Source organism: Alligator mississippiensis, chromosome 7 (assembly GCF_030867095.1).
Source record: "Alligator mississippiensis isolate rAllMis1 chromosome 7, rAllMis1, whole genome shotgun sequence".
Taxonomy (NCBI): domain Eukaryota; kingdom Metazoa; phylum Chordata; order Crocodylia; family Alligatoridae; genus Alligator; species Alligator mississippiensis.
In genome coordinates this window covers 9753563-9825032 of record NC_081830.1, presented here as the reverse complement: position 1 = coordinate 9825032, position 71470 = coordinate 9753563, and the positions used below count along the sequence as shown (strand labels likewise).

The 71470-nt window shown below is 44.9% G+C and overlaps 5 protein-coding genes and 1 non-coding gene across 6 annotated transcripts; 3 read left to right on the top strand and 3 right to left on the bottom strand.

Moving 5' to 3' along the window:
- The first annotated feature begins 20790 nt into the window (after positions 1–20790).
- On the top strand, positions 20791–23731 carry LOC106738038 (olfactory receptor 14C36). The gene is made up of 2 exons (XM_014607072.3): positions 20791–21351; positions 22355–23731. The coding sequence occupies exon 2, from the start codon at positions 22376–22378 to the stop codon at positions 23336–23338; it is 963 nt and encodes a 320-aa protein (XP_014462558.2). The 5' UTR covers positions 20791–21351; positions 22355–22375; the 3' UTR covers positions 23339–23731.
- Positions 23732–24481: 750 nt separating this feature from the next.
- Positions 24482–27836, top strand: LOC132251753 (olfactory receptor 6E1-like). The gene is made up of 2 exons (XM_059731681.1): positions 24482–24503; positions 26929–27836. The coding sequence occupies exons 1-2, from the start codon at positions 24482–24484 to the stop codon at positions 27834–27836; spliced, it is 930 nt and encodes a 309-aa protein (XP_059587664.1).
- Positions 27837–53171: 25335 nt separating this feature from the next.
- On the top strand, positions 53172–54128 carry LOC132251752 (olfactory receptor 6C74-like). Its single transcript, XM_059731680.1, has one exon. It carries the CDS (start codon positions 53172–53174, stop codon positions 54126–54128), a length of 957 nt encoding a protein of 318 aa, XP_059587663.1.
- Positions 54129–60732: 6604 nt separating this feature from the next.
- Positions 60733–61674, bottom strand: LOC132251751 (olfactory receptor 6C4-like). The gene has a single exon (XM_059731679.1). The coding sequence runs from the start codon at positions 61672–61674 to the stop codon at positions 60733–60735; it is 942 nt and encodes a 313-aa protein (XP_059587662.1).
- Positions 61675–67879: 6205 nt separating this feature from the next.
- LOC132251654 (olfactory receptor 6C74-like) lies at positions 67880–69246 on the bottom strand. The gene has a single exon (XM_059731609.1). It carries the CDS (start codon positions 69244–69246, stop codon positions 68302–68304), a length of 945 nt encoding a protein of 314 aa, XP_059587592.1. The 3' UTR covers positions 67880–68301.
- TRNAR-CCU (transfer RNA arginine (anticodon CCU)) lies at positions 68013–68085 on the bottom strand. Its single transcript has one exon. It is a non-coding gene; the product is annotated as a tRNA-Arg (tRNA).
- Positions 69247–71470: the final 2224 nt, after the last annotated feature.

Below are 71470 nucleotides of genomic sequence, written 5' to 3'. Positions count from 1 at the left end.
GCATGACACTGGTCAGTCTGGGCACAGCTCTCATTGCCTCCCCTTGATTGTAATGGCACAGTTGTGTGGGTCCTGGATTTATGACCCAGAAACCTTGTTTTGAGTGGTCCCAAACCCTCAGACTGATCACAACATTTCCATTCAATAACATACAAATTTTATTGATACATAGGGATTTTAGGTAAGAATAATACATGCAATTATATATCTACCCATCCTAGGGCTGTCCTGAGAGTCAAGGTACCAGGACATGAGCTTCACTCTGAGGTTCTGTCTTGAATGCCAGATGGCAGCAGCCTGGAGGTTGAAGGTTGACGCCCACCTCCCTTGCCCCGAGTGCAGTGCATGAGATGGACTGGGGGTATACCCTCTGTCCACAGTGCCTTGGGTTGTGCCTTTTCTTAGAGTAGGATCTAATTATTCAGGTACATACTACAAATTGCACACTTTCCTCCCCTGCCCTCTTAATCCCCTTTCATCTTCTTATGCCTTTTCTGTTTTCAAACATGGCACACAGGTTGAAAAACTGCTGCAATATTGCAAAGAAAGGTCTCTGAAAGCCTGCTTGACAATCTTGTTTCTCAGGCTGTAGATGAAGGGGTTCAGTACTGGGTACACCACAGTGTTGAACAGGGCCACCACTTTGTTTTGACCTAAGGAGACGCTTCCTGAGGGCCTGGCATACAATACAATACAGCTTCCATAGGCTATTGCCAAAGCTGTAAGATGGGAGGCACAAGTGCCAAAAGCTTTCTGCTTCTGTTTCACAGTTGGGATCTTGAAAATAGCGTAGAAGATGCATGTGTATGACATCATGGTTAAACATAATGAACTTAATAGTAGAGTTAATATCAAAATGGAATCTGCCCTCTTAAGCATTTCTGTGTCATTGCAGGAAATTTCAAATAGAGGTGAGTTATCACAAAAGAAACTCTTGATCTGATTAGGCCCACAGAAACTCAGATTTGTTATTAAAACTAAGTGTGAACTTGCAAGCGTGAGACCTACCACCCAGGCACCAAGGACTAAGCAGGTGCAGACGTTTGCCTTCATGATGGTGGCATATCGTAAAGGGTGGCAGATAGCTACATATCGATCGAATGACATAACCACAAGGAGGGCAAACTCTGTTCCCCCCAAAAAGACATAAAAGTAAGACTGGGCCATGCAGCCATGGAATGAAATGGTTTTTTGGCCTGAGATGAACATTAGCAGCATTTTAGGGCTTGTGACTGATGTGAACCAGATCTCCAGGAATGACAAATTGCCGATGAAAAAATACATGGGCGTGTGAAGCCGGTGTTCCAGCCAGACTATAAAAATTATTAACGTGTTTCCCATTATGGTAGTCAGATAGGCAAGGGAAAAGAGAAGGAAGATGAAAATCCATGCTGTATTTTCAAGTGAGGAAAATCCTTCTAGGATAAATTCAGTCACAATGGTTTCATTTCTCCTCTCCATACCTGAATATCAGCTAAAAGAAAGGGAGAGGAAAAAAGAGATGTTATGACATTGTCAGTGACCAAATATCCTCACCTATTTATACATGTGTCAATTGTGAGACAATGAAAGGTTTTTAGACAATGAAAGTGTCTAAAACAAGTGTCTAAAACAATTCCTTCCAATCCTGTCCACAATGACATTAAATGAAAGAAAGGAAGGAAAGAAGAATGCAAAGTCTGACAACAACTGCTGTCCCCCACTGCAAACAAAACCAACAAAAAACACACACAAAAAAGCAAAACTATCCCTCTCCTTTAGGGGAGGTCAGACTTGTGCAATCCTGGAAAAAAACCAAATGAAGCAAAAAGCAGATTTAACTCTCCCCTCTTTCTCCTCAGTTTTTGTGATTTCATTGTAAGGTGAAGCTGATGCCATGTGACCGTTGAGGTTTTCTCAGGGATCTGAACAAGGCAGTTAAGTAACATATAAGATGTGGTTCTGATTTCTTCTGAAAGTAATCCTGTAATGTTCCAACAGAAAAAAATAAGGATAGAAATTTTAAGAATAGGAAATGAACTGATACGCTTTAGTCTTGCCTTCCAAGACTATTAGTCAATCGCAGTGTCCAGACTTCCAAAAGGATCTTGACCAAAAGAGGTCATTCAGAAAAGAATTACAGGATGTATTTGATTGTGCATGACAGGGAACAAATACAGACTCCCCATTTATTATTTCTATAGACAAGAAGGCAAAGCATCGTCAAGAGCCTTCAGGAATAAGATATGTCTAAGAATAAAATTATCTTCAGTCAATAACATATAACTACCTCTCTGGTGGCTAGGTGCCAGCCCTGGACAAGGTCATGATAGCACCGGGTGCTAAATCTTTAAACACAAAGGAAGATTAATCCTGGCAAGGGAAAGACAATTTAGAGAGATGTATTTTTAAAAGAGAAGTGATAGCAGAGTTAATAGCAAATACTCTCCTACTGTGAATGATACCACAAGACTATTCTCGGTGAATTTTGTTGCTGCTGAATTGTAGAATAAATGGGACACTGACAATCGCTGTGTAGTTTACAGTTTTCAAGACTTACCTTTTTTGACTGGGAAGAAGAATAGAAACTTCATGACTTTTCATAGGTGTTTATCTCTCCTGGTCCACCTCTGTCTGCCTCTCTGTGAAATAAATCATGCTTGCCCTCTTTCATTGAATAAATAATGGCTGGAATGACTTAGATCACTGGAAGGAATACCTGGCACAAAGTTATAATGACATCGGCTCTCATATGACACCTGACCAAATTTGATACCAAGTTCACCAAGCATCTTGAAAATGCCCATGAGAATAAGATGTCAAAATCCTACATACTTTTCAGGTGATTAAGCTTCTGTGATAAGTTAAGTATCCATGAACAAATTGTAATCACAGAGTGAGGTCATGCAGAGTGCCAGAGTGCAGTGCCACAGGCTCAGTAGGAGGGATTTCCAGTCTTGGGCATTGGTGTCAATCCCCAAAGGTGACCCCGTGGGGGAGCAGAGAGGAGTCAGTTCCTGGGGATGACTGTTATTAGCGCTAGCTTTATTGTCCCAGTGTGGTGTTAAGATGTACTATGTGGTTCAGGAAATAATTTCACTGTCATCATAGATTCATAGATTGTAATGGACTAGAAGGGACCTTGCAGACCATCGGGTCCAGCCCCCCTGGTCTAGGCAGGAAGACAACAGAAGTCATCTTTCACACCAAAACATAAGTAAAATGTCATGGCATACTGGAATAGCACAGGGAGATGTAGCACCAAGGATTCACCTGGGTCCTACGGTCTTTGCTCCCTGTCATTTTTGACAGGAACCAAGGACAGATAAATTTAAAATTTCAATTATTTTTAGGAGACCCACAGGCCAGATATAATGGCTTCGCATGCTGAATCCAGCCCATGGGCCATATTTTGCCCACCCCTGTACTAAACTGTGGCCACCGGACTGTAGTGCCTTCTATAGTTTTGTCACACTGTTGTTTCCCTTGGCATTAAGAAAAGAGAATCTGTCACACAATGACTCACAATACAGCACATCTTCTAGCATTATATTCTGCTCATTTGTTTCAGAATTGACCTGCTTGGTGGCACGGAAGCGGAAAGGGATCTTGAAGTCCTAGTGGACTCCAAGATGAACTTGAGTCAGCAGTGTGACGAAGCCATCAGAAAAGCTAATGGCACTTTATCGTGCATCAGCAGATGCATGACGAACAGATCCAAGGAGGTGATACTCCCCCTCTCTCGGGCGCTGGTCAGACCGCAGTTGGAGTACTGTGTGCAGTTTTGGGCGCCACACGTCAAGAGAGATATGAATAACCTGGAGAGGGTCTAGAGAAGGGCCACTCATATGGTTAAGGGCTTGCAGGCCAAGCCCTATGAGGAGAGACTAGGGAACTTGAACCTCTTCAGGCTCTGTAAGAGAAGGTTGAGAGGCGACCTTGTGGCCGCCTATAAGTTCATCACGGGGGCACAGAAGGGAATCGGTGAGGCTTTACTCACCAAGGTGTCCCCGGGAATTACAAGAAATAATGGCCAGAAGGTAGCAGAGAGCAGATTTCGATTGGACATTAGGAAGAACTTCTTCACAGTTCGAGTGGCCAAGATCTGGAACGGGCTCCCAAGGGAGGTGGTGCTCTCCCCTACCCTGGGGGTCTTCAAGGGGAGGTTAGATAGGGATCTAGCTGGGGTCATCTGAACCCAGCACTCTTTCCTGCCTATGCAGGGGGTCGGACTCGATGATCTATTGAGGTCCCTTCCGACCCTAACATCTATGAATCTATGAATGTGGAGGATTGTGTGAAACAATGCCATTTGGCGAGTCCCGCACAACAATACCTGTCATGGCAGATGCAATATATCTTTCAGTTTTGACAAGTCCCTATGCCGTGACTTCTTACCTGACCACCCGCCTGAGCCCTCACTGGAAAGAACCTGAGGAGAATCCCAGTCCTTTACTGCCTTCCCCCAGATCCCTTCTAGCACAGCTCAGCGGCTCTGCAGAAACAGGTGTAGGAATAGGGAAATGGCAGGAGGAGAAGGGAAGGGAGAAGTAGAGGAGGGAGGAAAGGCCCCTGTGGACATCAGAGGAGTGGTGGGGAGAGCTCTTGTTGGGTCTGCAGCAGTCTGTGCTTGTTCCTGAGTGCCTGAGACTTGGAGCAAGCCTTTTGTTTTCAGTGCAGCAGCACCCAAGTCAGTGACAGACAGCTGGACAGACAGACAGAGCTGCAGGGCAATATGGGGATGAAAGCTCCCCAGCCATCAGAAGGCTACAACTAGGCATTTTGTCCCTAGCCCCAACATTTCAGGGGCCTGAACTGCCTGAGACTTGGAAGAGATCACAACTGGCTTGTAGACCAAAGTGACTGTCATGTTGTTGCATGCTAGGGCCCTGTGAGCTGGGCCTGAGTTACAGCCTGTGACTGAGAAGGGACACAACCCTGAATTCATTAACCAGGAGGAAGGGTTGGGGACCAAGTAGAGAGAGGTTCCCAACTGCACCACTTGGCGTAAACCTGAGAGTTTCTGGGGGTGGCACCTGTGGGGCAGGAGGGATGGACAAATGAGAGCGGTGGCCCTGGGACCAGAAATTGGACTCAGATTTTCCCTCACCTGTGTCAGCTTCATCCAGGGAGACCTGCCCCCATGAAGGGCTGTTCAGGTCTGAGCCTCTGGCCTGGGGTTCTGGAACTTGCCCTGCAGGATGATGTCAGCCCTCTATGAGGTCACTGTCTCTCTGGCCCAATGCCTGATATCCTACCCATGCATCTCTATGAGCTCACTGTCTGCCCCTCCCTCCCCACCCAACCCGACTCATCCCCTACCCATAGGAACCCCTTCACTGTATAGTCTAGCATATCTTGTATGCAATATCAAGTGTGCAGTGGGGCGCACTTATAAACGTGCCCCCCATCACTCTGTGACACTGGTTACTCTTTGTCTTTTAGTACTAATATACATTTATTTATTAAAGAAGGACTTGAGATGACTTAAAGGAAATGCATTTTTCTCTCCAGGAGCATCAGTTATAAAACAGAAGTTTTATCCTGAAGACTTTAAAAAGTTCACTCCTTTACGATTTGTGCCTTAATGGGTCCTTCAAGTAATGGTGAACCTGTACTCAGAAACAGAAAAATAAAACTGTAGTAAAAGGATTTGAGAGAGTTGGGTAGTCTTCTTTGACAAAAAGAAAGGAAGGAGAAGTTGACTCATTTTACTCTGAACACAGTTGTGGTCAGTAGTGGCCTGGAGATGGATTTTTTGGAGCAGATTATTGTTAAATGCCATTTTCTGCTGGTCTTGTGCAAATCTCAAACTTAATTCACTGCTATTTGAGAATTTCAGGTGTCAAAGTAGAGCAAATTGGGGTTGGAACACATGTCTATAATGCATTTCTCTGTAGGTCTTTTAAAGTGCTCAGTGACTGTAGATTTCAGTGGGCGCCAACATTTTGGCAGCCGTACCACAGATTAATCCTGTATCCTCTGCAAGTGCTGTTGTAATTTCATTTGTTTGCTTGTGCTCCCTGCCCTGTGCTCCCTGCTTGATCTGCCATGTGTCATACATAGAGGTTGGCCATCGCTGGTAGATATGAATGAAAACTAAATGGAGAATCTGGAATTAGGATTAGCTAACAGTAGTCAAGTTACTTTACATCCAGAATTTATTCTAGAAAGTCCACTTTTTATATGGTGTGTGGGTTCTCTCTTTTCCCAGTCAATATAATTTAAGGTTTGGCTGAGGTTTTAAAATTGTTTGAAGGATGGCTAGGTTTTGTTTATTTAATGAGATCCTGACAACTAATTCCCTTTTAACTTGCATGGCAAATACATGGAACTTACCCGGCAAACCTATACATTTTGTGTAGCATCAGCTCACATTTATCCCCTTCCCTCATTCATTTTTTTGAATCTCGGTGTCATCTAGGGACAGACATTACACATAAACCAGTTTAAGTGATCAGAAACTGGCTTACAGTTGTAACAGAGCAGATGTTCAGTGCACACAAACCAAAATGAAAATGGCTGAAACTGGTTTGATGCTGAATTAAGCTTCAGGATAAGATGAAGATAGATTTCAAGAGGATTTGTATTAAGCATTTTTAGGGGCTCAAGCAGCAGTATATGATTGTATGTGGAAGCCCAAGTACTACTTAAACACCGGAAAACTGTAATAGGATGATCTGTGATCTTATCACCTACTAACCTTTTAGCTCTTGGTAAATGGACTGAGCTAGTGAAATGTTATAGTTCAAATTAATATCTAAAGACCTTCATATTACAGGAAGAAAATATTAAGTTATTCTGAGGAATACGATGAAGGCGTACATTGGTAATCTAAACTCTGGGTTGGTCTAATAAAAGATATCAAATTCACCCAAGGAAACTTGTCAAACTCTGTATTTAGAATTTATGAGACTGTTACTGAATTCTGTGGACCAAACTTCAGCAAGGTTACTTATAACTTCTAAATGGGTAGATAAGATTTACACAATTTATTTGAAGTCTGTAAACTGTGAGACATTGAATATTCTCCATCTATTCAGTTTATTTTCAAAGAAGGCTAAAGGGTAACCTGTACAAGTGCTTACTGAGAAAAAAAATACAAAGACTAGAGGATCACAATGCCCAACTGAGGTCTCTGTAATCTGGAAGACAGAATTTAATCTGGAAGACAAAAGTTTAACCAGGTCCACCAATTAGATGCTAAAATAAGACAACGTTGTAGAATAAGGCAATTTTGACAATAAAGTAAGACTATTTTAACAATGAGGGCGGAGACCTATATCCTAGTGATGTACTGGATTCACCTCCAGTCGTAAAACTAGGAGCATTAAAAAAAAATTACAGTTGAAACAGAAGACATGTCTGGTGTAAAGAAATTGTTTGCTTTGATTCTGTCAACTGTGGAATAAATTAGACCCTAATTAACTCTCCGTGCCTTCTTCAAAAGGACCTCAAATCTACAGTAGAGGTATGTGCAAATTTTGTGGTGATTGAATTATTGAATATACTAGCAAATAGACCCTGAAGAATGATGGGCAGGATCTGACCCTGGTCCACCTCCACCCCATTACTGCTTGGGGTCTGCCCCCCAGCTCATGGTCTGGCCACACCCCTCCCCCGGCCACAGCCCCTCTCCCCCCACCTCCCTGCTGCTTGTGGTCTGGCCGTACCCTACATCACAGTTCAGGGTACGGCCCTACTCCCCCGCCCCTCCCCAACACTGGGGGACTGGCCCTGCTCCCCACCCCCATTGCCGCTCAGGGTCTTGCTCTGCTCCACCCCGCTCATCACCACTCAGGGCCCAGCAATACCAGCCGGGCTCCACCTCCGCTACCCACTGATACTCGGAGTCTGGCTGCACCCCCACCCCTGCCCCACTCCCCCTACCTCCTGGCCACTCAGGGTCTGGCCCCACTCCTTCCCCACATTGCCGCTCAGGGTCCATCCCCCCTACCACTTGAGGTCTGGCCGTGCCCACCAGTCACCTTTCAGGGCCCAGCCCCACTCCCTTCCCCTCCCCACCGCTCGGGGACTGGCCCTGCTCCCCCACAATTGCTGCTCAGAGTCCGGCTCTGCTCCACCCCTGCCATTGCTGCTCAGTGTCTGGCCACGCCACCCCATCGCTGCTGAGGGTCTGTCCCCACCACAGCTTGGGATCTGGCTGTGCCTCCCACATTGCTGCTTGGTGTCCAGCCCCACCCCTCCCATAGCTGCTTGGGGTCCACCCCACAGCCCCCCATTGCCACTCGGGGTCGAGCCCCACCCTCCTGTCCCCACTCAGGGTCTGTTCCTGCTCAGGGTCTGACCCCCTCTGGGGTCCAGCCCCGCTCCACCCTCCCTGCTGCTCTGGGTCCACCCCGCTCTTCGTGTCTGCCTGGCCCATGTCTACCTGCCCCTCTCCCTCCCTGCCTCCTTCCCTCCCTTCCTCCCTGCTGGCTGTTCTGGGGGACCTCGGGGCTGGGCAGGGGGTGGCTCCACTGTTCAGGGGAGGAGGCAGAGATGGGTGGGGTGAGGGAGCCACTGCCTCCTCAGGCAGGGAGGCGTGGGGCTGTGTAGCCCAATCTGGGCAGCCAATCACCACCTGCCCTCTTGGCAGCACATGCTTAGTTGCCAAAAAGCATTACAGACAGACAGACACAGAGAGGCAGACTAAGCCTTTTATTATATTGGAACGGGGTGCAAGTCCAAGGCTTACATCTGCTGCTTAGGAAGACCAAATGAAACAAACAGCATGACTGCATATGCCTTCATCTCTCCCTGTCAATCTTTGTCTGCATCTCATGAATTAAAAAAAGAAAAAGCTTGCCTTTCTTCCATAAATAATGGCTAGGAATAATTCGATCACTGGAAAGAACACTTGGGATCATTGGTGATGCATAGGAGTGCACGAGGGTGCACGTGATCCCCTGAGCTTGGCGGTGCACCCCCTGCAACACTGCCAGTGGTGCCTGCGGGCAGCTGCCACTGACCACGTCCCCACCCCTGCCAGCACCACCGGCGGCATCGGGGTGTAGTCCCTGATTGTCACTGGCTGCTGCTGCTGCTGCCGGCGGTGTCTGCAGCTGGTTGCCAACCTTCAGTTGGTGCTCGCCATACCTCCCTGCACTGCTGACACTGCGGCGGCCACCTGAAGGAGCTCCCCGATCTCCGTCACCATGCCATCACCAAGCACCCATGTCAGGAGTTTTGTCTGCCAGCAGGTAGGGGTGCAGGACCCCAGAACCCAGAATGCCCTGCACGTATCTCCTTGACAGCTGGCAGGCTTCAGAGTCGCTTCGGCTGGAATGAAGTGGGAATCCGGTCCTAAGCTCCAGATCAGATCCCTGGCATCCGAAGTGGCTGTATCTGAAGCCAGATCGAATAGCTGCCTACTCACACAGGCCTAATACTTAGGTACCTAAATACCACTTGGATGCTTCAGAGGAAAATTAGATTTTGCATCAGTGCCCCTATGAAATCCACATGGTTGGAGGACTGTAAGCAGTTGATCATACCTGCTGCCTTGCAGGCTATCTTTGATCCCTTGGGAGTTCCTCAGACAGTCCTCTGTATGCAAACACTGTCTTTGCACTAAACAAATAAAGGCGCAACAAAAACTCTCAGCCCTCCTTAGACAGTAGAAGAAGTGCTTTATCTCTGGTGCAGTGCTGCTGCATGGCTCATCCTGGCAGCAAGCTTATCAGCTTTCCAGTTTGCCTTCTGGCTCCAAACTGCCCCTTATAGATTCATAGATTCATAGATTCATAGATGTTAGGGTCGGAAGGGACCTCAATAGATCATCAAGTCCGACCCCCTGCATAAGCAGGAAAGAGTGCTGGGTCTAAATGACCCCAGCTAGATACTCGTCTAACCTCCTCTTGAAGACTCCCAGGGTAGGGGAGAGCACCACCTCCCTTGGGAGCCCGTTCCAGACCTTGGCCACTCGAACTGTGAAGAAGTTCTTCCTAATGTCCAGTCTAAATCTGCTCTCTGCTAGCTTGTGGCCAGTGTTTCTTGTAACCCCCGGGGGCGCCTTGGTGAATAAATCCTCACCAATTCCCTTCTGTGCCCCCGTGATGAACTTATAGGCAGCCACAAGGTCGCCTCTCAACCTTCTCTTGTGGAGGCTGAAAAGGTCCAGTTTCTCTAGTCTCTCCTCGTAGGGCTTGGTCTGCAGGCCCTTGACCATACGAGTTGCCCTTCGCTGTACCCTCTCCAGGTTATCTGCATCCTTCTTGAAGTGTGGCGCCCAGAATTGCATGCAGTACTCCAACTGCGGTCTGACCAACGCCCGATAGAAGGGAAGTATCACCTCCTTGGACCTATTCGTCATGCATCTGCTGATGCACGATAAAGTGCCATTGGCTTTTCTGATGGCTTCGTCACACTGCCGGCTCATGTTCAACTTGGATTCCACTAGGACTCCAAGATCCCTTTCCACCTCCGTGCCACCCAGCAGGTCATTCCCTAGGCTGTAGGTGTGCTGGACATTTTTCCTCCCTAGGTGCAGCACTTTGCATTTCTCCTTGTTGAACTGCATTCTGTTGTTTTCTGCCCACTTGTCCAACCTATCCAGGTCTGCCTGCAGCTGTTCCCTGCCCTCCGGCGTGTCCACTTCTCCCCATAGCTTTGTGTCATCTGCAAACTTGGACAGAGTACATTTCACTCCCACGTCCAAGTCGCTGATGAAGACATTAAAGAGTATCGGTCCAAGGACCGAACCCTGCGGGACCCCACTGCCCACACCCTTCCAGGTCGAGACCGACCCATCTACCACGACTCTTTGGGTGCGACCCTCTAGCCAATTTGCCACCCACCGGACTGTGCAGTCATCCACATCACAGCCTCTTAATTTGTTCACCAGTATGGGGTGGGATACCATATCGAAGGCCTTCCTGAAGTCCAGGTATACGACATCCACCCCTCCTCCTGTGTCCAGGCGTTTCGTAACCTGGTCATAGAAAGAGACTAGGTTGGTCAGGCACGATCTGCCCGCCACAAACCCGTGCTGGTTTCCCCTCAGCATAATTTGTCGTGCCGGGCTCTCACAAATGTGAGCCTTGATAATTTTTTCAAATACTTTACCAAGGATGGAGGTGAGACTGACCGGCCTATAGTTGCCCGGGTCCTCCTTCCTCCCCTTTTTGAAAATGGGGACCACGTTAGCCCTTTTCCAGTCCTCCGGGACTTGGCCCGTGCGCCACGAGCATTCGAATATTCCCGCCAGTGGCTCTGCAATGACGTCGGCCAGTGCCTTCAGCACCCTGGGATGGAGCTCATCCGGGCCTGCCGACTTAAAGGCATCCAGTTCTTCCAAATGACTCTGCACCACCTCAGGATCTACGCATGGAAGTCTGGCGCCTTGCTGCTGCCTCTCTACAACCCCAGTGAGAGACTTGTCGTGCCCCTCGCTTAGGAACACTGAGGCAAAGAACTCGTTGAGGAGTTCAGCCTTGTCCCCCCTGTCTGTCACCAATTGCTTCTGCCCATTTAGCAGGGGTCCTATTCCTCCCTGGGCCTTCCTTTTACTCCCTATGTATCTAAAAAACAATTTCTTGTTGTCCTTTACTTGGGTTGCCATCCTCAGCTCCATGGTAGCTTTGGCCTGCCTAACTGCCTCCCTACAAGCACGAGCAGAGGAGGTATATTCATCTTTAGTGATCTCACCCTGTTTCCACTTTTTATGTGCTCCCCTTTTGGCCCTTAGGCTGCCCTGGATTTCTCTGGTCAGCCATGGAAGCCTCCTGGCCCCTTTCCCTCTTTTGCCTCGCTCGGGGATCGTCTTGCTTTGTGCCCAAAGGATCGTTTCCTTTAGGCACAGCCACCCTTCCTCCAGCTCACCAGCTTATGCTCTCTCCTTTAGCAAAACTGTCTATAAGTTCATCACGGGGGCACAGAAGGGAATTGGTGAGGTTTTATTCACCAAGGCGCCGCTGGGGGTTACAAGAAATAATGGCCACAAGCTAGTAGAGAGCAGATTTAGACTGGACATTAGGAAGAACTTCTTCACAGTTAGAGTGGCCAAGGTCTGGAACGGGCTCCCAAGGGAGGTGGTGCTCTCCCCTACCCTGGGGGTCTTCAAGAGGAGGTTGGATATGCATCTAGCTGGGGTCATCTAGACCCAGCACTCTTTCCTGCCTATGCAGGGGGTCGGACTCGATGATCTATTGAGGTCCCTTCCGACCCTAACATCTATGAATCTATGAATCTACTTTAACCACTTGTGGATACTCCCTCAGTAGATAACTGGATACCACTGGACTCCTCCATCGGGGCTGCCTGCTCCCTCTAAAATGGTCAGCCCTCGCTGCTACAGGGACTCATTGGCATATTTTGATTGTGATGAATATATCCAGGTTTGGAAGAGAACTTGAAACTTCCCTGTCCTCCTTGGAGTCCTATTGGATGTCTTGACCTTGAGCTTACTCAGTGCCTTCAAAACATCAAGAAGACAGGTGCCCAGATACAATGAACTCCATTGAAAAGGATATATCATCTTATTACCAAGCTTCCCCCAGCTCCATGGTACCCCAGATGTTCAGTATACATGCCAACATGGAGAAACCTGTTTAGGTTTGCTATCTGTGAACAGGCAATATAGATTTGTGAATCTGGAGTTGTCAGCATCACTTCCTCAAACTCACAAATATTAAAGCCTTGCTCTTTCATGCCAGTAACATTTCCTGTATCCCATCCCAGCCAGATCTTCTCAAGTATTTCCTCAATGGAAAGGTTTTGCCCAGGTGGCTGCTAGGTACAAAGTTCATTTCCCTGTCTTTCGGTACATCTTGCCCATCTTTCTCCTGTCTTGCTCCTGAAGTAACTCTGACATAGTCTCCCTTTCCCTCTGGATAGTTTCTCAGGTTGACCTGCAGCAGTAGCAGTACCTCTAGGCATGACACTGGTCAGTGTGGGCACAGCTCTCATTGCCTCCCCTTGATTGTAATGGCACAGTTGTATGGGTCCTGGATTTATGACCCAGATACCTTATTTTTGAGTGGTCCCAAACTCTCAGACTGATCACAACATTTCCATTCAATAACAGACAAATTTTATTGATACATAGTGATAGAAGGTAAGAATAATACATGCAATTATATATCTACCCATCCTAGGGCTGTCCTGAGAGTCAAGGTACCAGGACATGAGCTTCACTCTGAGGTTCTGTCTTGAATGCCAGATGGCAGCAGCCTGGAGGTTGAAGGTTGACGCCTACCTCCCTTGCCCCGAGTGCAGTGCATGAGATGGACTGGTGGTATACCCTCTGTCCACAGTGCCTTGGGTTGTGCCTTTCCTTAGAGTAGGATTTAATAATTCAGGTACATACTACAAATTGGACCCTTTCTTCCTCTGCCCTCTTAATCCCCATTCATCTTCTTATGCCCTTTCTGCTTTGAAACATGGCACACATGTTAAAAAACTGTTGCAATATTGCAATGAAAGGCCTCTCAAGGCCTGCTTGACAATCTTGTTTCTCAGGCTGTAGATGAAGGGGTTCAGTACTGGGTACACCACAGTGTTGAACAGGGCCACCACTTTGTTTTGGCCTAAGGAGACGCTTCCTGAGGGCCTGGCATACAATACAATACAGCTTCCATAAGCTATTGCCAAAGCTGTAAGATGGGAGGCACAAGTGCCAAAAGCTTTCTGCTTCTGTTTCACAGTTGGGATCTTGAAAATAGTGTAGAAGATGCATGTGTATGACACCATGGTTAAACATAATGAAGTTAATACTACAGTTATTATCAATATAGAATCTGCCCTCATAATCATTTCTGTGTCATTGCAGGAAATTTCGTATAGTGGTGAGTTATCACAAAAGAAACTGTTAATCTGATTAGGCCCACAGAAACTCAGATTTGTCATTAAAACTAAGTGTGAACTTGCAAATGTGAGACCTACCACCCAGGCACCAAGGACTAAGCAGGTGCAGACGTTTGCCTTCATGATGGTGGCATATCGTAAAGGGTGGCAGATAGCTACATACCGATCAAATGACATAACCACAAGGAGGGCTAACTCTGTTTCCCCCAGCAAGAAATAAAAGTAAGACTGGGCCATGCAGCCATGGAATGAAATTGTTTTTTGGCCTGAGATGAACATTAGCAGCATTTTAGGGCTTGTGACTGATGTGAACCAGATCTCCAGGAATGACAAATTGCTGATGAAAAAATACATGGGCGTGTGAAGCCGGTGTTCCAGCCAGACTATAAAAATTATTAACGTGTTTCCCATTAATGTAGTCACATAGGCAAGGGAAAGAAAAAGGAAGATGCAAAGCTGTGCTCTATTTCCAAGTGTGGAAAATCCCTCTAGGATAAATTCAGTCACAATGGTTTCATTTCTCCTCGCCATACCTGAATACTAGCTAAAAGAAATGGAGAGGAAAAAAGAGATGTTATGAAATTTTCAAAGACCAAATATTCTCACCATTTATACCTGTGTGAATTCTGACACAATGAAAGTGCCTAAAATTGCTCAATAAACTTGGTATACTTGCCAAGTCCACTTCAAGTATTAGCAGTGATACTTGTCAGAATGCCAGTTTCCCTGAAAATGTGGAGTCAGGGATTCTCCAAAAATAAAAATAATTATTTCCTTCCAATTTTGCCCTCAATCAAATTAAATGAAAGAAAGGAAGGAAAGAAGAATGCAAAGTCTGTCAAAAACTCCTGTCCCCCACTGCAACAAAACAAAAATATCCCTGCTTTAGGGCAGGCCAGGTTTGTCCACTCTGGGAGAAAAAGCAAACCATGCAAAAGGCAGATTTATCTCTCCCCTGCTCCTCGTCGGTTTTTGTGATTTCGTTGTAAGGCTAAGCTGATGCCATGGGACTTTTGAGGTTTTCTCAGTGATCTGAACAAGGCAGTTAGTAACATACAGGATGTGGTTCTGATTTCTTCTGAAAGTAATTCTTTAATGCTGCAGGAGAAAAAAATAAGGATAGCGATTTTAAGAATAGGAAATGCACTGATATGCTTTAGTCTTGCTTCCCAAGACTATTACTGAGTCCCAGAGTCCAGACTTCAGAAAGGATCTTGACCAAAAGAGGTCATTCAGAAAAGCATTACAGGGTGTATTTGATCCTGTGTGACAGGGAACGAATACACTCCCCATTTATTTATCCTATGGACAAGAAGGCAAAGCGTCTCAAGTGCCTTCAGGAATAAGAGATGTCTAAAAATGAAATTGTCTTCAGTCAATAAAATATAACTACCTTTCCGGTGGCTAGGCGCCAGCCCTGGACAAGGTCATAATAGCAGCAGGTTGCTTTAAGACTAGGGAAAATTGATCCTAGCAAGGAAAAGACAATTTAGAGAGACGTATTTTTAAAAGAGAAGAGATAGCAGAATTAATAGCAGATTCTCTCCTACTGTGAGTGATTATTGTGATGTGTATATGTTTGGAGTGCTGCCCTGTGTGCTAGGCTCTTTCAAATGGGTAAAGAAGCTCAAACTGTGGTCTAAGAAACTCAGAAGTTAAGGAGTATTGCAGTCCATTGAAATGGCTCTCATTGGTGATATGTGTGAATATGGTCCAGACTTCAGAATGGTCATTCAGAAAAACGTGTCAGGATATGTTTGATCATGCCTGACGGGGAATGAATACAGACTCCCCATTTATTTAGTCTATAGACAAGAAGGCAGACCATCTTCAAGTGCTTCAGGAAAAAGTGATCATTAAGGACAAAAGTATTTGCAGTGTATAAAATGTTCCTACCTCTCTGGTGGCTAGGTGTCAGCCCTGAAAAAAGTTGCGATAGCAACAGGGTGCTACACCTTTAAACACTAAGGAAGTTTGATCCTGGCAGGGCAAGGACGATTTAGACAGATGTATTTTTACAAGAAAGGTGATAGCAGAATTCATAGCAGACTCTTTCCTACTGTGAATGATTACTGTGATGTGCATTTGTTTGTAGTACTGCCCTGTATGCTAGGCTCTTTCAAAGAAGGAAAGCAGCTCCAACTGTGGTCTAAGGAACTCAAAATTTAAGGAATATTGCAGTCCATTGAAATGGCTCTCACTGGTGATACGTGCGAATATGGTAGCTAAGTTCCTTGGACTCTATTATGAATCCAGGTCACAACTTCATTTAAAGGAACTCTGTGATACTACAGTAATATTCTCAGTTAATTTTGTTGCTGCTGAAGTGTAGAATAAATGGGACACTGACAATTGCTGTGTAGTTTTCAATTTTCAAGACTTACCTTTGTTGACTGGGAAGAAGAACAGAAACTTCATGACTCTTCATGGGTTTTCACCTCTCCTGGTCCTCCTCTGTCCGCCTCTCTCTCAAATAAAACATGCTTGCCTCCTTTCATTGCATAAATAATGGCTGGAATGACTTAGATCACTGGAAAGAATACCTGGCACAAAGTTATAATGTCATAGGCTCTCATCCGACACCGGACCAAATTTGATACAGGTTCACCAAGAATCATGAGACTGAGATGTCCAAATCCCACATGCTTTCTATGTGCTCAAGGTCCTGTGATAAGTTAAGTATCCGTGAACAAACTGTGAGCAGAGAGTGAGGTCATGCAGAGTGCCAGGGTGCAGTGCCCCAGGCTCAGTAGGAGGGGTTTCCAGCCATGGGCACTGGTGTTAATCCCCAAAGGTGACCCCGTGGGGGAGCAGAGAGGAGTGAATCCCTGAGGATGACTGTGATTAGTGCTAACTTTATTTTCCCAGTGTGGTGGTCAGATGAACTATGTGGTTCAGGAAGTGATTTCACTGTTATCAGAAGTCATCTTGCACACCAAAACATAAGTAAGATGTCATGGCATGCTGGAGTAGCACAGGGAAATGGGCCTCATCGGAAAGGGATCAACAATGAATTTAACATCCGATAGAGTGGCAGGGGCAAAAAAGGTTATGTGGAAAATGAGTGAAAGCAATGTCAGTGGATATATTCTGTGTAGTCTAGACCTCCTTACTGGGGATTAGGTATTTTAGTTCTAGTTTTTTAAGCACTGTACACAAAAATCTAGGAGGGCCGGTTCCTCCTGCTTGTTTCCCATGCTTCTGGCATAATGTAGAAGCAACTACACCTGCCATTGGAGGCCGTAGGCTTCCTGGTGATCTATGGAATAAGCTGTCCATTGGCTGGTGTCAGAACATGTTTCCTATTGTACCCTGGGATGCTGGTTTGAAGGCTGCTATTTCCTGGCCTTTGTGCTAGTAGTTGATGGCCTGTTCCCTGGCCATCTCAGTTTAAAGCCCTATCCAGGAGGTCTGCCATTATAGCCAAGAACATCTTCTTCCCCTTTGATGTGAGGTGGATGCCATCTCTTCCAATAGGCCACAGTCCCTGAGGTGAGTGCCACGGTTGAAGAAGCCAAAGCCCTCACTGTAGTACCATCACCAGAGTCTTCTTTTACTTCTTCCATGCATATATCCGTCCTGTCCCCACAACCCACAACTGGGAGGACCAAGGGCAAACCTACCTGTGCCCCTGACCCTGAGCCCACCCCCAGAGCCCTGTAGTCTCCTGTGACCTGGCCAAGATTGTTCCTGGCTGTGCCATCCATGCCCACATGGATGAGGAGCATAGGGTAGTGGTTGGAGGGCTGGACACATATTGGGATTCTTTCAGCCACAACCTGGACTCGAGCCCCTGGGAGGCAGCAGACCTCATGGATAAGGGGTTCGGGATGGCAGATCGCCCCTTCAGTCACCCTTAGTAGGGAGTCACCCACCATGACCACCTGGCGCCTCTTCTTTTGGGTGGTGGCTGGCTGCCTTCCTCCCTCCAGAGCTGGTGCTTCCACCGACGACTCTGCTGGGACTGTGAGAAGTGCATACCTGTTTGCAGTCCTGGTGGGGAGTGACCCCGGTGCTGCATGCCTTGGGGTGGACATGACCATCTTCCAGGCAACGCCAGGAGGAGACTCCAGGTCAGTCTCATCGTTGTCCTTCTTCCTGCTGATGGGCTTCTGTGCTCTTCTGGTGAAGGGCCTGATAGTAATAATCCATCTCCTGCCTGCGGGCCCTGATGGTGCGAAGCCTGCTGACTTCTTCCTGGAGCTCCCCTACCTGGCACTCCAGAGACCTCACTAAGGAGCAAACCCCACAAGCAGGGTTGCCCTTGCTCTCATTCCCAGTTGATGGCAGCCATACCAGGCGGCCCCCACAGCCCGGGGCCATAGGCTGCCTCTGGGTGCTGTCTGGAACCATAGGCTCCATCTGGGTAGAGACCTCAGTGGTGCGAGGTGTGGGGGGCTCCCGCAGGAGGAGAAGTGGGAATCTTTGGGGTAATGCATACCCCCAACATTATATGGCGTAGACTAGGCTACTACCAGAGTACCTGAGTTTTTAGGCTTACTGCCCAGAACCTCATGCCCTTACCACAGAAACTACCACGCAAACTCCTATGCAAACTACATTCCCAGGCCTACACCTGTATGGGACTCATACTGCTCATTGAACCAGGACTTCCACTTCCTAGCACAGTCCTTTAATTCCCAGTTCCTTGGGATGCTACGTTGCCTGGGCCCCCTAACCCAGATGGGTATTGAATGAAGGACTCCTTTGTTTCCCAGCATAGCATTCTGATAAACACATCGCATGCCAGGCATCCCTTGTCCTGATCTCCAGCACTCTTTTCAAGTTGAGCCACTCTCATAGACATTGGAAAAAATGGATGGAAGGAAAGAAGGAGAGGAACTTTTGTCCCTTGGGGACAAGGGACCAGGCTACAACTGAAGGCTCTCTTAGCTAGGGCTGTGCAAAGCCTTGGGCTGTGATTCAGATTCAGAAATGATTTGGATGATTTGGAGGCTGAATCAGCATGTTTGAATTGAATCTCCCACTGTTTTAGGCTTTCCAAAGCTCCGTATCGATTAAAAAAAATTCGTCAATTTGGAGATTCAGAGGGCTGTCTGTATGGGGAAACAGAAACTCAGAAGAGGGAAGGGGAGTGGGGGGGAGCAAGGGGGGAAAGACTGACATGTCTAGGTGGCCAGTGAGCAAGAGTTCACTCTGACTGCCTTTCCAATGACAGTGTCTGAGGGCAGGGACATAGAAACAGCATAAAAGCCTCTGTGTGCAGGTATACTGTGCCTTTTGTAAGCTGGTTGTGTCTGAGGAACAGCGTGAGGAAGGTACTGTGCACTGCCTCGTGTGCTTTATAGTCAGGAGTCCTGTCACCATGAGCCCAGCCCGGCTGGGTGGCGGAGCAGCCCCAAGGATGGCAGGACCCGGCTGGGCCCAGCACACGGTCCCCATGTACCGTGCTGGGACCTGCCACCACGAGACCAGCCTGGCTGGGTGGCAGGAGGAGTCCCAGGGTGAGCGGGACCCGGCTTGGCTTAGCGCACGGTCCCCCATGTGCTGTGGGGACCAGGGGATCCACCCCTCCTGAGCAGCCCCCCCCAACAAGGTCCCCCACACCCACAGTTCCCCCAGCAATTGCCTCACACCTCCCCACAGACCAACCCACATCCCTCCACACCCACCTACCTGCCTTCCCCCACACCGCTTCTCACCCCCTTCCTGCAAACACCACACCCCCCATCACATACCCATCACGTGTAAGAAGACAAAACATACACATCAACACGTATAGGTATTTAGAATTTATTTCTTCAAGATGATAGAGACACTGATAGGCTTCCAAATTGCTTTAACATTGTAAATATACCAATAAAGCATTATCCAAATGATTGTGGTCTCTCTCTCTCTCTCTCTCTCTCTCTGTCTCTCTCTCTCTCTCTAAATGTGAGTATGTGTGTGTGTGTGTGTGTGTGTGTGTGATTATAAACTTCAGCAAGACCGTTTCAGGCTGGTCATGAGGAAGAATTTCTTTACTGTCCGAGCCCCCAAGGTCTGGAACAGCCTGCCGCCGGAGGTGGTTCAAGCGCCTACATTGAACACCTTCAAGAGCAAACTGGATGCTTATCTTGCTGGGATCCTATGACCCCAGCTGACTTCCTGCCCTTTGGGCGGGGGGCTGGACTCGATGATCTTCCCAGGTCCCTTCCAGCCCTAATGTCTATGAGATCTATGAAATCTACCCCCCTTTGTCCTGCTTCCCTCCTGCCCTTGCCCCCATTCCCTCAGATCTCCCAAGGTGACAGGTATGAGGACATCATTCCACTTTCCCCCAAGCTAAGGTCAGCCTGTGTCAGCCTCATCTGCTCATCTAACACTGACCATCATGTCATTGGTCCCTCTCTTTCCACACATACATCTGCCTAGGCTTGTGTGCTCTCCTCCATTGCTGCACTTAGTAGGAAAGAGGAGACAGGACTCTAAATATGAACACTGTCTCGCTTTCTGGGGAAGACTTAATTCGAGTCCAAACATGGGAACTGACCAGGGGATGGTCCCATGTAGAAGGCAAGTGTGATAAATCACAGATTAATACAAAAGTAGGACTGGAAGCAGCTCTGGAGCTGTCCAGCCCCTGCTCAAGGCAGCATCTTACCTATCCAAGCTATCCCATATGAAACCTTGTTTTACCTGTTTGTAAAACTATGCAGTCACTCTGTGACACCACTACAAGGTATATTGCCTACAGACACTAATACCACTGAAATCTGCCACAGGTAAAAGAGGGAGATGAAGACTCTTAGTGTCCTGCTGCTGCACGGGATTTTAAACACATTCAGGAGATGCACGTAAGGCAGCCATCCCCTTCACCACTTTACAGAGAAAGGACCCTCCTTCCCCCACAAGTCTCTACCCATCTGACTCCTCAGTAAACTTCCTGCCTGCTCCCAAATGTGGTGATTGGCATGTCCCTGAGGGGAGATGGAAAACCTTAGCCTGGGCTGCAGCCAACTCTCAGTGCTGCTGAGGAAGGCAGGGATGCAGGGGGAGGGGAACTGAGGCACTGTTTGCAATAGGAGGGGAAAAATTCCTCCCATCCCCATGCTGCAACTAGAAAAGCCGAGAAACATTGGCCCACTGATAGACACAGCTTGTTACAAGCCACAGCAAGATCCTCTGACGTGGTCAGCAGTAGGTCAAGTGAGACTCTGGACAGTCCTTCTGGCTTCAAAATCTGTGAATCCAGCGTGTTTGCCCCTGGACTCTGCTTCTGAGCTGTGCAAGGCTCTAGGGAAATAGTCCCACAAGAGCTCACAACAGACACATCGACAAATCACTGACTGCAACTTCAGTCCCTTCATTGCAGTCATGATGCAAGTCAGCTACACAGCCGGCTCTTCTTCAGGGACTAATTAATCATTTTGGATCTCCTCCTCTCAGTTCTCTCACAGTGTGAGGAGTGCACGACTCAGAGAAACCTGCACCCCTGGCAGCTAAATACCACAGTGATGGGGGTCAAGAGACTGGAGGCAGGAGTAGATGGTGAGGAATCAAGCTGTCCTGGCATTGAAAGATTTAATGTAGAAAACTGAAGACAAAACCATTAAGACGAGCACAGTAAGTAACATATTCAATTCAATAATGTTTGGGTTTTAATAGAGAGGATCTTTTGAAAATGAATAATGAATTATATTTAAAAAATATTTGAGAGCTTTATGTTCCATTTAATACAATTTAGAGTTGTCAGAAAAAGTAAGCATATAAGTATTCACTTAAAAAATGGCATATTTCTGTCCTGAAATCTTTTACCTTTTCTTCAATAATGTATCTGAGCAGAGAACCAGGGCAGCAGCCCAGGGCACTGCCGTTGCGGAGGCGGGGGGAAATAGCCATGACCACAGGTCAGCAATTTAGGAGGCACAGCTGCCCTGTGCATCACAACTTTCCTGGGCTTGGAGCTGCCAGCAAACATGTCTCCCTGTTTATCAATAACCCCTGCAGTACCAAGAGCTATCTAGTTTTATGGCTGTTGAAGATTTTTGGACTAAACAAATAAAGAAAAGGTCAAATATTTCTGAAGTAGATGAGTTACAAAATGTGGAGAACGCTGAGGGATGCTGAAAGCCCATGCTGATATATATTTCTGAAACTTGAAGCCAGTTTGCAATCAAATGGCTGGCAGGATGTGCACAAAGCTGTGTGTGCAATGGTCCCAGGTGACCTGGAGCTTAGGAGCCTGGCTGTGTCTAGGCTCTATGTCCCTAGGAAAATGGACAGACTATGGGATGACCTTTTTGCTTCATAATTTCATGCTGAACTGCCTGTGGGTAAGATTCAGGCACTGACATTCATGAAATGATTGGATCTAGGGTTGTAATAATCCCCTTTTCCCAAGTCGAATGGACCTGCACCAGATGTGAATCTCAATTAAAAAAAAAAAAGTTTCATGAAAAATATCGTCACTTTGGGAACCCTGATTTTTTTATCAGAAAACTCCCTTTTAACTGAAAATAAAGTGGACCTGTAAAAAAAAATGAAGTCATGGAGAATTGTGCACAAGAACGGTAGTTTTTTCTCTTGCTTCCCCTTCTCCTGACATAGATATCCTTTCCCTCCACAGGCATCTCAAAAGGCACTGGGGATGATGATGTCCAATTGCACCACTGTGACTGAGTTCCTACTCCTGGGATTCTCCGATGCCCTGGGATTGCAGATATTGCACTTGGCCATTTTTCTAATAATATACTTGGCAGCCCTGATTGGGAACCTCCTTGTTATCACTCTCATAGCCTTTGACAGCCACCTCCACACGCCGATGTACTTCTTCCTCATGAATCTGTCCATCCTAGACATCGGATCCATCTCTGTCATTGTTCCCAAATCCACAGCAAATTCCATACTGAACACCAGGTTGATTTCCTATTCTGGATGTGTCACCCAAGTTTTTTTAGTCCTCTTTTTCATTGCAGCAGACCTCGCCATCCTCACCATCATGGCTTATGACCGATACATCGCCATCTGCAAACCACTGCACTATGAGACAGTGATGAACAGGAGAGCGTGTCTGCGAATGGCAGCCACTGCCTGGAGCAGTGCTCTTCTGTTCTCTGCACTGCACACTGGTAACACCTTTAGGCTGCCCTTCTGCCACTCCAACATCATCAACCAGTTCTTCTGTGAAGTCCCCCAGCTCCTTAGGATCTCTTTCTCTGATGTGTTTACTAGTGAACTTCAGATTCTTATCGGTGGTGCATTTATAGGTGCTGGTTGCATTGTGTTTATATTTGTGTCGTATATTCAGATATTCACTACTGTAATGAGAATATCCTCTGAGCAGGCCTGGCATAAAGTAGTTTCCACCTGCCTACCCCACCTTATTGTAGTATCACTGCTTGCTAGCACCGGTATGATTGCCTATATGAAGCCCACATCTGGGTCCCCATCAACTCTGGATCTCATGCTTTCAGTTCTGTATTCTATGATCCCACCAACGATGAATCCAGTCATCTACAGCATGAGAAACAAGGACATCAAAGCAGCACTCTGGAAACTGATAGGATGGAAGTGGTTTATTCCACAGAAGATGTCAGTGATTCTTCAGTGACTGGGTTTACTGAACATTTTTATAGAATCAGTCAACCGTGTTATTAATACAGATTAATTGAACAAATGTCAGTTGTTTCTTTAGTTTTACACCATTTTAAATAGCCTTTGTATCGAATTTTAAGGTTGTGTCTCCGTGAACTAGTTAGTCTATAAGATGCTGCTGTGCCCTGCTAATGCCTTTGTATCTGTTGAATTTTATCTTTGATGCTGATGTTGTCATTTGTTACTGCACTATTAAAACAGCATTTACATGCCTCCTGTATCTCCTATAATCCCTGGTTCTTTCTCTGTTCTGGATTAAAACATTTTCTTGAGGTTTGATTAGTTGGGATATGGAAGGAGGGTACGAGAGTGTTTGAAAGGGGAGTGATAGTGGTCTTTAGAGAGTAGGTATCAGTGATTACTCAGGTGCTGGGACTTCTGGTCATGCTTTCCTTCTATGGGTTTTGCAAGGGAGCTGAGGGGTTTCCTCTACACAATACCGAAGGGATGGAAATGATTTCTTGTAAGTGTCTATGCACTTGAGCTCCCGTACACATCATTATAGTAGTGATGCTGAATTTTGATTGTCCTTGTATTTCACTATAGGGAGGCAGTAGATACCTAAACCTGGGAATCTTGGAAGTGAATCAACGATGGCAATCCCAGATTACGTCCAACCTGCCTGTCCCTCAGTCTTTACATGACCCATAGCAGCTACTTTCACCTTTCCAACAAGCAGGCTATTCTAAGAACTCCAATATTGCCAACAGTGTGACTTTGCAGATGCCTCATGAAACACTTGTCTCTCCATACTACCGAATCAGATCATCTAGATTTTCACCGAGTCTTTTTTTGACTCCAACTCCATTGACCACTTCTGTGATTTTTTTGTCACCAGTGACAAAGTTGGCATGCATGGTCTGTACACAAATTCGATGGATCTTTTTGTTTCTTGTTGTGGCCCTGCTGCTCCTCATGGTCCCTTTATTGTTGATAATCCTGTTTTATCTTCAGGATCTCTCCACCATCTTAAAACAGTCTTTAATTGAGAGGTGGGCTGAAAACCTTTCTCACCTGCTCCTCAACTTATGGGTGTAACTTTGTTCTATGGCACACACCGTGTGACCTATATGTAACCCAAGTTCACACACACCGCAGGATGATAATTTTCTACCCCTTAGGTATGGTACACAGCCATAACACCAGTGCTGAATAATAATGTACACTACACATGTCTTGGGGAGGAACTGCAGCTGCATGGACTTGCCATTAGCCAACTCAAGGATAAACCAGGAGCTGTCTGATAGAAGGGGATGGACTGAGCCGATCTGAAGGAACTCCCCCCATGCTAGGACAAGGAGGAGTCCAAAGAGCTCCTCCTCCTCTTTGGGAATACCAAGGAGGATGTTTATCAGCTATTGGGATATAACACTGAGGTGCCAGGGCTTACCCCATGGTCACCTTGCCAGTATCCTTACTGACCATTTCTCCCCCTCCACCCCCACCACATCCTTGCTGATAACCTGAAACCCTCATCCTCTCGGTGTCCAGGGCGTGGAACGTGGACACTGCCACTGAACCATCTGTTCAAGAGCAATGCACCAAATCATAGGAATCCTATTAAGCCCACTGGGGGATGGGGGGACTACCGCCACTGCTGGCCCATGAGCAACCCTTGCAAAGCCAGCAGACCAAGGCACTTAAGGGAGCCCACCCCTGCCTCAGCCCTGGAATGAACTGTAGGCAAGGCAAGGGCCCCCAAGGGGACACTTACATTCCTATACACAAATGCCAGGAGCTTGGGGAATAAACAGGAGGAACTTGTCCTCCTGGTAAATGCAAATAAGTATGATGTCATAGGGAGACCTGGTGGGACTCCACCCATGACTGGGCCATAGGTATAGACAGCTATACGCTGTACAGGAGGCATCGAGTGGACAAAAAGGGCGTGGACTTGAGAACCTTTGGGTTAAACTCCATGGAGAACATGGCACAGGTGGGAGTCTACTACAGACCCCCTACCCAGGGTCAAGATCTTCACCAGGAGTTTGCCAGGGAATTGGCTGAGGCCGGATGCTCCAGGTGTATGGTTGTCATGGGAAACTAACTACCCAGACACCTCGTGGGAGAAGCTCTCAGCCACATCTGAGCAGGCACAAAGCTTTCTCTTGTACGTGGATGACCTCTAACTGATGCAGGAAGTCTACAAGCCTAGGAGAGGTAAAGCGCTGCTCAACCTGGTATTGGCAGCCGGAGATGACCTAATCAGTGACCTAAAGATTGAAAGGAAGCTGGGTGACGGTGACCACGAGCTGATCACCTTCATCTACCGTAAAGCTGGCAAGTTAGTCAGTAATACAGAAGTCCTTGACTTCAGGAAAGCTGACTTTGACGATCTCAGGAGGCTTGTCAGTGAGGCCCTAAAGGGCTACAACCAAAAGGGGAGGGGAGTTCAGGATGATTGGTTGCTCCTCAAGGGAGCGATCCTGGATGCACAAGCAAAGTCTATCCCATCTCAGAGGAAAGGCAGCAAAAGGGCACAGCAGCTCCCTTGACTCAGCAAGAAACTAGCGGACTGCCTGCACCTAAAAAGAAAGACCTACAAAGGATGGAGGATGGGATCCACTTCCAAGGAGGAATATTCTGCACTGGTCTGGACCTGCAGAGAGCAAACCAGGAAAGCCAAGGCTGCGATGGAACTCCAGCTAGCTGTGAATATCAAGGATACTAAAATGTCCTTTTTTAGATATGTGGGGAGCTGGAGGAAAAGCAAGGGCAACATTGGACCCCTGCTGAACCAGATGGGACAAGTGACAACTGATGCCCAGGAAAAAGCAAACTTGCTAAATGGGTACTTTGCATCAGTTCTTCACCAATCCCATGGGACACCCCTGCCCACTGTGGGAAAGGGAGGCCCGGGTAAGGGGATTCCTTACCATCCATCAAAGCTGACCTTGTGAAGGAACACCTTGACAGGCTGGATACCTTAAAGTCAGCCGGTCCTGACTTTTTACACCCAAGGGTACTCAAAGAGCTGGCAGACATCATAGCTCAGCCCCTGGCACGGATCTTTGAGAACTCCTGGTGCTCTGGTGAATTGCCCGAAGATTGGAAGAAGGCCAATGTGGTGCCTATGTTCAAAAAAGGGAGGAAAGTGGATCTGGCAAACTACAGACCCATCAGCCTGACCTCTGTCCTGGGGAAGGTCTTGGAAAAGATTATCAAAGAGGCCATCCTATGCAGGCTAGCTGATGGCAATATCCTGAGGGATAGCCAGCATGGGTTTGTTGTGGGTAGGTCTTGCTTCACCAATCTCATTTCCTTGTATGACCAGGTGACTTATCACCTGGACAAGGGGGAAGAGATTGATGTCATATATCTTGACTTCAAGAAAGCCTTTGATCTGGTATCCCATGATCACCTCTTGGCAAAATGGGCTAACTGCAGCCTCCACCTCACCACGATCTGCTGGCTGGGGAATTGGCTTTGTGGCAGGACCTAGAGGGTGGTGGTTGATGGAAGTCAATCGTCGTGGTGCCCTGTGACCAGTGGGGTCCCTCAAGGCTCTGTCTTAGGAGACCTTGTTATGTTGCCATAACTCCTCAGTGGTGGAGTTCATTTTGTTGGGCCTGACCAACAACCGACATTTGCAAATCATCCTGTTTGGGGTTCTCCTTGTTGTCTTCCTTTTGATCCTGCTGGGAAACCTCACTGTCATCACCATCACATTGGTTGACCGTAACCTCCAGACCCCCATGTATTTCTTCCTTCGGAACTTCTCCCTTCTGGAGATCTACTTCACTTCCACCTCCATGCCTAGGACCCTCTACAGCCTCCTGCTGAATAAGAAAGCCATTTCACTCCCTGCTTGTTTCATCCAGTTTTTGTCATTCTTCTACTTGGGTACCTGTGTGTTTTTCCATGTGGCGATGATGTCTTTTGATCGCTACGTGGCCATCTGCCGCCCCTTGCATTATTCCACTATCATGAATGTGAGATTTTGCATCCAGCTGGTGGTGGCCTCTTGGGTGGCAGCTGTTTTTTTAATGGTTCCTCCTCCTGCTATGATTATCCAATTGCCATTCTGTGGCCCCAATGCCATGAACCACTTCTACTGTGATATAGCCCCCTTACTTCAGTTCTCCTGTGCAGATACTCAGCGCATTGAATTAATATTCTTGACTTCAGTTATATTGATCCTACCTGGTACTCTGATAGTGAACATCATTTCCTATGGCTATATCGTCTCCACCATCCTCCGCATCCCATCTTCCACAGGCAGAAAGAAAGCCTTTTCTACCTGTTCTGCTCACCTCTTGGTAGTCACAATACTGTACAGCAGTGCAATTTTTAGGTACATTCGGCCATCTCAGAAAGGTGGGTGGGATTTTGACAAGATTGTGTCTTTTCTCTACTCAGTAGTGACCCAGCTCTTTAACTCTTACATCTATACACTGAGGAACAACCAAGTGAAAAAGGCTTTGAGGGATCTCTTTAGTAGGGCATTTTCTTAGTGCATTGTGGAAATATAAGCAGGCCAACAATGAACAAAGACAGTGACTGACTTCATACCTTGCTTTATCATGTTTTGAGTAAGGAAGGAGTGATAGACAGGATAGACATTGCCTTAACACATCTAGATTAGTAGCTTCATAGCTCATGAGGTCAAAAGGAACCATTGGATCTTGGGCTCTGACCAGAAAAAATGTAGTTATCCCTCTAGTGACCCAAATATATTAGTAGTCTTGATCTGGAGACTTCAAACAAGACAGAATTCATGAGGTCCTTGTTTAGTTCCCACCCAAGCACTCAAACACTTTCTTTTTACCCCCAAGCAATGGTTTTTGTGCCTTATTTCTTTAGTTGAATTTATGTAGTATTCCTCCTTTCTCTTATTTCTTGTTTGTCTCCCACATTTGTATGCCTCATTACCACATTCGTGGTGTTGTTATTCCTAGCTGTTGTGGTTATTGATGCAGGATTCAGATGCCATAACTGACAGCATCAGTCCATTGCACTATTGACTGTTATACTCATAATTATAATGGATAACTAGAAAGATAACACAAGTCACAGAGTTTACTATATTTAAGAAAGATATCTAAGTTTTGAGTTTCCTATCGATGATCCAGGTGGTAGTTATGAGAACCACTAGTGGAGACCCATTGAAAATCCTGAACCTACTGGCAACTGACTCCCCAGCCCAGCCCAGCCCAGCCCAGCCCAGCCCAGCCCAGCCCAGCCCAGCCCAGCCCCTGGCTTGTTTACTTTTCATTCCATCCAGGAAGAGCACGCAGCAACTGCTGCAGCTTCCTTAGCCTGACGAAGGGTTTTTGAACCCGAAAGCTTGCTTAATAACTATTCTCCAACCATTTGGGTTGGTCTAATAAAAGATATCAAGCATTTGGGTTAAATCCTATTTCACCTTAGTGGACCCAAGTGACATTTCCATAAAAATGGAACTGCGATTTTTTGCCAATAATGCACAGTTTGGATCCCATGTAGACTGGCTCTTCTTGTATTTCCCTAATGCACATACTTCAGCTCTGGAAGTGCCTGTGGTGGGGGATAGAATCACCCAGGCACATATATAGGTAAGCCAACACATTCTTATCAGGAACCGGATCTTTTGCTTATGTCATAATTAATGTTAATGAGCACTGGATTTGTAACTACTTTTCATGCCTTTCTATATCTCCCATTAAATCTGTTCAGAAAGTTTCTGCAATAGAAGTGACTGAACTATTTGCATTTGCAAATTTTCTAACACTTGACTTTTTACAGAATCATGACTTTAGAAAGCGGAGCAGGGGGAAAAAGGAAAGGCTAAGCCATATGGATGTTTTTTACAGTCTGCTTCCAATGTTTAATGCTAGACAAATAGGTGAATTAATGCAATTAAAAGGGAACAGGGATGGGAAACATGTAGGGTAAAAATAAAGGTGTGTGAATCTGTAGGTTAAACTTGTTCTGTTGCTTCACCTTATTGCAGCCACCACACTGGGTTGATAATGTGACTTTTTATAAGTCACTGATTGATTGTGGTCTTTATATTGCCAGTCAATGAATGTGGTCAATTTGATTTCTTGCAGTTATCTTCAAGACACAAAAAGTTAACATGATCATAGCTCCAGTTTACATGAAAGACACTGGTATAGTTGGAGTTATAAAAGCCCCTCCAGGAGGGAGGGCAATAACATTATTCCTATTTTCCAGAGCTGTCCAGATATGAGATGAAACACCCAGAAGTCATTCTGGCAAGCCATACTATTTGTCAGATAGCCACCCTTCTGGTCTCCCTATTCAGGCTGTTAAGTGTGTCCTCAAGTTGCTACTCTTTCTCTTAGCGATAGTGGTAATCGTAATGTATTATTTTTCTATCAACATTATGGCACAAGTAGCAATAGAAGCGGTCATAGTTTAAATATTAGTACTGGCAGTATATTTTTCCTGTAACACTTGTATATATCATCTGAGATTAAGAACCATTGGTTTAAAATCCTGCTAGGAGGCATTTGAACCTCATCATGAGTGAATTTATCACATATAAAATAGAACCACAGTTATTTTTAAGACCTGCTCTCTAAGTTGTTTTTTCTCCTGTTAGACCTCTCTTCTTTACGCTTTATCACAGAAGCTATTGGGTCAACTGCACTGTCAAAAGTTATTCATCATTAAATAAACTAGCACACACATTTCTATTGGAAGAATGGCTGAGATTTAATTGTCTGGTATGAGTGAGAGGGAACACCATTGAACCACAGATCTTGAAAGAGCCTGTCTGCAGTCTTTGCCTGTCCTGCTTTTACATTGATATAGACCCCCTGATAAGGCAAAAAAAAAACCCTCTTAGAAGTAACAGCTAGCCTGTAACTACAGAAATACAAAAGTAATATTGAAAAACGTTTCCTTAGCACACATGGAAGACCGAAGGAGTCAACTTCCAGGGTCCAAAGGTGCCCTACACCTTTCCTTCCCAAGTGTTTTAAGTATGTCTTTTTCCTTGTACTGCATCAATTGAATGCTAGCTGAGGCTGTGCTTCACTTTCCAATAAAATGGGATTCTCTTAGGTCAGACAGGTGCGCTGTAACCTTTAATTTGGACATCTCAGACTGATACAAAGTGGTAATGTTCTTGTCCTTAGTATATGGTAAATCTCTTCCCAACCATTTCCACTACTCAAGGTCTAGTACACACAAATCAAAGAGATTGCCCTTTAGAAAGTTTACTATCTATACAGTGATTCTCTAACAGGGTCCCAGAGGACCATGGGGTGCTTTAAGAAACTTTCAGGGGTGTTGTAGTGTGCTACATAGCATTAACACTGTTAGGTGTGCAAATAAGACTCGCAAGATAAACCCAGAAATTCAAAATGTGTTAAAATGACTTGCTCAGTGACAGACTCTTCTGTCTCCATGTCCAACTTCTACAGACTTGAGTTCAGTCACAAAAGTGCTCTCTATCCTCCTTCATGGTTGCCTTGTCATCCTCATCTAGAGAAACTCTCTGCTGGGAGGAATACAACGTACAGGAAAGTCCTGCTTGCCTTCTTGGGGTTGTAATTTTCAGAGTTGCGGCACCAGATGCATGCAGGCCTCACAATTAGAAGAGATCAACCACCAGCTCCACAATACATCTCTGCACATGGTTGTACTTCATTTTGGCATCAACTTTTCTAGTGACTAAAGTTCTGACTTAGAGTTAATCCCTGATAGGAGACTGAGGGAGATGGGAATTGGGAGAAGATCCCTCAGTTAAGAAGCAGCTGGTTAGTAGGGCTGTGCAAAGCTTCAGGTGCTGATTCAACTTGGAGGAGGTCCCTTCCAGCCCTAATGTCTCTGAATCTATGAATATATCCTGTAGAATAAAGTTCGAAATCATTCATTTCAGCATATACATAAGAAGGGCTCTGTGAAAATAAATATAGGAATATTAAGCAAACATTCCCTTATCCAACAGAGGAATATAAGCATGGGAAATGTGTTCAGGTGTTGGTTACAAGCAATCTAGATCTGAAAACATGTCATGTTGATGGGGTTTCCAAAAGCTGAAGTGCCCTATAGCCATTGAATTTCTGTGGACCCTTTCTTTTTTAGAAAGCTGAAATGTCACCAAGACCAGAAAAGGTGAGGCTCAATCAATATTCTGCTCTCCTCATAACAGGAGCACCCCTCTTTCCTTTCACAGTGGTACACCACAGAGAGGAAATTAAAAAGAAACACATTAGCTCTGGAAAAAGTAGCATCTAAACCGAGATGATTCAGCTTCTAGAGATCACAGGTCTTGAACCCAGACCTCTAATAGAGGTGGGTAAATGCACTTTCACCATGCTGCCACTGGAGACTTGACCAAAAAACATCCCCAGCTCAGCCTTGATCTTCCTACAGGGGTGGGCAAAATGTCCCAATAGAGGACCAGGTGACCTGGGTGGACCAATAGGAGGCCTGTGGCCTAAATGGAGGCCTATAAAACCCTTCTACATGGTGGAGGGACTTTTCCCACCACTGTCAGGGTTGAGTAAAGTGTTGGTGGCTAAACCTAGTGGCTTGTCCCAGAAGATTTGCAATGTAATTAAAGGGTAGAAAACAAGAAGGAGAATATGTAGGAGAAAATGCAAGAATAATCTGAGATAATTGGGGTCAGCACAATGAGCATGGTCTTCTGTAGAGGATAAGGGGAGAGAGTTGGGAGAATTTGGAGAAGTACTCTGGGGTGATCTTGTGACTATTTGGGGCACTCTTCCTCACAGGCAATGCATGGGGGGGCACGTGTCCACCCTGACAGGGCCGCCACTGCTGCTATCGCTGGCAGCACCTGGGGCAGCTTGTCAGCTCTGCCCCCATCGTTGATGCTGATGGTGGCACCTGGGGGAGCTCGCCAGCTCTGGCCCCACCACCAACGCTGATGGCGGCACCTGCGGGTGCCCCCCCAGACTTGGGAGGCACCAGTCACCCATGCTTTTCCCAAACAATGCTAGCTGAGATCTCGGACCATGTTGTGGGCCAGGTGTGAGTGGGAGTTAATATCTGGTTGGCACATGAAACCTGACGAAAATGAAGACAAATTTAACCTAGATTAAATGAGTTATAAGGGAATCCATTGAAGGAGTTCAAAGAAGTAGTTCTGAACGCTAAGGTGACTTGAAGAGAAATTGTTGGCAGCAAAGACTACAGTAGGGCCAAGCTTTCTCATTCAGTGCCACTGTAATTTTAAAATGTCCCCTTGTATAGTCAAAACCAACCATTTTTTTGGCATTTGACCTCACTAATGATTGGGTCAGCGGGTATCAATTTCTTAGGCTAAAGGCAACCCTCAGAAAATGTTAGTTCTTAGTTTTTACTCCTTTTTTGACGAAAGAAAATGAATAGACCAATTCTTCTGGGTCAGAGAACTCAGAAAGGCTGTGACAGGTCAGCCTGTTTTTAACACTTTGAATTTCTGGGTTTATCTTGTGTATCATATTTGCACACCTAACAGTGTTAATGCTATGTAGCACCCAGCAACACCCCTGACAGTTTTTTAAAGCACCCCATGGTCCTCTGGGACCCTGTTAGAGAATCACTGGATACAGAGTAAACTTTCTAAAGGGCAATCTCTTTGATTTGTGTGTACTAGACCTTGAGTAGTGGAAATGGTTGGGAAGAGATTTATCATATACTAAGGACAAGAACATTACCACTTTGTATCAGTCTGAGATGTCCAAATTAAAGGTTACAGCACACCTGTCTGACCTAAGAGAATCCCATTTTGTTGGATAGTGAAGCACAGCCTCAGCTAGCATTCAATTGATGCAGTACAAGGAAAAAGACATACTTAAAACACTTGTCAGGGAAAGGTGTAGGGGACCTTTGGACCCTGGAAGTTGACTCCTTCGGTCTTCCATGTGTGCTATTGAAAAACATTTCCTTGTTACTTTTGTATTTCTGTAGTTACAGGCTAGCTGTTAAGAGGTTTTATTGCCTTATCAGGGGGTCTATAGCAATGCAAAAGCAGGACAGGCAAAGACTGCAGACAGGCTCTTTCAAGATCTGTGGTTCAATGGTGTTCCCTCTCACTCATACCAGACAATTAAATCACAGCCTTTCTTCCAATAGAAATGCGTGTGCTAGTTTATTTAATGATGAATAACTTTTGACAGTGCAGTTGACCCAATAGCTTCTGTGATAAAGCGTAAAGAAGAGAGGTCTAACAGGAGAAAAACCATCTTAAAAATAGCCGTGATTCTAATTATACATGATAAATTCAGTCATGATGAGGTTCAAATGCCTCCTAGTATTATTTTGAACCAATGGTTCTTAATCTCAGATGATTATATACAAGTGCTACAGGACTAATATACTGCCGGTACTAATATTTTAACTATGACTGCTTCTATTGCTACTTGTGGCATCATGATGATAGAAAAATAATACATTACAATTACCACTATCGCTAAGAGAAAGAGTGGCAACTTGAGGACACACTTAACAGCCTGAACAGGGAGACCAGAAGGGTGGCTATCTGACAAATAGTATGGTGAATTAGGAGAAGGGAATGCTAGAAATATAAAAGAAAAAACAACATTTCTAAAATATAAGCAGCATAGCCATTTGGTGGGGGTGACGGGGGTATTCCAAATAATATTGTGAATCCTTCACCTGAAACAAATAGAGACTGGCATTTCTTTTTAAATCAGAAATGTTCTACTGGGCTGCGAAAGACATTACTGCATGTGGTTCTGCAAGGCCTGTATCGTGGGATCAAAAGCCTGGTGTTTGCTTCATGCCTTGTAATCTCTGGATACAAAAATCAAAATGTAGTCAGGCAAAATCAAGTGTTTGTATCACTTCTGCCCCATGGGGTGCACTGCATGTAGTGCCCGGTGTGATGTCAGTGAAGAGCTGTGTTCATTATGTGCCTTTCTGGTTTCCTCAACAACCCCAGTTTCTGAGAAAATGCGGCCCCAGTGATCTCTTAGGGCTTGTTTGACTTGCTTGTTCCTGAGCGTGTAGATGTAGGGGTTGAAGAGCTGGGTCACCACACAGTAGAGAAAGGAAACCTTTTTGTCAAAATCCTGGCCCCCTCTCTGAGTTGGCCTGATGTACCTGAAGATGGAGCTGCAGTACAGTATTATAACTACCATGAGATGAGAGGAGCAGGTAGAAAAGGCTTTCTTTTTGCCTGCAGAAGAGGGGATGCACAAAATGGTTGAAATGATGCAAATATAGGAGACAACGGTTGCTGTTACAGTCCCCATTAAGATGATTACAACTGCAACTAACATCATGACTTCAATGAAGGACGTGTCCGCACACGAGAGCTCAAGCAAGGGGGCAGTGTCACAGTAGAAGTGGTTTATGACATTTGGGCCACAAAAGGGCAACTGGACAATCTTAATGGTGGGGGGGGAAATCAAGAGCAACCCTGCCACCCAACAGCCCAGCACCAGCTGGACACAACACCTGCTGTTCATGAGTGAAGAGTAATGCAGGGGGCGGCAGATGGCCACGTAGCGGTCAAAGGACATCATTGCCACATGGAAAACAACACAGGTGCCCAAATAGAAGAATAGCAACAACTGCAAGAAACAACCAGGGAGGGATATGCCTTTGCTCCCTGTTAGGAGGCTGTAAAGGGTCCTGGGCATGAATGTGGAGGTGAAGGAAATCTCCACAAGGGAGAAATTCCGGAGAAAAAAGTACATGGGGGCTTGGAGGCGGTGGTCAACCAAGGTGATGCTGATGACAGCGAGGTTTCCCAGCAGGATGAGGAGGAAGATGATGAGGAGAACGGTGAACAGGATCATCTCTAAATTCCGGTCGCTGGTCAGTCCTAACAAAATGAACTCCTCAACTGCAGTACGGTTCATCACTTCCAGCTCACCTTAAAGAAATCAATGCAAATCTATTTGAAAAACTAGAAGCAGTCATGAGGCTTGTGTTTGTAGATAGGTCACGAAAACCAGATCTATAAAGAAGAATCAAGTGTCTAGAGACAGGTTGTTTGAATAAGCAGGCTTAGATGCCCTACATGTGATCTTTGCACCATAAACATTTGGCCAACGTATTTTTAAAAGAAAATCTCTTTAGGGCACCGGCAACTAAGCATATGGACAGCAATAAAGAGATAGGTAGGTAGGCAAAAAAGGGCACAGATAATTGCTACTGAGAGAAGCATATGTGGATGCTTAGTTATATTGCAGAGAGACAGAAAGCCGTATTAAGCATAAAACATTGAAAAAATGCTCCATTTTGACTGCCTCTATAAATGGACTGGAAATTTTCAAATGGTAGACTTCCAAGACAACATTAATAAGTATTTCATTCTCTGCTTCAACCGATTTTTTTTTTTTTTTAAATAGAAACAATGTTTCCTGTAAAACTTAACCACATTCCTAATCAGGTCATCTGACAGTAATGATAATTAAGGAGGTAAAGATCAAGCCAACAGGGCTGTAGCTCAGTTGTGATGAGCACTGCTTCAGAAGGGATCAAGTCCTGTACTCTAAGGTCTGTCCATTGGCTTTTCTGTATGTAACATTTAACATTCATTGGAGCCTTAATAACAGGTGAGTTTCCACCCAAATCTGGTGGCAGGGGCAAGGAGCAGAACCTGGGACCCCTCCTTTACAGGGAATTGTTGGTCCAATAAAAATTATCACAAAAAGCCTTGTCTCTCATACATATCCATCACACACCATCATGGTTACACCAGCACTCCAGGCCATTTCAATCAATTTGCCAGAGGCAATCCATTTCTGCCAGAGGTGGAAGTGAGATCCCAAAAAGGCAGGTACACCAACATTTATATTTAGACAGCTTATAGAAGTGCCACTTATGTGGATCAAATTAAAATGGGATTTGGCCTGTTGTTTGTCTTGTTCCACCAAAATAATTCAAGGCGATCAAGGCATCTATGCAAATTCCTCAATTATTCTCATGACTTAATGTCCCAAACAAAGGAATGGGTTGTATTCATTTTAATACAGTTACATTTATGGCTCATCTTAAAAAGGAAAAATCAACTGAAAAACATTATACAACAGAAACAACAGCAGAATATAATATAGAGTGCTTACAGAGTATGAGGATGATGAGTGACCTTCTTCGAAGGGAGATAAGTAACTAACACACTTTCAAGTCCTTAAAACCTTTCTAGGACAACTGAAATAAAGCACATCAAGCAGCTTGGATAACTAAACGGAGGAACACAGAGACGTACAGGAAAAAGAAAGAGAAGTAGAATGATGTCACAAAATATATCCTCATTTCTGAACAGCTCTAGAAATAAGCTTCTGCCTTACTTTCCATGCTCTAAATATCCAAGTTTTTAATCACCACTTCTTACTCTGTGCCACAACTAGCTTAATCCCCAGGGAAACCCATATAAAGTCATATCTGCCATAAATTTGGATTTTAACATTTCTTGCCGCAATCTTTAAATAACTTGACACACAACTACCCCAAAATAAAAGAAACCCACCACCTATTTCCCCGCTATCCATAATGAGGATTCGTAGAACAACAGCAACAGTGTGATTTCTTCTCAGCTGACATCAAAATTCAGCAGATACATTTCTTGTAGAAGTATTCCTACATCACATGTATCCAGGCATCTCACAGCTAGTGTGTACTACATATATTAGTAGGAAAAGTACCTGAGGTGTCCTTCCCTCCACATCCCGTAACTTCCTCACTGTTATCTTCTGCTCCTCAGTCTGACTCTCACCTGAACAGGATCAGAAAAATCAGAATGAATATAAAACTCAGAAATTTGGGGAGGAGGGAGACTGTTGGTGGATTATGATAGGACCCCGAGCTTCCCTGCACTAGTGTAACTCTTACTACAAAACAAAAGCCTTGCAGTAATTATGAGAAATGGCAATTTCTTCTGGTCATAAACACTTGAAGCATCATCCCTTAAGCCTCAGTCACAGCATGTGATGGTGGAAAGAAGAAATACAGGGAAAACTAAACAAGCAATAGACATTCTCCACACATGCCCCTTCTCCTAGATGTTACCAAATGAAAATGTTCTCATTAAGTGTGTGGATCAGTGCCTCGCTACAGAACAAAACCACTTAGATGGCTTTGCCCCAAACATATACCCCTCCTCTTTTTATCAGGTACTCCTTTATAAGTGTTGTGATATGGAAGTTCTTTCTCCCCCATTAGCTGTGACCCCAGAGACCAGTTAGCAACCAAGATTTCCTGGAGATTTTTGCAATAAAGTAAATTAAAGCCACTGTGATTTCCCCTTCAGAATGCTTGGGAAACAGGCAAGACTTTAAAAAACTTTTTTCTCCCCTTACTATTTCAGAAAACATTTGCCAAATTGTTTTCTGAGTAAGGTGAATGGGATTGTTCATTAATTTGCCTGAATGATCTGGGTTTCATATGTGGCTCTCTCACTGGTTTGCTCAGTGACAGCTTCTTCTGTCTCCATGTCCAACTTCTACAGACTTGAGTTCAGTCACAAAAGTGCTCTCTATCCTCCTTTGTGGTTGCCTTCTCATCCTCATCTAGAGAAACTCTCTGCTGGGAGGAATACAACGTACAGGAAAGTCCTGCTTGCCTTCTTGGGGTTGTAATTTTCAGAGTTGCGGCACCAGATGCATGCAGGCTTCACAATTAGAAGAGATCAACCACCAGCTCCACAATACATCTCTGCACATGGTTGTACTTCATTTTGGCATCAACTTTTCTAGTGACTAAAGTTCTGACTTAGAGTTAATCCCTGACAGGAGACTGAGGGAGTTGGGAATTGGGAGAAGATCCCTCAGTTGGGAAGCAGCTGGTTAGTAGGGCTGTGCAAAGCTTCAGGTGCTGATTCGACTTGGAGGAGATTCGGCCCAATTCGGCATCCGAATCTCCGAATCTGAATCAAATCAGGAGAACAATGAAAAGGTCCAAATTGATTCAAAGCTCTCCAAATTGATTCAGAAAAGATAGAGAGTTTTGGTGATTTGGGCAGTCCCTACTCGCTGCAGCAGGGAGCTGGACTCAGACTCCATGCTGGTAAGTAGGGGACAGAGGAGGCGAGGCATAACAGAACCCCCCATTCAGCAGGGGAAAGTGGGGGGCAGCGGGGATCATCTCCACACACATTGCAGCAGTCGGTGAGCGGGGACTTTTTTTTTCAAATAGCCAGGAGCTGGGGCCGGGGGAGGGCTGGAAGAGTAGACAGGGGTGGGGCCTGTGTGATTTGGAGATTCGGCTGATTTGGCAGCAGCCAAATCTCCGAAACAGATTCAACCGAATCAATTCAGGACAGTGATTTGAATCACTAAATCGAATTGCAGTCCCCCGAATTGGCTGAATCTGAATCTGAAGTGAATACTAGCCGTTTCACACAGATCTATTTGCTAGCTAGCTAGCAGGAGATAAAGGGTGTGCAGAAATTGCCTACTGCTCCACAAATAAAATTGAATTCATTTATATGTCTGTGTTTCTTGAAATGGGTGATCACACACTTTCTGAATGCACAAGGGTGTGAGATGTGTTGGTTACAGGAGGTAGCCTTGTTCCCCTGTGCAAATGCAAAACCGAGGTGGCTATGAGGGCAGATCCCTCACTCACTGGCCAGAGCCCCAAACTGACTGTTGCTGCAAGCCTAACAAATGCCCTGTTGGTTGGGAACGGGCAACATGGTGGCAGATGGGCATAGCATAATACAGATGGATCTCCTTTACCTAGCAGCTCTCTGAGTGAGAGCTCATAATAGAGGTATGACCAGAGGAGGGATGAGTGGGGTCACAAGGAGGCATTATGTCTGGAGGCAGGACCCAATACTGGTGAACTCATGACAGCTCTTGCTGACTACTATCATATGTATAATGGTACATGTGATGCCTGCTCATAAAGTCATGGAGGGGCACCAAGAGAGTGACAAGGGTGGGGTAGGACACCTTCCTGCCCTGCAGCAGGCCAAAGAGGTAGCACCTGGAATATGCCCCTTGCCAGTCCTGCAGTATGCAGACCCAGTCACTCAGCACCTCGAAATGGCACAGGATGCCAGTGTACATGCCCCTAGTCCAACTGCAGGGTCTGAGCCAGGGGAAGTGGCTGTCTCCTGCTGGGCAGTACATCAAGGCTGAATGCCTACCACCATGAGGTGTAAGGGCATTTCCTGGTCTGCTATCTGGCTTTCCCTCGCCCAGACATCCCTCAAGAGTCCCACCCAGCTGCTTAGCCAGCTGTTGAGGGCTCTGTTTGGTTGGTTCCCCTCTGCTCCCCATTCCAGCTGCTGACTGCAACTGTCCCTACCCCAGTGGTCAGCAACCAGTGGATCTCAATCCACTGGTAGATCTTGGAGCCTCTCGCAGTAGATCTCGGAGCCTCTTGGAGCCAATCCAAGGCTGGGGTGGGGGGGCTGAGTGCCTGCGTGCATCCACATGCGTGACCCATCCCAGAAGGTCAGTGTGTGGGGGAGGGAAAGAGTAGGGGCTAAATTAAGGCCCCCGCAGTGAGGGACAGTGGCAGAGAGGCTGGGGCAGGGGCAAGTTGAGTGGGGCCCCAGCCAGGTGGAATTTTCCTGCTGGGCAGGTGCAGCCCTGAATACTTTTTCTCCCTCTGCCTCGATCTGCCTTCCACTTCCCTCCCCACAGACTTACCTGCTGAGGGGGAGGGGTGTGGCAGTGGCTCCACATGGTAGATCTTGGTTTGCTTTTAAATGCCAAAGGTGATCTCCTACTTTAAAAGGTTAGAGACCACTGCCCTAGCATATTTCTGCCCTCCACTGGGACCCTTGTATTCCCTAGGCTTTTCCTTCACTCACCAGTCTCTGCTGCTATTGCTCCTGTCCTCTACCTAGTTCCCTGCCCTGTTTCGAGTACAGACCCATAACCACCATCACATTATATGCCATTTATGCCATCTATGCATACTGCCTGCTGCTGACCCTTCAGCTGCCAACACAAGACCCCAAGAGACATGGAAACTTGTCATGACTTTGGTTCATTTACAAACACAGGCCTAAACCATACACTATCCCTATGAAACAATAAAAATCAATACAAAAATAATAATAATACAATATACAACAGTAAGAATCAATACAAACCTAATAATAATACAATATAAAACAGTGGATATCCAAAACCAAAAACTTGCTACCAAAATAAAAATGTTTAAAGCTTACCCTAAGTCTGAGATCACTTATACTTATCTATAGGGAAAAGAGAGGGCGAGAAAAGGTCAGAAATGTTTGGGGAAGGGGAGGGAATGCATTTTAAAATAAATATAAAAAAAAGAAAAAACTGGGCGGGTTTCACCACACACACAGACACACAGTGAGGGTGCACCTTAACACACAGGCTGGAGGAGAAGCTCCTGCAGGAGAGGAAAGAAAGGCTCTTCCACAGTTTGGCTGCCTGAGATGCTTCTGGTCCTACTGTGCTGCTGCTCACTAAGTTATTTTATACTTGTTGTCATTTAAAGTGGTGGACCAAGCTGAGGCTTTAGGGGAGGAGGAGACCTCATTGGGGCACACTACCATGTCATGTAGATGCCCCAGTGCCAGTGAGGGCACGCCTTAACACACACACAGTGTCACCCACCCATGTCACGAGTTTTGTTTCTCGGCAGCCTGAGGTGCAGTTTCCCAGAAGTCCCTGCACCTATCTCCTTGAAAGCTGGCAAGCTTCATTCCCTGAAAAGGGGCTAACATCCCTGCAAGTTTAATCTGAATCAGCCAAAAAATGACAATGTATAAGTATTTCAGTGATTCCCCAATACACTCTATGGCCAAATCTCCGAATCGGTGCCGAATCTTCCAAAGCTGATTCAACCAAATCAATTCAGAACAGAGATCTGAGTCTCCAAATCAAATCGCTGGCCTCTAAATCAGTCAAATCCAAATCCAAATTGAATACTTCCCTATTCGCACAGGCTTACAACATAAGTCACCAAAAGATAAAATATAAAATTCAAGAGTAATTGATAAAACAGTTCCCCAAACAATACCCCCAAATTGAACCCCAGGTGCTAAAAGCCTGGCCAAATAAAAAGGAAGATGTACAAGTTTGGTCTGTGATGGGCAGTCAGAAGATCACCTGTTCAATGACTTGCCTCACAAAGGGGCAGTTGGAGACAGGGAATCAGCATCCGGAGATTATTTTTCAGTAAGGACCAGACAATGGCTAGTTTTAGAACATCTGGCATTGTGTCCTTCCAAAGGGAGGTCATTCTCAAGAAACAGGATACTCCACCATTAAAGTGCTTTCTGTTCTGTTCAAATACAACATTCATGACTGTCTCGCCTGGCATCGCTAAAGGAGAGATGGTGCATGTCAGGAAGGTAATGACCGTGGATAGATCTCTCTAGATTTACCCTGTTCATATGCTTTCCCTCTAAACCATCCATGATTGATCCAGCCCAGTATGGCACTGCTTATGTTCATAGAATCATTAAATCATCTAGACCAACCCTGTGAGCAAAGCAGAATCATCCCCAACTAGATACCTCCAAGGATGGGGCTTCCACCACCGCTCTGGGTATCCTGTTCCAGTGTTTTACTACCCTCTTAGTGAGAAAATTCTTCCTAATATCTAACTTAAAATTTCCTTGTTGCAACTTGAGACCATTGTTCCTTGTTCTGTCATTTGCCGCCACTGAGAATAGTCCATCTCCATCCTTTTTCAAACCCCGCTTCTGGTATTTGAAGGCTGTTAAGTCCCCTCCCAGTCTCATCTTCTCTAAACTAAATAAGCCCAGTTCCCTCAATTCACATTATAATGCATTTGTGGTATGTTCCTTAAATTTTGAGTGAAAGTGACATTTTTTTTAACACCAGAGAGCCAAAACTTAAAATCAGAAATGGATTGAGTGTCACATAGAAAAGCAATGACAGAGCACTGTGAGATCAGGTCACTCTCTGAGCTTACCAGCTGTTGAGATGGGTTCTGGCTGAAGCCACCACATTCATGCAGGTTTGAAGCCAGGGGGTGAATGCTGACACCACTTCTTCACTCCCATGGCACTCATCCCTGGGGCTCTGGTGCCCACTCTGAAAGGCCAGTGAGCTCCAAGAGCTAGCTGTGTGTGTAAATCTCTGGCAAGAGTAATGCTGACATGTGAGTGAGCTCATGCTAGTGGTGGGCTTTGCAGGCCAGGTGCAACCCATGGACCGCAAGTTGAACACCACTACTCTTCCTCATGATTTACATTTTAAGGGAGGTGACGTGATTGTCATGCCTACCTTCTTAAACTACAAGGTCTCTATGTGTACCTAGGAATCCAAGCTCAGGCACCTAAGGATGTTTCCAGGCTAATATTTAGGTATCTAATGAGGTTCGTCATGCGGGAATGGAGGTATTCTAGCTCACTTTTCTGAAGAAAGAGAACCGTTTTACCAATCTGGTTCTGTCCCTTGGATTTCCACCACTATATTCCTTTCAATGCTGAGCAGAATGATGCCTAAACCCCTTTACATATCCAGTTATGAATCCCATGGCTAAGGCCATGAAGAATACCCGGAGTTTAACTCTCATTTCTTGAGCCCTCCTCCAGGATTTGACCCCAAAGCCACCTATCTTCCCAAGGCACTTGATTGCAGCCAGGTTTCTTGCTGCTTTTCCAAGTCCTGCCATGAAAAGAAAGAAAAGGGGAAATGGTGACCAAACTCATCTTGTTGTCCATGATGAGAAAAGAAACTGAACTTGGTGCTATCCTGTCCCAAACTTTCTGAGGGAAAAAAAGAGCAGAAGTGTTTACTTAGATCATCTTCCAGAGGGATAATTAACTAATTAGTCTCAGGGGTCTGAGCATGGCAGAGACACAAGAATCCCATGCACCAAAACCTTTATAAATGAGAAGTAAAAAAAAAAAAAAGGATGGATGATTTGGCCATAGGGATGTCCCTATGTTCTGCTATATTCAATGCTCGTTTTATTTCTTTATTTTGTGTTTTCACTGTATTTCAGGCCTTCCCTCACCAGTGAGATGCTGAAGATTGGGGCATTGTTTCTGGGATGTCAGTCTGAAGTGATTATGTTTTGAAGAATCTCGAGGAGAGACTTGTTCATGTTGCAGGTCACTGCTTCTCTTGAGGCTCCAATTAGCGCTTCATTTTAAAGTCTGGAAAACACTGTCTCAGGCAGATCTGATTGCTACTCCTCTCTCTATTTCTGTGTGTAAAATGAGACAAAAACAAAAGGAAAAAATACCATGATTGAGATGCATAAGGAAGGGAAGGCTAAGATGGGAATGAGAAGATTTTCAGCACTGCGATAAGCAGTCTGAAGAAGCAGTGAGCAGGCAGATGGACTAGATGATCTTGTGAAATCCTTTCCAGCTCTACTTTCCTGTGCTGTAAGTAGGGCACTGGGGCACCTTTCCAGATTTTTTTTTTTTTTTTAAGGGCATGGCACGAGTAAGGTTTTCTCACCTGAGAGAGAGAAACCCATTCCTATAGGAAACCTTGAAAGAAAAAGTTAAGAAAAAAAAGAATCCCTCATCCAAAGCGGACTGGGAGGAACCCCATGATTGCTTGTTCCTACCCTACATTGTAGATTACCGAGGTCAGGCTCAGGATGGCTAATAATGAGGATCAGGGGACCGTCCTGTCCTGTGGAATTAATATCTGGGAGAAATATGGTGAGAAGCAGATTTTTCTGAGGAGGGAAGGGTTTGCAGAGATGCATGGAAAGAACTGAAGCTGTTCTACATCCTGTTTGCAGACTGGACATTTAAGACACATCTGTGTCTTGGTCCCTATACAACGTTACATTTGTAAGTAGTACTATTGCTTTGTGGCACTGAATCAAGTTGGCTGGGTTCAATAGGAGTCTCTCTCTTCATTTTCACCTCCTCTGGGTCACTCTTATAACACTGCCCCTCAGACACTGAAGTGAGCCAGCCAATATATGTTCTCACTTAATGCATTGAAGGCAGTCAGTGCTGGGGGGAAACTGGAAGAAGCCAAGTATCATGTAAGGGAAACCATCCAAACCTGAAACTCATCAACATTGACATACCAGACATCCACCCAAGTGCACCAAGAGTTTAAAATAAATCTGAAAACCTCTCTCTCAAATGACAGTTATCTAAGGTACATTTCTCCATCACAGACTTCCGTACAGTACACAAGTAGCCAACCTAGCTACAGAGGACTGTTTCAGGTATGACTTCCAGACAAGACGCACGAGCATGGGGATCACAGGGGCTTATTTACTCTGCTTTCTATTTGAATGCCTCAGAAGTGTCAACTTTGCTGTCTGCTATGCATCCAAGAGCTAGGGAGAAGCCAGAGCCATTCCATTGTTTTCAGCACTGGGGCATCTGGTGTGAGAGAGCAGCATGGAGGCAGATGGGCAATTACTTGGGTAGGATCAGGTGTCAGTGATTCACTCCTTGGGAATCTGTCTTTCTGATTCTCTTTTATGAATTCTGTCTCTCCCCTTCATGTGGGATGCTGTTTGGTAGGTCATGGTAACAAGTTATGTCAAATAGATTTGAAAAGTCCTGGAATCAAACTCATTCTGAAAGCCATTTTTCTATGGATTGTTATGCCCCAGTGTGCAAAAAGCTTTGTCCTTATGCACAATTCTTATGTCTAAGAGGGTATTTTTAATATCCTTTCTCAAGGTTTGCCTTAAACGATGAATCATACCACCGTGAGAGAGTTCATCCTTCTGGGACTCGCCAGTGACCACCGCTTGCAGGTCTTCCTCTTCCTGTTTCTCCTAATGACCTTCTCTTTGACTGTAACAGGCAACCTTGTCATCATCACAATCACCCTGGTGGATCGTCGCCTCCACACTGCCATGTACTTCTTCATCGGGAACTTTGCGCTCTTGGAAATCTTCTTTTCCTCCACCATCATGCCCAGGTTCCTCTACAGTCTCCTGAAGAGTGCAAAAGCAATTCCCTTTGCTAGCTGTTTGCTTCAGAATTTTTTCTTTTTCTTCCTGGGCACTTGTATGTTTTTCCATGTGGCTATGATGTCCTTTGACCGCTACTTGGCCATCTGCTACCCGCTGCAATATGCCACCATCATGAACAGCAGAGCCTGTCTCCTACTGGTGCTGGGCTGCTGGGTAGTGAGTTTTGTCATGATGTTTCCTCCAGGTGTTATTTTTGCCCAGTTGCCATTTTGTGGCCCCAATGTTATAAATCATTTCTATTGTGATGCTCCCCCACTGCTCCAACTTGTCTGTGCAGACACAAGAAATATGGAATTAATGTGCATCATTACAGCTGTCATTACCCTACTCAGTACCTTAACAGTTACCTTTGTTTCCTATAGTCGTATCATTTCTACCATTCTGCATATGCCCTCTTCCACCAGCAGGAAAAGAGCCTTTTCCACCTGTTCCGCTCACCTCGTGGTGGTTGTCATTTTGTATGGCACCTCCATCTTCAGGTACATTCGACCAACTCAGCGGGGTGGCCAGAAGTATGACAAAATCACTTCACTTTTTTATACGGTGGTGACCCAAGTCTTTAATCCCTACATCTACTCACTGAGGAACAAGCAGGTGAAAGAGGCCCTGAAAGATGCCTGGAATAGGAGGTTTTCTAAAATGCAGTTTTCATAAGGTAGGAGCATTCAACACTGCAGGATTGAAGTCCACCTGAACTGTCACTGCCATCATGGAAAATTTTACTTTCATTGAATATGGGACTTGAGTTATCTTCTTTATTGGGAATAATTGGAATCTGTATATCCAGTTTTATATGTTCATAGACATTATGGAGAGAAAACCATGAAACCGTTCATTCTGAGTTCTGGTATAATACAGGCCATCTAGTATGCCCCAGTTACTCCAGCATTGTGCCAAAATATTTTTGCCTTGTGAAAGGCCTTCTCCCATAAACGCATCTAATATTCATGGAAGAGCATCAAGAGATGGAGAATATATCAAACTCCTGTTTTTTATGATCTATCATTTAGTCGCTGTTATGTGGCTATCACATAATGAAGCATAGGTTGCTTTCATTTCCCCCATACTCTCTCAGCTTTTCAGAGGGGTTAGATGATCACACCCAGCCTTTTTTTGCTCTTGGTACTCTACTACCAGCATCTGAGCTAGCAGTTTGAAAGCCAATTTGGGTTTGGCTTTACTACGCCAGTCACTGGTAAATGTTCCCAGTATTGGAGGGAAAGTGGTATTTTGAATACCTTTCTGATTTGAGTATTTTGGAGTATAATTCTTCTACGTTTTGTTGCACAGTCCAGACCTACGTCTTCTCTTCTTTGGCCCTGCTTCCCTTCTTTTTTTTTACTTTATCTGGCCCTTTACATCAGGGAGGATGGCAACATGGGCCACGGGCGTGGAATAAAGAAAAGGGTCCCTGATTCCAGGGCCCATTGCAATGGTTATAGACATGAGCAATAAGTAATTTTGGGTTCTTGCCCCTGCTATCAAAGGTTTTTACTCAGTGGGAGTATCTCTGCATTGTCCTATGGCGATGCTGTTACTTCACCCTGCTTTAGTCCTTCCTTTTGAATGATATAGGGTAACGTGTAGACATGCCCAGTGATTCTTTCATGCAAAATGCTCAAGAATCCCGAGATACAACATGAGTGGATTCTTCTTGACTTCCCCCATTTGACTTCCCACTGGAAGGTGCATAGAGTGGCTCTTCCAGTGGGAAGTCAAATGAGGGAAACAGAATCAAATGAGGGAAACAGAATCAAATGAGGCTGAAACAGAATCCTGTGCAGTGCCTAAGAGTCCCAAAATGCAGTTATGTGGCTGAGTATGTGCCTTGGAGGTACGCACAGTGATCCTCCCCCATGCAACCTCAAAAAGGGAAAGTGTAATACAGAGAGCCCCCAAAACAAGAAGCCTAGGAAAGGGTGGGCTTAGGCTCCATTGGAATCCATGAGGAAAAGGAACCCGGCCTTCCAGGAGTGTTCCTAGGAGCCCAGAACTGGAGACAGTGCTGGGACAATATTCAGGATATGAAGAGTTTTGAAGCTTATAGGCCAAGATGCAAACACTGCAGTCTGGCAAGTGTCCTTCAAGGGGAACTTGAGTAGAACTGGGCCATCTCCAGGGAGGCAGAGACTGAACCTGATTTGGCCACAGGGTGTTTGTTTGTAGTTCACTCTCACTGGAAGGGGAAAGTTTGGGTTTCTATCCCTTCCTTTAGGGTGGAGGGGTTTCTGGTTCTCTATCACTTTCTCATTTCCTGCCTCTTAATGCCACTGTTATCTATGTGTGTACATTAGTGTATAGTCATATGTTCATCATAATTCTGCATGCTTAAGTATCCCTTGGGTGGGAGAGATTTTGACAAATATATTTCTTTACTCTCTTCAGTGGTGACCCAGCTATTTAACCCCTACATCTATGCTCTCAGGAGTAAGCAAGTCAGAGAGGCCCTCAGGGGTAAGGTATTTTCTAAATGGTCTAAGGCTATTGTAAAAACCAAGGCGTGAATACTCTGGACATAGATCGACACTGAATTCCTCCCACTTGTACAGTGCTGAAATGTGAGACATTGATGTAAAGGACTACATTTCAACAGACCTATATTTTTAATTTTACAAAGGCAGAAGGCACCAGTAGAAATTTTAGTGTCACCATCTCTGTAATACAAGATATAGAAATGTGCTCAGTTATCACTTTTGCCTACCCGATTATTCATGTATGATTAAACCATGCTTTCCCAAAAGGAATCTGGGACCACTGAGAATTTCACCACAGACTGTAATAGGGTCAAGCTTTCAACATCCATTATTTAGTTCCCAGTCACGTTCCTCAAAAGGTGCATTCATAACTGGCTTGCAGAGCTTTGCCAATCACCCTTGACCTGTTCAGAAAGTTTTCCTTGTAGGCATGACTGAAAAGAGGAGAAGGGGGAAAAAAATCTTTCCATGTGACTTGACAGTTGCTAATCTGGAAAAGCACTGACATTGGTGTTAGGCACATGATTTCTCATATTATACTGTGCTGACACAAGAATTTGTGGATTTGGCATGGGAAAGCAAATTTCTTTACCGGCTTGAATGAAAAGCTATAGGAATAGAGAGCCCATGTCCTACTGAAACTCAATATGTCATAGCTGTCTGGCTGTCTAAAACCCGTTGGTGTAAATTTTTTTCTGGTTCACATTGTTCTTATTACCAGTTTTATGTGTATATATATTAGTATATACATATATGCATGTACTAATACATGCATATATGTATATACTAATATGCATATATGCATTATGTACTAATATGCATATATGTATTAGTTTGTTTATATTTATTAGTGTGTTGTTCACCAAATTCATGTCTGCTTAGATATTTATGGATAAATAGAGGCTACCTTAAAAAATTAAGCTAATTTGAAGGAATAGTCATTGTGCTTGTAGCAGGCATCACATCAAAGGTAAGCTCTACTTTGGAAATGTACTTGTGATTAGCCCATTGAAACCTTTCTAAAAATGATGCGGTCATGACTTTGGATGTACGAAAAGATATGCAAAATATTAGGGCTGTGTGAAGCTTCAGTCCTTGATTCAATTCAGCAGAGATTTGTCCAATTTGGTGACCGGTGCCTCCTCATTCTGTAGGGGGCACCCAGGGTGCCTCCACAGTCGATAGCTGAGCTAGTGGGGGAGCAGTGGGGGCCTCCTGTGTGCTCCCTGGCAGACCCAGAAGTGGACCAGAAGTACTTTAGGTCCACTTCTGGGTTCACCACCGAGCATGTGGAGGGCTCCCCTGCACTCCTGTGAGATGCTCCATGCATCCCACCATCCCAGAGATCATAAGCTGCGAATGCTACCTCGAGGAATGAAGAAAAAACTTTTAAAGCTGTGTCTATGTTCAAATTGCTGATTCTCCGAATCAGCATCAAGTCTTCAGATTCAGATTCAGCTGAATCAAATCAGGGAAAGTGATTTGAATCAACCACTCGAATCACTGTCACTGATTCAGGCTGAATTCGAATCCTTGTTCTGTCATTTGCCACCATGGAGAACCATCTAACTCCATGCTCTTTAGAACCACCCTTAAGTCAGTTGAAGGATGCTATTCAATCTCCTTTCAGTCTACTCTTCTCATGACTAAATAAGCCCAGTTCCCTCAGCTTCTCCTCAGAAGCAATGTGCCGCAGCCCTCTCACCATTTCTGTTGCTCTCCACTGGGCTCTCTCCAATTTCTCCACATTCTTCCTGTGATGCGGGCCCAAAACTAGACATAGTCCTCCAAGATGTGGCCTCACGAGGGCTGAATAGAGGCAAAGAATCACTTCCCTCAGCCTGCTGCCAGCGATCCTGCTAATGCAGCCCAGTATGCCATTCTCCTTCTTCACTACAAGGGCACACTGACTGGCTAAGCAGCAGCTCTGCAGAAAAGGACATGGGGGTTACTGTAGACAGGAAGCTGAATATGAGCCAGCAGTCCCCAGCCTGTACCAGTGCATGGGATTGGTCTGTCCTAAGTGTGGGACTTTGTGCTTGTCCTTATAGAACCTCATGAGATTTCTTTTAGTCCAATTCTCCAATTTGTTGAGGTCTCTCAAATTCCTAGCCCTAACCTCCAGTTCATCTACTACTGCCCCCCAGCTTGGAGTCTTCTGCAAACTTGTTGAGGGTGCACCCCATCTCCTCGCCCAGGTTGTTGATGAAGAAATTGAACAAAACTCTCTCTGAAACAACCCCTGCAGCACTCCACTTGATACTGGCTGCCAACTAGACATTCAACCATCGATTATTACCCTCTGAGCCTGACATGCAGCCAGTTTACTATCCACTTTCCAGTCCATACATCCAACCTGTAGTTCCTTAGCTTGCTTGCAACTATGTTGTGGGAGACCATATCAAAAGCCTTTCTAAAGGGAAAGACTTTAGATGTCTTGTGGGGAAGCTGTGGGCTTCCATAATCCACCAGAGAGGGAACTGCAACTGGGGCAGTTGTACCTGAGGTCATTCTACACAAGCCATTTCAAGTAATTCCTGCAGTCTAGCAGCGTGGAGATTGGGGTTCAAGAAGAGGGAGATTCACCGCCAAAAATGTCCCAGCATCTTGTGTCATTCTTCTAGCCCACACTGAAAAGTAGGGCTGTGTGAAATAGCACCATTTCGTTTCCACTTCCATTTCACCATTTCAATGGGACAGTGTTTCAAGTTTCATTTCATTTCATTTTGAAACCGCTATTCTGTTTCATTTTGTCAAAACTGTTTTGCTGTTTCGACCCTGTTTCGATGTTTCGTGCCTAGACTATAATGCAGAAGCACAAAACTGCCTATAACTTTGCATAGATGGTAGTCCCTTCTGAGAGCATGAAGCCTGCCAAGTTTCAAGGAGACAGATGTAAGGTTTTCTGGGAAACTGCACCTCAAAGTCTTGAAAGCAAAACTCATGTAATTTGTAAGTGTGAAGGCACAGGGCAGGGTGAAAACTGCAGGCATGGTGGCCCCTGCTGGGGCCATGAAGACTGCCAGGTTTCAAGGAGATAGGTGCAAGGGTTTCTGGGAAACTGAACCTCAAACTGCTGACAAGCAAAATTTGTGGCATGTGAATGTGTATTAAGGCTGGTGCTGGGGCCTCTACATGACACAGTAGTGTACCCCAATGAGGTCTCCTCCTCCCCTCCAGTCTCAATCCGGTCCACCACTTTAAATGACAACAGGCAATAAGTTAGTAAACAGCACAGTCCAGTTCACTACTTTAAATGACAACAGGCAATAAGTCAGTAAGCAGCACAGTAGCACCAGCAGCATCCCAGGCAGCCAAACAGTCAGAGTCAGGATCGGAGCAGTCTTTCCTCCCTGTTCCCCCTCCCTCTCCTTACTTTCTGTTTCCCTGCAGGCAAGCCCAGCTTCAGCTTGGAAACTCAAAACATTTCTAAAGTTTAAAAATGTTTTGACTGCCCTCATTTCATTTTGAGGCTATTTCGAAGCCCTTTGCTTCGTTTCAGTTTCGTTCTTTCAAGCTCAAAACAAGTTGAAACAGCGCCAAAACACAGCAGCCAGCAACATTTTGCATGGCCCTAATGAAAAGTCACGGGGAGGGGTTCTCAGTCTTGGAGGCTGAGCAATCTTTTGACTGCCACATCCTATTGGGTTCCTGGGAACAAGGTGGTAATCCAGGTTCAATCACTAAGAATGGACACACAAGCTGTTCACTCACTCTGTTCTTGCTTCTAGTCTCACGTATGGACGTTGCAAGGCTTTTCACACTATGGATGAAATAATTCTGGGTGAAGAGCAAACAAATAAGAACTGGATGCTGATCCTGGCAGGGTGGGCACTACTCCTGGCATGAGAAAGCTCTGGGTTCTGCATCTTGCAACCCCAAGGCTTTACTTCATGTGTACTGAATACAAAATGCATAAACTCTTTGGAGAGAGGGGACAGAAATCCCTAGCTCGGTGGACTTCCTCTTGTGTTGGGCCCATGAGTCATTTGTTTTGGCTGCACAGTGGTCCAATTTAACCTGAAAGCATAATAGAGTTTTCCAGCCCTGGCAATCCCATGGCAGGAAGTTAAAAGGATTGTGTGGGCAGGAAGGACAGAAGCCTATCTGTGGGTAGGCTAGTAGGGCACTGTCTCAGGCACCAACCTGGAGAAGGCACAAGAGTGGCAGCCGCTCCAGCCTGGCTGCCAGCACTGGTCCCAGCACCATCAACACCCAGGGTGGAAAACTTCCTGTTTATGCCTCTGAGGTGGGAAATAGCAGGTCTAAAGCTCCTCAGGATTTGTTATGCCTAGGAGCCAAGTTCCCCACTTCTAGAGCAAGTGCCTTAGTCACAGAGGCTACTGAGAAAATGTAGGAAAGGTCTTCACCCTTCCAAAAAGAGGGAGGACACCAGCTTTCCCTTATAGTGATACCAATGTTGTTGCCCATCACAAGGATACAGTGATGCAGGAGATATGGTCACTTTATAGCTGTCAGAATCAATCTAGCTGCAACATGATGGATTAACGTCAGGTTGTGCTAAGGCTGCTTGCAGAGAGATGGGAGGGAGTGTGGGCATCTATGGGTGCAACAGGATCTGTCCATAGAGTTGCAGAAAGGTTGCTTTTATCATCATGAGAGAGCTCTGTGGTTGCAGTGTGGGACACCTGACCTTACCAGAGGCCTGCTAGGCTGAATAATAAAAGAATAGGAGCTTTTTTTCCTTCCCCAGGTTGAAGGAGATCATGTCCCCAGGCTACAGTTGAAGTTTTGGGGATGAATGGAGTGTAAAGCCATAGATGTGTAGTAGACTGAGTGGGATGTAAGGCTTTATAAATGGCAATTCTTCCTATGCAGCTGGAAACAACAATAAGTATAACAGCAATGTTTATGCTCTCTTCATGTCTGATTTTTATAGTACTTGCATGACAGCAAAACGGTATCATATTCTATAGTTCAAGGAGGTTTCCACCCCACAATACCAATAGCATCCTTGACACCAAGAACAACTATTCTATTTTCTAGAGATAATAAACATATAAGTCAAGTGGGAATGTTTTCCTTCAACTCTAAGTATTGGCTGCATTTTAAGAAAGGGAGGAAAGTTGCACAGTTTCTGAAACTCATATCTCATAATTAACAAGCACAGTGTTTTTCATAGTGTCCCAGTGGAATAATGGTGTAATTAGTCCATGAACACAAAAGGAAGAATTGTACTAGTAGAAAGAGGGGGGGGGGTGTGCTCCAAACAAGTAGAAAACTATAAATGAGTGAGGGAAATAGGGGGGCCCTTTTGCTGTGGGCATGAGAATCTCCACCTCCAGTTCCCTTGTGAGGCATGGATTTCAAAGGCAGAAGACAAGGAACATATTAATTTCTATCTCCAGCGTTACACATACCTGAAAGAAGAGTTACACAGGGGTTATATACCTTTTGGTAGTAGACCGTAGGTAATTTACCATCACAGACTGCTGCTGTTTTTCTATTTCTTTATTTTGAATTTTGATGAGCTTGAACCAAGCCATCACAATGGAGAACCAAACAAGAGTGACAGAATTTGTCCTTCTGGGTCTCTCCGATGTTCGCTGGCTGCAGATCCTTCTCTTCTTTGTGCTACTCCTCATCTATCTCTTGACCCTTATGGCAAATATTATCATCATCACCATCACCCTGCTGGACCGGCACCTTCAGACCCCCATGTATTTTCTCCTCAGAAACTTTGCTCTTGTGGAAGTGGGCTTAACTTCTGCTGCCATCCCAAAGGCTTTGTTCAACCTGGCATCAGGCACCAAGACCATCTCTATGGCCGGCTGCTTTACTGAGTGCTTTTTTTATGTCACTGTGGGAACAGCAGAGTTTTTCCTGCTGGCATCCATGTCCTTTGATAGGTACGTGGCTATCTGCAAGCCTCTACACTATGCCTCCATCATGAACAGCCGGTTCTGTGGCCAGCTGGTGCTGGGCTGCTGGGTGACCAGCTTTCTGTACGTGATCACTCCACTCGTTCTGCTAGTCCAGTTGCCCTTTTGCACCTCCAACTCAGTTGATCATTTCTTCTGTGATATTGTGGCTGTGCTGAATGTTTCCTGTACAGACACCCACAAGCTGAGACTCATGATTTTCCTGTTAGCCACCGGCAGCATACTGAGCACTTTTGCCATCACCATCATCTCCTACATCAACATCCTTTCCACTGTGCTGCGCATCCCCTCTGCATCAGGGAGGCAGAAAGCCTTCTCCACCTGTGTCTCTCATTTTGCTGTGGCTTCCATCACCTATGGCAGCTGCATCTTCATATACATTAAACCTGCTGGCAGCAGTGGGGTGGATTTTAGCAAGTCTGTGGCTCTTCTCAACAATGTGGTGTCCTCTCTCCTGAACCCTTTCATCTACAGCCTGAGGAACAAACAAGTTAAAGAGGCCTTGAGAAACACTGCCAGCTGCACCATCCTGTTTTTTAAGAATTCACAATGCCTTGGGCAGTGACAAGTGGCACCCAGTAAAACCTCTCTCTTACTCTCTCTTTCAGGCTTTCCCCCTCACTTCTTCTGTAATCTAGTCATGCTTTTACTATCTCTCACTCTGTGTAAGGAAAGTGCCAGCCGTAAGGAGCTTGATGTCAAATTGTCACTTGTCATCAAACTGATGGTATACAGTTCTGTCGGGACACATTTTAATTTCAATAGCCCTACAGAAAGACCAAAGCCTTGGGGACCGTATATGTGAGTATGGGAAATGGCTGCTACACTTCTCAGGGTTGAGATCTCCTGCTCTACAATAAATTCCACAGTATTAATGTACATTTTGAGCATTTCCTTTCAGGTGTACGAAGCTCTTTGGTCCACCAAGATGATGTCATTTTTTAATAGTCCTTTAGTATTGAATCCTGTCTACTCTGCTTGCCATCATCATCATCATGATCATGCTTTAGTTTTAGCCCAGAGATTTCATTCGCTTTTCTTGGGAGTGGGGTGCTCAAATCCATTTATACTTTTGTTAATCTCTGCATTTACACATCTTTTATTCCATGACAAGAATATGCTTCATTTCCTCCAAGCTAGTTAAGTCATGTGTTTTATTATTCACTTTTCTGTCCTGACACATTTTGTTGGTTGTTTTAATCGCCCGGTACACTTCTTTAAAAAAAAAAATGGTCATGTTTGAAAGAGTTCTTTTTCCAAGTGAAGGCATTATTACATTTTTGAAATATTTCTCTTCTGAAATGGAAATGAAACATGACTTCAAAAAATGAGATGGAGATTCCTGACAAGGAAAAGACAATTATTCATGCAGAATCAAAAACTGGCCATGCTTCGACAGGGGGGACTAGAAATGTCCTGTGTTCAAAGGGTTCCCAAAGGCCGGGTGCTTTGGGAAGGAAAGTGATCATAAAAGGAAACCCTGACTAGATATTACAGGAATCTGGTATCACTTTCCTGCTCTTCCAGAGACATGGTGAGTATCTGTAAGTAAATTCCTTCTTGTCCCAAACCCTAGCTCCTCTATTTTCCAAAAGGGGTTCATGATAATACTTCCTTCCAATCTAGACCCTGAACGCAGCAGGTGGCTTGACTCAATGTGTTCAAACGATACTCCTAGACTTACACATTAGCGTTGGAGAGCGCATTGACTCTCCCGGATGGAACAGGATCTGGCTTCTGTTGTGTTTTCATGTTGGTCATTGTATGTCTTTGTAAAGGTAAAGCGTACCACACCAGGCCCACAAGGGCGAGTCACCAAAGGCGTAGAAGCTATCCTACTGCCACCTATATACATTGCTGAATGACTACTACACACAGGAGCACCACTGGGGCTGGGACACAGGACCCTAAGAGCCCCCAGGTCAAGATGCGTTTTATAGAATTGCACTCCGTTTTGTTATTTCTCCACAAAATCCAAAGGATTCGCTTCAAATGGAGGGCTAGAGAGTGTGCTTATAATGCCTAACCCATGTCTTGGTAATAGGATCATTTTGCTGGGACACAGGTTCAGCCAGGCCTGTGTGAGGGCCCAGATCTGTGTCTCCCACTCTTAGCACTGGGCTCCAGCACTAAAGATGGAAGTGTCCCTCTCCATTACAGCATTTCCTTCCTTCCCAAGAGAGAGTGGGGTTTAAAAAATGTGTAATTTTCCCTTTCCCCCCAATGCCACTTTCATGGCTCATTTACCTGCTTTAGTTCTACTTCCCTTTCTAAAGAGTGGAGTAGTGGAAAAACGAAGAGCTTTACTCAGAAAATTAATTGTTCTCATGTTCAGTATTTTACAATGGCTTCTTCATGTTTTTTTTTCTGTAATTAGGTCTGCACTCAATAAACTTGCTTTGCCTACTGTATAGATATTTAACCTACAAGACAGATGAGAATCTTTTCTCTGTAGATGGTAGAACAGCTGCTGAATTGTGAAGAGCCTTGTCCTTCCAATTAAATTCATTACTCATTTTTTATTATTAATGGAAGTCTATGTCCAACTTAAGACTGCTGTTGGAGATGATGAAAATGCATATTTAAAATGCATGGCTATTCTTCTCTCATTCTTTTTGTGCTGAGTAAGTGTTGGAGTAATTCCTGGATGTCTCTCTATGAATAGATTCATGAGTAAAAACTATCACATCTAAATGGGTCTTTCCTAGAAGAAAAGACACATGAGATAATCGGTTTTCCCTGCTATAACAGTAGAACGTCAACTTATAAAGGAATGAAATCCATCTTGAAGAAGAAACAAAAGAGTGAGATAATTTTACAGCCTTTGCAAAGCAGGAGATATTTGTTGTATATCTGCTCTGCAGGGGAGGAAGGAAGAAAGAGAGACATTTCGTAGAAAGGGAAGCTGTGTTTACTAGAGGGTCAGAAAGGAGCCTCTAGTAAAGGTGATGCCTTGTGACATGGATGAATGGTGATGCTAAAAAGCACCATGTGGCATACCTCTTTGGTGGGGATAGAGGAAGGAATGGAGGGGGTCTCTGTTATTTCCCTGTCATTTTTTTTTTTGATTTAATGATTTTTATGTTGGGGTAGAGGGGAGATTTATACATTTTAGAGGTAAGTAGGACTATGTTTTGTAAGCCTTGAGGTGAATGGGGGTTAGAAAGCACAGTTAGAATGGGCAGAGGATTTGCCCTCCAAAGTTAAGAGGCAGGGAAGTGAAGTAGGTTGGGTTGGGTTGGGTAGTATTTTAAAAGACTGTGATGCTGATTGGAAAGTCTGCTCCTTTCAGAGCTTGTGGGTTGTTTGCCTGTTGTTGTAAGCTGCTATAAGCCTTTGTGGAAAGATCTGTCTACAAGCCTCCTTGTGAAGCAGGCCCCATTGGACAACAAAGAGAGTCCAGAAGGAAGAGAACAAGTGAACAGGGATATGGTTCAGTCTCCTGGTTTGGAGGCGTGCCATGGTTGTAGCCTTTGTTGCTACTCTTCATCCATTGTATGCAATGAATGCAAGGTGTGGTGGATGCATTTCAAGAGGAGAGCTAGAGGGAGACTGGATAATGCCTAACTTGTGGCTGGTCCTCAGGGAACTTCTGCTGAAATGTAGGTTCAAAATCTCTCAAGGGGAGGAGGCTCTAGAACCCATTCCCTAAAGCAGTGGTTCTACAGGCTTAAACTCCAGACTCCCCTTAAAAAATGTCAGCTCTTACTTTGCTCTTGATTTTTGACTACAAAAAAACAATGGAGCAATTCTTCTGTTGCAAAGAACCCAGAAATACCACAACAGGGTAGAATTATTTTAACACTATGGATTCCTATTTGAAAACTCTTGGTTTATTTTGTCACTTATGTTTTCACACGCACCACTGCTTACATTGCATGGCACCCCCAAAAGGATCTCAAGGTACTCCTGTGTCAACTGGTTGAGAATCCCAGCCCTGGACTCTTGGGGTGCTTGTACATGCCACATTTTTTGCCCTTTCTTGTGTTGCAATGGAGTGACTGTTTGTATGAGTGAGGTTTCTGGATGCTTTAAAAGTCTTCTGCTGCATTAAGGTAAAACTCCTAGGACATAGTATAGTTTGGCTTGCTGTGAATTAAAGCATCATATCCATGGATTCATAATGTGCAAACACAAAGGCACTCAAAGACATGTAATGAGCCTCTTTGTCTACCACATGGTGCCACAATAATCTGCTGCAGTGTGGTAGAAGTGAGAGGTGCCCTGTGTGAGAGGCGGTGGGGAGACGGGGAGTATGGGTGCTGAGTGGTGTGTGCAGGACAAGGACAAGTCCACTAGGATATACTTGATTTATAATGGAAATATTGACCTTTGCTCCCCCACATAAGACAGGTAAAGTTTCACCTTCCCCTGAGAGGTCTCTTCATTGGTGGAGGAAAGGATAGAAATCCTCTGTCCGACTGGGATCTGTGTGTGTCAATGCTTGTGCCTGCCACTGCTGGTGACAGGCCAGTTTTGCTCTCTGTACGTATTTGTACATAGTGTTATGTTGAATGCTTGTTGATTAGTTCATGTTGTTATGATTGTTGATACCTTTGATTTATCATATAGATTTGCTTATTAACCTTTACTTTGGTTTGCCTTCATTAATAGTAGTGGGCTACACCACAGGCCAATACGCTGAGGGATTAACCCTTTCAGGTGTAAGCAAATTATAGACCCCTGGCACTGCAGAGGCCTAACAAACCTCTGTCCATGTAATTACCATAGCCCTTGTCCCAGGCCAGTCTTCAAGACAGCCAACCGCATCATCTGTGAATGCCCTTATGGCCCTCCTTTGGCTGCCCACCGTCTTATTGACATTAACCATTCTACCTGTTGCTGGCTTTCTGGCCCTCATGCTTCCAACATGAGTGTGGCAACACTTGCTTCATCATCATTATCATTTCCATCATCATCAATGCTTCTGGCTACCCATCTTGTAAAAGGTCCAATATGTAACTGAATCTATTAGGTTTGCTTGCAGTTAATTTTAGTGAGATTCAGGGAATGGGAGGACTTTATCAGACTTCTTTTCTACATAGACTCTAGAAACTATTTCAAAATCCTCTTCCGTATGTAAGGAACATACAGGGCAGTACACTCCCTGGGGTTTTACAGTGCTGCACAGTCTCAGGAGACAGAAATCCACCTTCATAGGCAGAGCCCTAGCCACAAGGCAAAAGGAGGGCATGACTTCCAAATGCATGTTTGAAGAGATGGCAGCCCATAGGTGTTGTGCTTTGTCCTGAACCAGTCACCATCAGATTGGGCCTCTCTGGGGACATAAGTGCAGACAAATTATCTTCTCAGCTCCACTCTGAATCACCCTGTTGCTTAGTAAGTAGATGCCTGGAGTGAATCTGAGCATGTTCAGAAGCGTAAGCTTAAGCACCAAGCAATTTTTGTGATATGTACTATAAGCACCAACTTAATTCAGGTGACCCCGTAAAAGATGGCATTATGGTTAACTGGTAGGAACAGCATACAGGACACAGGGATTAATTTCCTGCTTGTGCCACAGGCAGAAATGACTTCTGGGTGTTACACTTTATATCTGGCCAGCTCTGTAAAATACCAATAGTGTTACTGCCTTTCTTCTTGGAGGGACCTATTTGATTACCAATTCATCCTTGTCTTATAGATAGCCTGAGGTCACTTCCTCAGTGGATTTGAAAACCATATTAACCCCTCATGATCATGTTAACTGTTAGTGTCTTGAAAATAGCTTCAAGAGATCAAATTGACCATATTTATTGATTGGAAATATAAAGACCACAATCAATTAATGAGTTATAAAAAAGACACATTATCAACCCAGTCTGGGGGCAGCAACAAGGTGAAGCAATAGAACAAGTAAAATATGAAGATTCACACACCTTTATTTCTACCTGACTGGTTTCCTGTGCCTGGTTCCTCTTTATTATCTGAAAGTTCATGCATTCATTCACTTTTTTGTCTAGCATCAGATATCAGAAGCAGACTGTAAAAACACCCATATGGTTTCCTTTTCTCTTTTTTCTTTCTTTTTTTTTCTTCCCCTTTTGGTTATGTAAAGTCAAAATCCTGTAACAAGTTGCAAAATTAACTACAGCATGAGGTCAATAGTCTGTAGCAATACACTTGGAATAAATACAACAAAAGCCATATATTTGTGCAGCTACGTGAGAAGAAATAGGTCGTTCACTTCTATGCAGAAACTTTCTGCAGATACAAATAGTGAGATAGAGATACAGATATAAATGATGATATAGAAAGACATGAAAGCCACTTACAAATCTAGCTCCCATTGACAATCAATATGACCTAAACAAAATACCTAGCTCCTGATTAGAATTTGCTGACTTACTTGCCCCTACATATGCACCTGGGTGATCCTGTCCCCCACCTCAGGACCTCCACAGATGAAGGGATGCCTACCAAGTATGTGCATTACAGAAACACAAGACGAGCCTATCTACGTGGAGTCCAAATGGTGAATTATTAACAAAATGTACAGTTCCATTTCTATGGAAATGCCACTTCAGTTCATTAAAGTGAAATAGGATTTAACCCGAAAGCATTAGCAGGGTCATGATTTTGCACTGGCCTCCACTAGTAGTCCTCACAACTACAACATGGGTAATCAATAGGAAACTCAAATCTTAGATTTTCTTTCTTTTCTTACATAGTAAATTATGTGACTTGTATGATCTCTCACAGTTGATAAAGCAATGGATTGATGCTCTCCGTTACGGCATATGAATCTTGCATCAATAACTACCAGAGCTAGAAATAACAACACCATGAATGTGGTGATGAGGCATAAAAACATGGGAGACAAACAGGAAAGAGAGAAGGTAGAAATACTAAAAAATATAGTGTGGGGGGTTAAAAAAATAGTTTGAGTGCTATGGTGTGAGTTAAACAAGGACCATGTGAATTCTGTCTTGTTTGAAGTCTTGAAATCAAGATTAATATACTTGGCGGGATGCAGGAACTAGAGACATTACTACATGTTTCTGGTCAGACCCCAAGATCCAGTGGTCTCTTTTGACCTCGTGAGCTATAAAGCTACTAATCTAGGTGTGTTAAGATAATGCCTGTCCTGTCAATCATTCCTTCCTCACAAAAAGCCTGATAAAGCAAGCTATGAAGTCAATCACTGTCTATATACACTGTGAACCTCCTCAGATTTCAATGATGCACTGAGAAAATGCCCTGCTACAGAGATCCCGCAGAGCCTTTTTGACTTGCTGGTTCCTCAGTGTATAGATGTAAGGGTTAAAGAGCTGGGTCACCACCGAGTAAAGAAAGGACACAGTCTTATCAAAATCCTGCCCACCTCTCTGAGATGGCCGGATGTACCTGAAAATTGCACTGCTGTACATTATTGTAACCACCAAGAGGTGAGCAGAACAGGTAGAAAAGGCCTTCTTCCTTCCCGCGGAAGACGGGATGCGTAGGATGGTGGAGATGATACAGCCATAGGAAATGATGGTCACGGTCAGAGTACCAGGTATGATAAAGATCAGTGCAATCAAGAGTAGTATTTCAATGAACTGTGTATCTGTACAGGAGAATGCAAGCAAGGGGGCTGTATCACAGTAGAATTGGTTCATGACATTGGGCCCACAGAAGGGCAACTGGGTAATCATTACAATGGGAGGAACCATCAAAACAAAGCCAGCCACCCAACAGCTGAGCACCAGCTGGATGCAAAATCTCCCATTCATGATGGTGGGGTAATGCAAAGGGTGGCAGATGGCCATGTAGCGGTCAAAAGACATCATCGCCACATGGAAAAACACACAGGTTCCCAAGTAGAAAAACAACAATAACTGGATGAAGCACGCAGGAAGTGAAATGGCTTTCTTATCCATCAGGAGGCTGTAGAGGGTCCTGGGAATGAAGGAGGAAGTGGAGGAGATCTCCAGAAAGGAAAAATTCCGGAGGAAGAAATACATGGGGGTCTGGAGACGATGGTCAACTAGTGTGATGGTGATGACAGTGAGGTTTCCCAGCAGGATCAAAAGGAAGATGAAAAGGAGAACCCCAAACAGGATGATTTGCAAATGCCGGTTGTTGGTCAAGCCCAACAAAATGAACTCCACCACTGACGTATGGTTCATCACTTCTGGATCAGCTTAAAGAGAAAAAGAAAAGGAAAGGAAAGTTAGAATTAATATCACGTTTCCTGTTAGATTATGAGAATAAATACAGAAAACATCCCCAAGCACCTTTGGGTGCTCAGCACTCCAGAAGCTTTCAGAAATAAATAGTCCAGAAGAATTAAAACCAAACACAACTCATGGCTTGAAAGACAGATACTTCAGTGAAAAACATGGAAGCATGGTACTGCAGAAAAAAAGAATGGAGGAAAGACAGAAGGGAGACTGATTTTGCTCACAGTTTTACCTTCATTTTAATCATCTCTTCAAATTAATGAGAACAGTTTGCAAGATTTGATCAGCTGCATTAACTCATGGCCCCCTGACTGAAAACTAAGGGTTGGTATTTTCTGATGGGTGCCTTCAGTCTATCCAAGGGCACCTTGCATGTAAAAAGATGGAGAGCCACTGCTTTAATTCTTGGGCACTTTCAAATATCTTTTTAGGCCAAGTAGAACCAACCAGCTAACTGTGAAGAGAGATAAGTCTGCTTTTTCCATCACCTTTTCACTCTGTGCAAATGAACATGAAGAGAAAGGGCAGGAGAACTTTGGAATATCAGTTCTTTTTTCCACATTGCACCAGATTTCAGAATTATGCTCTTTTCCTCTATAATTACCATAACACTTAATACCAAGAGGTAAATCTTGCAGCTACATGACTACAGTTGTGTCATGGAAAAACATGAAGGGTTTGAACAAACTTAAGTTTTAGCACGTTTAAAAGGGGAAGCAGAGCTGCTGCTTGGGAATACCTGGCAGCTGTTACTGTCTCTCTCTCATGTCTGAGTGATCCTGTGGTGACCCATGAAAGCTAACTCTCCCAGTTTTGATCATGAAGGAAGGGGAGAGCTAATGGAGTGGTGTTGCTACATTTGTATTGCCACAATATTATGCAGACACAGCAGTTGCTTTTTAACCGCTTGTACAGGTATCCTGTAATTCAATTGTGACCCCTCTCAATACAGAAAATGAAATAGGATTGATCATTGGCAATTTTGTCTATTTGTTTCTCAAAATCCAATACATAACAAAGTTATGCTGGCACCGCACCATAAGCCCCTTTCATCTCCTGTTTCAGAAAGTCTGCAGTCAAATGCTTCTCTTAGTATACCTTCTACAAATTGGAAAGACTCCTCTGCATAGACTCCAGCTTCATTCTCCACTGCCAGCCCCGTGACTTCCCCTGCAATTTAAAAGGGTCATAGTCTCATCTGTGCAGCAAACATTTTACCTACACACTTCTATGTGACTGTGATCCAAAGCAGTTCAGAGCCAGTGAAGAGGCTTCTGCAGATTATGTTCAGTTCTGCACCAGTGACAGTAAAAATTGAAGGCCCATTCCCTGGTGTTTACAGATCTGAAGCCTGAATTGTTGAAAGAAGACCTATTTTCTCAAAGAGAGCAGCTGGACTCTACATTTTAAAGACCAATCTGTCACCTCTTAAGTTCTCTTTTTGTGGGTAAGGTCCCCTGAATCCCACTGAGCTGTTTCAGCCTCCAAAGAGTTACCTTTCTAAACACATGTTTAGGACTCTGATTTTGCACCACAAATGACCCCTTAGTGCCTACAACCACTCATCCCAGAAAAGATCTGATCTGCCATTTTGGCTAAGGGTTTCATTCCTAACTATATGATTTCTTATAGCTGGTTTTAGAATCTGTAATTTCTACCTTGATATGAAACAAGGAAGGATTTCATTGACCTTACCTCCTAAGGAGGATTTGCAGAAGAACAGCAGCAGAGTTCTTGCACCTTTGCAGAAAGCCAAACGCAAGGATAACAGAGCTTCAAGGTTTTCTGACTTCACATCCATTACCTACTCACTTATACCGTCTAACCCCACATCCATCGGTTCCCTCAAACTAATTTCCTGACTATCATTTTGAGATTGAAAGGTTTCCTGGGACTGGCAAGTCCTGGGACTATGTTGGCCAGGGACTGTGTGATGAAAGGCCCTAAGGGGAGCACCTTTCTTTCTGCCCCCAAAAACAAAATAATGAAAAGAATAGGGTAGCACCTATCAGTCCTGCAAATTGTTAACGCTTTAGATTGTCAACTCATGAAACCTTTCCTAATCTTCAGTCGGATGTTGTGGTGGTCAAAACTTGTCAAACATATGGAACACTAACAAAACAATGTAAAACAATAGCCTACAGCTACTAAACAAACCTCATCTAACTTAAGTCTGTGGACTGATGCTTTTCTGCAAAACCAGGGGCTGTGGATAATCCTCCTCCCTCAGAAATAACCCCTCCTTTTTAAGTTGTCATGTATAGGAGTTGGGATGTGTGAGATCCATCTTTGCTACTGGTTCAGATGCTTTGGGACCAATTAGCTAACAAGCATGGCTGAAGACTTTTTCAAAAAAAGTCTTTTAAGAAACTTTAGGAAAAGGAAGGATGTTGTGAAAATCCCTTGCTAGAAAAAAGTTGTACAGACTCTTCATTCCCACTGTTGTCATGTGTTGTGCAATTGTATGGAGGAGATGGAGTTTCAGTCCTTGGCTTTAACTTTTGCCTGCTGTGAATCACTTTTTACATCATATCCCTTCCTTGTGCCTCAGTTTCCTGAACTCTGAAACGGAGTTCATGAAACTGATATCTGCAAAACAGTTTGAAGCAGTAGACTCTTGGGGCTTCAAACTTTTTTCTAGCGAAGGAGCTATGTTCTGCATCCAAAAGAACTGCCTATCTCTGCTTAGTTTCTTTTTTTAGAAAGGGTCTCCTTGCATCTCACCAACCTATTCTATTCTATTCTCCATGGCTTGTATTATGGGCACATTTTGAAACTGCTCTATGTCTCCACCATAGCCATACTGTCGAAGGAGGAAGATTAGTGGGGCTTGGAGGAAATAAGCCTTGATTGTTCCCACAACATTGCCACATGCATCAATGACCTGGAAGATGGGATGGAGGCCACCCTCAGCAAGTTTGCAGATGACACCAAGCTGGGAGGTGCAGTAGATACACTGAAAGGTAGGGCTAGGATTCAGAGTGACCTAGATAAATTGGAGGATTGGGCCAAAAAGAATCTCATGAGGTTCAACAAGGACAAGTGCAAAGTCTTGCACTTACCATAGAACAATCCCACACACCAGTACAGGCTGGGAGCTAACTGGCTGGGCAGCAGCTCTGCAGAAAAGACCTGGAGGTAATAGTGTCCAATAATCTGAATATGAACCAACAGTGTGCCCTTGTTGCCAAGAGGCTAACAGCATGCTGGGCTGCATTAGTAGGAGCATTACCAGCAGGTCAAGGAAGAGATTACTCTCCTCTATTCAGCACCGGTGAGGCCACATCTGGAGTTTTGGGCCCCCTACTACCAAAAGAATGTGGACCCACCCCACAGAAAGGATGTGGACCAGTTAGACAGTGTCCAGCAGAAGGCAATGAAAATGGTGAGGGGGGTGGGGCACATAACTTGTGAGGAGAAGCTGAGGGAACTAGGCTTATTTAGTCTAGAGAAGAGAAGACCGGGGGGGGGGGGGGGACTAAATAGCAGCCTATTTAGTGGGGTTCAAAAGAGGATGGAACTAGACTATTATTATTGCTGACAGATGAGAGAACAAGGAACAATAGTCTCAAGTTGCAGCAAGGGAAGTTTAGGTTAAATATTAGAAAGAATTTTCTCACAAGTAGGGTAGTAAAACACTGGTTCAGGTTACCCAGACACACTGTGGACTCTTAAACCTTGGCGGCTTTTAAGACCTGGCTAGACAAAGCCTTGGCTGAGATGATTTAGTTGGGAATGGTCCTGTTTTGAGCATAGGGTTGGATTAGATGTGACCTCCTGAGGTCTCTTTTAACTCTAATTTCCTATGATTCTAAGCAATCCAGTGCGAGCATGGCCTTGTGTGGTTAATGGGAAAACTCCCTGTGTCTAGGACTGGTCTCTAGCTCCTAGTGCGGCACATACTTCCCCACTGTTTTCTGTCCATTTTACCCAAGTACTCTTTGTTAGGGTAACTATATTTCGATCTTGGGGAGTACTGGATTTGAAGCTGAATAAAAGGCTTTAACTTGTGGCCTAGAAAAAGCTGCTAACCACAAGGCAGAATGATATCTAAGCCAGCCATTTTCTTATGCTAAGTAACCATCTTAACTGTGTTAACCATTTTTCTGAAAAAGCAGCAAGTGAGTCTGTGCAAGTCTGCATGCTGTAAATGAGGTGAAGCTTTAGGAGTGTGGAAGATGGTACAACATGGGACAGAAAAACAGACTGGAACATAAAAAACAACATGTAATTGGTAACAGAATCTGAAATGAACATATGCAAAACGGTGAATGGTCATTGGTGAAGAAGCCTCCAGAAGATTCCAGGTTTTGGTCAAAGTACACCCATTGACTGAAGAAGTAAGTTCATGGTCTTGGACATACGCTCATAGCAAAAAGGCATGTAAATGAATGAAATGCATAGGCAATTCCATGCTAATGAAGCAAACAGTAAGCAGAGGTGGAGCTTGAGATGGGAGGAGAAATGAGTGGAACAGAAGGAGGGACAGAGGTGCAGTGAATGTCAATGAGTATAAGCCAAAATGTATAAATGTGGGCAATACTTTTGTTCCTGCCGCCCAGCCCCAACAACAGTTGCCACCATGACCCCCCACCCAGGCCCGTGCAGCCTCCCTCCCTCCCCGCTGTCTCCCCTCCCTGCCAGCTATTGTTGGGGCTGTCTTCCCACTCCCCTCCCTCCCTCCCCACTGCCCAGCCCCAACTACAGCCGCCACCATGACCCCCCCTTCACCTCCCCTCACCCCACTTCCATCCCTGCCCACCACCTCCCCTTCCCTGCTGGCTGTTCTGGGGGGCATCGGGGGTGGGCAGGGGGGGGCACTGCCACTGCAAACCCCCTCCCTTCACCCTCAGGCAGGGAGGTATGGGGAAGCCCTGTTGATTGGGCAGCTAGGGCGTGTTCACTGCCACCACAAACCATGTCACGCCAGGTCATGGGTGGCCAGGTCTGAAGGAAACCCAGGGGCAGATGAAATAACCAAGATCAGAACCAAAGTGTAGGAGAGCCAGGAAGCCAGAAGCCAGATCTGTCTGGGGGACGCATGGCATCTATCATGTTGTGACCACCTATGTCTGCCCCAATCCTCAACTGAGGAGGTAGTGTACTGGGATGAACACAAGCCCACAACAGCCTAGATTTAAAGCCACAGCCTGACAGTAGCATCCCACCAACACATTTTTGAATACCTCCCGGCCACCCACCCCCTTGTACATGCAGTAGTGTGAAGCCCAGAAACCACTCTGGGGTATCCCCCGTTCCGCTTCATGTGTGCTTGAAGTCAGGAATCTTTGGCACCAATTTTATTTAATCCCAAGTTTTTTCAGTGGTGCCCTTGGGCAACATTTCCACTTCCCAGCACATGGGGAGTCTTACTGCTAAGACAGGTACATCCCTTCAGAAGAATGAATGTGGAGGAATCTCATACAGGCAGTCTGAGCACAGCTTTCTCTTTCTGTACCAATCAGATAATTCTGTGTCAAATCAGAACTCAAGCAACCAAGGAATAACTCAAGCAAGCCAGAAAGCAGGTAGAAGGAACCATATTAAGGATGCCAATGTTTCCAATGTGTTTATTTTTCCAGTTTTACAATCTTAGATATAGGCAGACAAAGTAATGTAGTTACTTCAGTATTTCCAAAACAATCATCTATTCCACTTCCATTTTTTTTTTCAGTTCACTTACTTGACTGATGGTTTTTAAAGCCAGAAGGGACCACTACAGTTTCAAATCTAACACCCTGTTCAATTTGGGCCATAGAGATTCAAGCAGTAACTTCTGTATAAGGACAAACACCATGCATAATGGGGTACAGATATCACATCGTTTTCCGATGTACTTAATCAAAAGGCTGTTTCACTCCTTATACTGCTAATAACAACACAGAGGGAACAGAGGGGAAATGTGTAAGCATTACACGCAGGGACAGAAAAAGTAAAATGCAGTAGGGCAAAGAGAAGACTCAATCATTGTATTACGGTGTGGATTGTTATTGGCAACCCAGTAACGTGAAACAACCATAATATAAACCCAAGTCTTTACAAAAACAACCACTTCTTCTTGTGGCATGAATATTTGCACTGTGCACAAGTCATAAATCATAGTAGCTGGGGTGGGAAGGGCATAAAGCATAGTAGCTGGGGTGGGAAGGGACCTAAACAGATCATCAAATCCAACCCCCTGCCTTGAGCAGGAACAAAGACAAGACCTGCCCACAACAAACCCATATTGGTTGTCATTCAAAAATCCTACTTTCAGCAAACCTATCACACATGAACACATATTTTACCCCAGATGGGACTTGAACCCACAATCCCTGGCTTAGGAGGCCAGTGCCTTATCCATTAGGCCACTGGGGCCTATATAATACAGTGAAATGTAAACCATCTCTTTGTTTGAGAGATAAATTTCTCCTGTCTAGACTGGATCATAGTAATAATACAATAAAAATACAACACACCTCACCTCTTGACCCATTCAATCCTAACATGAGCTGTGGCAGTGCCTCCTAATTGGCCACGCAGCCAGTCACCATCCTCATTCACTCAACTCCTCCGCCTTTGAAATCTTGGCTTTCAGGAACGTCTCAGACGCTTAGAAAATGCCCTGCCACCAGCATCCTTCAAGGCCTGTTTGACTTGTTTATTCCTCAGGGCATAAATGTACGGGTTAAACAGCTGGGTCACCACAGCATAGAAAAAAGAAATAACTTTGTCAGAAGCTTGTCCTCCCCGCTGAGCTGGCCGGATGTACCTAAAGATGGAGCTGCCGTACAGGATCACAACCACCAGGAGGTGAGCAGAGCAGGTGGAGAAGGCTTTCTTCTTGCCTGTGGACGATGGGATCTGCAAGATGGTGGCGATGATGCAGCCATAGGAAACAACATTTACTGTCAAAGTCCCAAGCAGTGTAATAACAGCTGTAATCAAGACAGTTATTTCTATGAAACCTGTGTCCATGCAAGAGAGCTGGAGCAATGGAGCAGCATCACAGTAGAAGTGGTCTATGACATTTGGGCCACAAAAGGGCAACTGAGAAAACATAATAGTGACGGGAAAGACGAACAGGAAACTCACCAGCCAGCAGCCCAGCACCAGCTGGAGGCAGACCCTGCTGTCCATGATGGTGACATAATGCAGTGGGTTGCAAATGGCCATATAGCGGTCAAAGGACATCACAGCCAAGTGGAAATACACAGAAGTGCCAAAGAGGAAAAAGAAAAATGACTGAAGGAAACAGCTGGCAAAAGAAATGGCATTGATCCCTGTCATAAGGCTGTAGAGGAAGTTGGGAATGATGATAAGGGTGAAGCAGCCTTCCAGTAAGGCAAAGCATCTGAGGAAGAAGTACATGGGGGTCTGGAGATGATGATCCACCAAGGTGATCACAACAATTGCAAGGTTTCCCATGAGGATCAAGAGCAGAATCAGTAAGAGAACCAAAAAGAGGAGAATCTTTAGCTGGTGGTCATCAGTGAGCCCCAGGAGAGTAAACTCCACCACAGTGGTGCTGTTGGTCATTATTGGTGCATCCTTAAATGAATACAGTAGAAACCATTTATTTAATAAGAACTATTAAAAAGGAAAGCGGCATCCCTCCCTCCATACCAAAATATAACAATCCTTCTTAGAAGAGTGTATGTGAACACAAGACAACAACCAACAGTGTGACCAAAGCAACCCCCAGGAACCCAAAGAGCTAGGAGACGAAGGGGGAAAGTGGAAAGGATTTTATTTTCTGTTAACTTCTTTTTCCCCACAGGATCTAGCTGGGAGCATGAACTGGATTTGAAATGTACCATTCCAGAAAAGAAAAGGTGTGCATCAAATCCTTGCTCATAAACCTCAGGTCCTGAGAAGTGAATATTCCCTCCTCTTCAACCTATCCCTGATCCTGTTGGGGAAGGTATTTGGTAAAGCATCAGAGCCTGCGGCTATGTTGTAACGCCTAGACGTGACATGAGTTTTGCTTTCAAGAATTTGGGGTGCTGCTCCCCCCAAACCACTGCGCCGATCCTCTTGAAACTTAGCAGGTGTCATTCTCTCTGCAGTCTACCACCCCTGAAAATGTAATCCAAATCCGACAAAAAACAAAAAAGTTATAGATATTTTATTGTTTCCCCATTATACTCTCTGGCCGGATCTCCAAAGCTTCGGAGCCACTCTGGCCAGATCGAGGTGGAAACCCAGTCTGGAGCTTCAGATCAGATCATGGCCATCTGAAGAAGCCGGATCAGATTGCGGCCAAGTCGCACAGGCGTAATGTCTATGCAGTACACTATCCCAACTGACCACTAGGCTTTGGAGGCCTTAACTTAGCAAGGGCTATGTGCATCCATTGCTTAACTTAATATTTGAATAAGTCTTAGGGTCATCTGTCTATCCTGTGTCATCCCCAAAGTCCAAGTGTTCACTTGAAATACCTGGTATATCAGTGAGGAACTATTTGCTGCATACCTGCTTACTGGCAGCCAGAAGGACCACAATGCAGACCAATAGAAAGCCCAATCAGTTCTACAACCCAGCACTGCACAGGGACAAATGGGAGATAGATATCTGTGCTTCCCTTTAAACCTTTGTTGCAAACAGCATGCAAAACTGGTAAGATAGCCCCATATCACTATGCATTTGGCTCCACATTTGCAGAATAAGGTTTTTCTGCTCAGGCTGGGCACCTCTTTTCCACCTCCAGTCTCACATTGAATAGCAGCTTAAATTTGAATAGCTGAAATTTTGATCCATCAGGTCAGACAAGATGCAATTTCTGAGTCTAATCCAAAGCCCAAAGAAAAGCTCCATTGATTCCAGGAATGCGTTTTGTAATAGTGCTGCTTGGGATGTGATACTAATGCAGAGGTACTTACAGGCTTGAAGATGTGAAGCCAAATTGAGGACACCAGTGTTTTTCACCAGAAACAGCTACGCTCTGCATCACAAACAGCATAAATCCTTCTCACATCAGGTCCAAAGCTTCTGGTCAAGCTCTTCCCCAAGTACTTGTTATGAGCACATTTCTCCTTCATTTTGGCCGCACAGCAAAAAAAGGTTCTGGTTCCTCAGAGCTACCCATGGGCAGACAACTCAAATGAACCAATCACTGGGGTTTGCAACTGGTAATTAAGAGATTTCTCATGACTGAATTTAGACTCCAGGACACGGGACATAATGTGTGCCTGAAAACCAATCCTCTGCAAGTGGTTTCAAATTAAATATAACCTGTAAGAGTTATTTCCTGAGAAACAGCAGCAGTGTGCTACCGACTTAACTGAACACATAACTCAAACATTTCAGAGCCAATAAGTAATCTGCAAAGCTGCAACGCTCTTCTTCCTCAAGTCCATCCTCAAAATATACTGCTATTGTGATACCCAAGAAACACCAGACAGTGTCACCTGCCATAAGGCCATCTCTGGTTGTCTGTTTATCAAAGCATTTCATTAAAACCCGAATTACCCGATTATCCCATCACTCCAACCCAACTAATTATGCTAGTCTTTCCACAGTTAATCCCTTGATTTGTAGTAAAACTAACAACAGTCTAAGAAAAGGATAATCTTTGCCTTCTACAAGACCCCATGATCCCAGCTCAGAGCTTCTGCCTCGTGCTTTCAAAACAAATAATAGATTATTACACTATAAATGTTGCTAGAAGAACTTTATCTTGTAAATATAATCCCTTCGACCTTCCATCTCAAAAATCATGTCCTGTTCACTTGGTCAGATCCCTGAACAATGGAGACCTTCA

What these genes read in the sequence shown, in the direction of transcription:
- LOC106738038 (XM_014607072.3), top strand. Translation starts at nt 22,376, where the DNA reads ATGATGATGTCCAATTGCACCACTGTGACTGAGTTCCTACTCCTGGGA.
- LOC132251753 (XM_059731681.1), top strand. Translation starts at nt 24,482, where the DNA reads ATGATAATTTTCTACCCCTTAG. An exon ending in GATAATTTTCTACCCCTTAG is followed by an intron (nt 24,504 to 26,928) that starts GTATGGTACACA and finishes ATAACTCCTCAG; the next exon opens with TGGTGGAGTTCATTTTGTTG.
- LOC132251752 (XM_059731680.1), top strand. Translation starts at nt 53,172, where the DNA reads ATGGAGAACCAAACAAGAGTGACAGAATTTGTCCTTCTGGGTCTCTCC.
- LOC132251751 (XM_059731679.1), bottom strand. Translation starts at nt 61,674, where the DNA reads ATGAACCATACGTCAGTGGTGGAGTTCATTTTGTTGGGCTTGACCAAC.
- LOC132251654 (XM_059731609.1), bottom strand. Translation starts at nt 69,246, where the DNA reads ATGACCAACAGCACCACTGTGGTGGAGTTTACTCTCCTGGGGCTCACT.